Genomic DNA, 62,568 nt, shown 5'->3' with positions numbered 1-62,568 from the left:
GCCAGTATATAAGGTTAATTGTTTTGTAGTTTGGTCAGGGCGTGACAGAGGGTATTTGTTTTATGTGGTTCGGGGTGGTGTGTTTGTGTAAAGGGTGTTTGATTTAGTATGTCCGGGTTTTGGTTTATGTCTAGGTAGTTCTATGTGGAATCTAGTGTGTGTGTTTCTATGTTTGGTTGATTGGGGCTCTCAGTTGAAGGCAGGTGTTGTCTATCTGCCTTTGATTGAGAGTCTCATAAATGAGGGTGTGTTTGTGTTTGTGTTTTGTGGGTGATTGTTCTGTGTTCAGCCCTAGGCTTTGCCAGACTGTTTAGTTGTTCGTTCGTTTTCGTGTTTTGTTGTTTTGGAGTGCTCTTTTGGATAATTTAAATAAAAGTCAAAATGAGCATACACGTACCTGCTGCGTATTGGTCTACATTTTCAGACGACGATTTCGTTATATCGTCGGAAGACGAAGACGACAATCGTGACAGAATCACCCACCACTCAAGGACCAAGCAGCAGAGGAAGGAGCAGAAGGCGTTCGAGTTGGACTGGCGGGAGAAGTGGACTTGGGAAGAAGTTCTGAACGGGGCCGGACCTTGGCATCAGGCTGGGGAGTATCGCCGCCCGCAGTGGGAAATAGAAGCAGCCAAGGCAGAGAGGCGTTGGTACGAGGCCAGAGTGGACGCGCTGAAGGAGATGCACGAGAGGCACCCCCAAGAAAATTTTTTGGGGGGGCACACGGGTAGTTTGGCTAGGCGAAGGAAGAGCCGGAAGCCAGCTACCCGTGGTTATATGGAGGAGCGTATGAGGTGGGGAGCGCCATGTTTCGCTGAGAAGCGCAATATCTCACCCATACGCACGCACAGTCCGGTGCGAGTTATTCCAGCCCCTCGCAGGTGCCGTGCTAGAGCGGGCATCCAGCCTGGTAGGAGGATGCCTGCGCAGCGCATCTGGTCGCCGGTACGCCTCCGAGGACCAGGCTACCCAACTCCCGCTCTACGCACGGCTACCATCAAGCCCCTGCACAGCCCAGTCTGCCCTGTACGAGCACTCCGCTCGTGCAGGGCTACTAGTTCCATCGAGCCAAGGCGGGTTGTGCAGGAGGTAAGATCTAGACCGGCTGTGCGCCTCCATAGCCCTGGGTTTCCAGCTCCTGTCTCTCGTGCGGACCCGGAAGTGCGTCCACCCAGTCCGACTCGTCCTGTTCCCGCTCCCCGCACTAAACGGCAAGTGCGTAAACCCAGCCTCGTCAGTCTACAGTCGTCGGAGCTGCCCGCCAGTCAACAGTCGTCGGAGCTGCCCGCCAGTCAACAGTCGTCGGAGCTGCCCGCCAGTCAACAGTCGTCGGAGCTGCCCGCCAGTCAACAGTCGTCGGAGCTGCCCGCCAGTCAACAGTCGTCGGAGCTGCCCGCCAGTCAACAGTCGTCGGAGCTGCCCGCCAGTCAACAGTCGTCGGAGCTGCCCGCCAGTCAACAGTCGTCGGAGCTGCCCGCCAGTCAACAGTCGCCGGAGTGGTCAGACTGCGCTGAACTGCCGGAGTGGCCAGACTGCGCTGAACTGCCGGAGTGGCCAGACTGCGCTGAACTGCCGGAGTGGCCAGACTGCGCTGAACTGCCGGAGTGGCCAGACTGCCCTGAACTGCCGGAGTGGCCAGACTGCCCTGAACTGCCGGAGTGGCCAGACTGCGCTGAACTGCCGGAGTGGCCAGACTGCGCTGAACTGCCGGAGTGGCCAGACTGCGCTGAACTGCCGGAGTGGCCAGACTGCGCTGAACTGCCGGAGTGGCCAGACTGCCCTGAACTGCCGGAGTGGCCAGACTGCCCTGAACTGCCGGAGTGGCCAGACTGCGCTGAACTGCCGGAGTGGCCAGACTGCCCTGACCTGCCGGAGTGGCCAGACTGCCCTGACCTGCCGGAGTGGCCAGACTGCCCTGACCTGCCGGAGTGGCCAGACTGCCCTGACCTGCCGGAGTGGCCAGACTGCCCTGACCTGCCGGAGTGGCCAGACTGCCCTGACCTGCCGGAGTGGCCAGACTGCCCTGACCTGCCGGAGTGGCCAGACTGCCCTGACCTGCCCGAGTGGCCAGACTGCCCTGACCGTCCCGAGTTGCCAGACTGCCCTGACCGTCCCGAGTTGCCAGACTGCCCTGACCGTCCCGAGTTGCCAGACTGCCCTGACCGTCCCGAGTTGCCAGACTGCCCTGACCGTCCCGAGTTGCCAGACTGCCCTGACCGTCCCGAGCTGCCAGACTGCCCAGACAGCCTGGAACGGCCTGAGCCGGAGCCGCCTCCAATATAGGTGGGTTGGGGAGGGGGGGTGTAGCACAGTGCCGTCGTTGACGGCAGCCACCCTCCCTTCCCTCCCTTTAGAAAGGGGGAATTTTTCTTTTGGGTATTGTTTGGGGGTATTTATATTTTTTTGTGTTAAGGTGCTTCTGGGGTAGCACCTTTAAGGGGGGGGTACTGTCACGTCCTGGCCAGTATATAAGGTTAATTGTTTTGTAGTTTGGTCAGGGCGTGACAGAGGGTATTTGTTTTATGTGGTTCGGGGTGGTGTGTTTGTGTAAAGGGTGTTTGATTTAGTATGTCCGGGTTTTGGTTTATGTCTAGGTAGTTCTATGTGGAATCTAGTGTGTGTGTTTCTATGTTTGGTTGATTGGGGCTCTCAGTTGAAGGCAGGTGTTGTCTATCTGCCTTTGATTGAGAGTCTCATAAATGAGGGTGTGTTTGTGTTTGTGTTTTGTGGGTGATTGTTCTGTGTTCAGCCCTAGGCTTTGCCAGACTGTTTAGTTGTTCGTTCGTTTTCGTGTTTTGTTGTTTTGGAGTGCTCTTTTGGATAATTTAAATAAAAGTCAAAATGAGCATACACGTACCTGCTGCGTATTGGTCTACATTTTCAGACGACGATTTCGTTATATCGTCGGAAGACGAAGACGACAATCGTGACAGTAGATTTGGCCTTGTGTTTCAGGTTATTGTCCTGCTGAAATGTGAATTCATCTCCCAACGATTTCAAGCATACCCATAACATGATGCAGCCACCACTATGCTTGAAAACATGAAGAGTGGTACTCAGTAAAGTGTTCCATTGGATTTGCTCCACATTTTTTGCAGTATTCCTTTTGTGTCTTCATGCAAACAGGATGCAGATTATGGAATATTTTTAATCTGTATAGGTTTCCTTCTTGTCAATTAGGTTAGTATTGTGGAGTAACTACAATGGTGTTAATCCATCCTCAGTTTTCTCCGTTAAACTCTATAACTGTTTTGAAGTCACCATTGGTCGCATGTGGAAATCCCTGAGCGGTTTCCTTCCTCTCCAGCAACTGAGTTAGGAAGGACGCCTGTATTACTGTAATGACTGGGTATATTGATACTCCATCCAGGGTGTAATTAATAAGTTCACCGTGCTCAAAGGGATATTCAATGTCTGCTTTTTTATTTTTACACCTCTACCAATAGCTGTCATTTTTTGCGAGGCATTGGAAAACCTACGTGTGGTTGAATCCGTGGTTGAAATTTACGGCTCGACATACAGATAATTGTATGTGTGGGGTACAGAGATGAGGTAGTCATTCAAAAATCATGCTAAACACTATTATTGCACACAGAGTGAGTCCATGCAACTTATTACCCCTTTTTTCTCCCAAATTGGTAGTTACAGTCTTGTCCCATCGCTGTAATTCCCATACGGACTCGGGAGAGGCGAAGGGCAAGAACCATGCACCCTTCAAAACACAACCTTGACAAGCCGCACTGCTTCTTGACACACTGCTCGCTTAACCTGGAAGCCAGCCACACCAATGCGCCTGGCCCGCCCCAAGGAGTCGCTATAGCGTTGATGGCACAAGGACATCCTGGCCAGCCAAACCCTCCCCTAACCCGGATGACACTGGGCCAATTGTGCGCCGCCTCAATTGTGCGCCGCCTCCTTGTGGGCCGTGGTATATTGGCCATATACCACACCTCCTCTTACCTTATTGCTTAATTATATAAACTAATGAACTGATAACATACTAGCTTATTCTGAATATAAAATAGACATTTTCATTGTGCATGTGCTTTGTTTTTGTGGTTCTGAATTCCCTGCTCACTAAACTCACAAAGACTTGAGGGAAGAGATGATGAGTGGAGCTGTGTTAGAAGAATCATAGAGCGGACTATGTAGAGTATCTCAGTGAAGGTGCAGCCAGTGAGTTGTGTTAGAAGAATCACAGTGTGAACGAGGACTAGGTAGAGTCTCTCAGCAAAGGTGCAACCAGTGGAGCTGTGTTAGAAGAATCATACGGTGAAGAGAGGACTAGGTAGAGTCTCTCAGTGAAGGTGCAACCAGTGGAGCTGTGTTCGAAGAATCATAGGGTGAAGAGAGGACTACGTAGAGTATCTCAGTGAAGGTTCAGCCAGTGAATGAGAAGATATGGGACCTGGCCTCCACATTCTGAAAGGATACAGTGCATTTGGAAAGTTATTCAGACCTCTTGACTTTTTCCCATAGCCTTATTCTAAAAAGGAAAACATTTTAGTTTTTTTCCCCACACCAATCTACACACAAAACCCCATAATGACAAAGAAAAAACAGGTTTAGACATTTATGCACATTTATTAAATATTAAGAACAGAAATATCACATTTACATAAGTATTCAGACTCTTTACTCAGTACTTTGTTGAAGCAACTTTGGCAGCGATTACAGCCTCGAGTCTTCTTGGGTATGACGGTACAAGCTTAGCACACCTGTATTTGGAGAGTTTCTACCATTCTTCTATGCAGATCCACTTAAGCTCTGTCAGGTTGAAGCCACTCCTGCATTGTCTTGGCTGTGTACTTAGGGTTGTAGTCCTGTTCGAAGGTAATCTTTCACCCCAGTCTGAGGTCCTGAGCGCTCTGGAGCAGGTTTTCATCCATGATCTCACTGTTCTTTGCTCCGTTATTCTTTCCCTCAATCCTGACTAGTCTCCCAGTCCCTGCCGCTGAAAAACATCCCCACAGCATGATCCTGCCATCACCATGCTTCACCATAGGAATGGTGCCAGGTTTCCTCCAGATGTGATGCTTGGCATTCAGGCCAAAGTGTTCAAACTTGGTTTCATCAGACCAGAGAATCTTGTTTCTCATGGTCTGAGAGTCCTTTAGGTACCTTTTGGCAAACCCCAAATGGCCTGTCTTGTGCCTTTTAATGAGGAGTGGCTTCCGTCTGGCCACTCTACAATAAAGGCCTGATTGGTGGAGTGCTGCAGAGATGGTTGTCCTTTTGGAAGGTTCTCCCATCTCTGCAGAGGAACTCTGGATCTATGTCAGATTGACCATCGGGTTCTTGGTCAACACCCTGACCAAGGCACCTTCTCCCCCGATTGCTCAGTTTGGCCGGGCGACCAGCTCTAGGAAGAGTCTTGGTGGTTCCGAACTTCTTCCATTTAGGAATGATAGAGGCTGCTGTGTTCTTGGGGACTTTCAATGCTGCAGCCATTTTTTGGTACCCTTCCCCAGATCTGTGCCTCAACACAATCCTGTTTCGGAGCTCTACGGACAATTCCTTTGTCCTCATGGGTTGGTTTTTGCTCTGACATCAACTGTGGGACCTTATATAGACAGGTGTGTGCCTTTCCAAATCATGTCCAAGCAATTGAATTTACCACAATCAAATTGTAGAAACATCTCAAGGATGATCAATGGAAACAGGATGCACCTGAGCTCAATTTCGAGTTTCATAGCAAAGGGTCTGATTACTTATGTAAATAAGTTATTTCAGATTTTTATTTTGAATAAATTTGCACAAAAAAATTAAAAGCTGTTTTTGCTTTGTCATTATGTGTAGATTGATAAATTAGAATTTTTTTTACAATTAATTTTAGAATAAGGCTGTAATGTTACAAAATGTGTAAAAAGTCAAGTGGTCTAAATACTTTCCTGTTGCGCTATACAGTATCTCAGTGAAGGTGCAGCCAGTGAATGAGTAGGTATTATCAAGGCTCAGGAGAAGACCCAGATGCTTTATTACAGAAGTGTATTACAGAAACAGGGGGGCAGGTAAACGACAGGTACATTGGGGATAATGGAGAAGATGGGCGACACCTGGAGGGGGGTGGAGACAAGCACAAAGACAGGCGAAACAGATCAGCGTGTGACAGGTATGGGACCTGGCCTCCACATTCTAAAAGGAGACCTCCCCCTCCTTATAATCTACAAACACCCCCCACCTTCAGAGGATTATTTCTCAGGGAGAGGATGATGCCCAGGGTAAACCATGTATTCCCAATTTTGCAGGCCCACAGTCCAGTATCCATTTGCTTGATTCCTTGTCACCGGATTCTCTGGCCATTCCTAAAGTGTACCAACTTGTTACTGGTACCCCCTGTCTGCCATATTTCTCTGTATCTCTCTTGCTGAGCTTTACTGCCTGTTCGATCTGATTAGCCTTCTGAAGTTTCTCCTGGATCATCTTCTGAACTTTACCCTTAGTCTTCCTCATCTGAGCCTTCTTCTTCCCACGCTCTTCCTCTATAGGGACAGTGTTGTGAGTCTTGTGGTCTGTGTCACTGCAGAACTGACACACACACGTTTGGTCTCTTCTACAGAACAGCTCTAGGGGTCTCTCATGCTGTCCTCCAGGTTCTCCTCAGCTTGAAAGATGCCAGTGTCTTTTTACACATGGGACACTGGCACAGGTCAGTGCTATCCCAATATCCTTTGACAAAGGCCTTGCAGTAGTTGTGCCCACATGGGATGGACACTGGCTCAGTGAACAGACAGATAGAACATTGGAACTGCTGGAGGAAGCCATAGCTGGAAACAGACCAAAGAAAATATGATTTATGATAGTCACTCTGGTGGTCAGTGCTGATAGATTTGAAAGAGACCACTGTCTGGTCCATTCATTTGATACGTACAACATTTATTTACTTGTCTCAAACAAAATAAAACATTTAAAATAGCAATCTGTCAGCAACAAAAAACCCATAGTCGATCAACTTGTCTCATGAGTCAGAATAATTTCCTCAACACTTTTAAGTTGATTAAACTTTCCCCCAACTTGTCCCATTGAGTCAGAACAAAGTTTTGGCCAACTCAAAATTTGAATTTCATTCAACACTTTGCCAAAAAAAGGTGGGTGAACTCAAAAAGGCTGTGGAACTAGTTTGTTTTTGAGTTGGGCCACCTAAAAAAAAGTACAGTGTGACCAAAGCCATTCCAGCTGGGGTGACCCCAGCTGTAGTTGGTCAAATATTGCCACTCTTTCACAGATGACTGACACAATAACCTGAGGCTCTTGCTGTCAGCCATTCCATAGAGGTCCATTACCAGTGCTAAGTAGAGAGGTAGAGGGACCCAGGAGAGGTGTGCCCCACCCTTCCAATCAACACTGCTGTAAACAAAGCAGTCATTAACCTAATGAGCAAAGTTTCAAAGATAGTAAACATTGTGGTTGCTACAGTATACACATGGTTGGAAAGTGTACTCTTCAATAACAAGGCCTAAGGTGAGGAGAGACCCTCCAATGACACGTGTTCACCGAGGCAGCCTATGAGGTGAAGGTTATGATGACACCACTGTGTCATCTAATTCCATAGGGTGCCTTGTCGTAGCAACATCTCTAAGTTTCATTTCAGTTGTAACGGAGACAGATAGAGAGGACCTCACACTACCGAGCTCATTACAGGAATGTATCCACTGTTATATGTACAGATACATTTTATTTTCTGTTCAGGCACTGTAGAAGATGACAATACTACATGTGTTGTCTATGGTATACACAGCACACTGAATAAATCCTTATGGGAGTCAACTAAGAATGAATGTTCATTCCTATCAGGTGTCGGCTGTCAAGTCAACAAAACACCTTTTAAACAGAGCTTGTTAACTGTAATATGCACATTATCAAGCTCCAAATCATGTTGTGGACCTCGCAGGTGTCAAAATGAGTAGACCAAGGTGCAGCGTGGAATATGTTCATCTTGTGGTTTAATGAAAGAATGAACACTTTACTACTTAAACAAAAAATGACAGCAGACAGTTCCGTCAGATACTCACAACTAAATGGAAAACAACTACCCACAAAAAAACAAAGGAAAAACAGGCTGCCTAAGTATGGCTTCCAATCAGAGACAACGATAGACACCTGCCTCTGATTAGAAACCATACCCGGCCAAAACATAGAACACAAAACATAGAATGCCCACCCACCTATCACAGCTTGGCCTAGCTAAACAGAGAAAACACAGCTCTCCTAGGTCAGAGCGTGACACATGCTCAATGTTGAGATTGAACGTTGAGGCACAATGTGCCCCAGATTCAATTGACCTGTATAAAACTGCTATTTGATGCTTCATGTAATATTTTCAAATGAGGAAACTATAGTTCCTGAATGACCAACAATCTTTCTATTAGCAACAAGTATGTAATGCATTGTGCAATAAATGTAAAATGGGAATATAGTTTACATAGGTTCTCATAAAAGCCAAGAGGTTTTATTTTGTATTTGTATCTTTCGTATCGTCTGAGATCCCCAAATATTGGAAAGCTGCTGCGGTCGTCCCTCTCTTCAAAGAGGGAGACACTCTAGACCCAAACTGTTACAGACCTACAGTGAGGGAAAAGAGTATTTGATCCCCTGCTGATTTTGTACGTTTGTCCACTGACAAAGAAATTATCAGTCTATCATTTTAATGGTAGGTTTATTTGAACAGTGAGAGACAGAATAACAACAAAAAAATCCAGAAAAACACATGTCAAAAATGTTATAAATTGATTTGCATTTTAATGAGGGAAATAAGTATTTGACCCCTCTGCAAAACATGACTTAGTACTTGGTGGCAAAACCCTTGTTGGCAATCACAGAGGTCAGATGTTTCTTGTAGTTGGCCACCAGGTTTGCACACATCTCAGGAGGGATTTTATCCCACTCCTCTTTGCAGATCTTCTCCAAGTCATTAAGGTTTCGAGGCTGATGTTTGGCAACTCGAACATTCAGCTCCCTCCACATATTTTCTATGGGATTAAGGTCTGGAGACTGGCTAGGCCACTCCAGGACCATAATGTGCTTCTTATTGAGCCACTTCTTTGTTGCCTTGGCCGTGTGTTTTGGGTCATTGTCATTCTGGAATACCCATCCACGACCTATTTTCAATGCCCTGGCTGAGGGAAGGTTCTCACCCAAGATTTGACGGTACATGGCCCCGTCCATCGTCCCTTTGATGCGGTGAAGTTGTCCTGTCCCCTTAGCAGAAAAACACCCCCAAAGCATAATGTTTCCACCTCCATGTTTGATGGTGGATGGTGTTCTTGGGGTCATAGGCAGCATTCTTCCTCCTCCAAACATGGCGAGTTGAGTTGATGCCAAAGAGCTCCATTTCGGTCTCATCTGACCACAACACTTTCACCCAGTTGTCCTCTGAATCATTCAGATGTTCATTGGCAAACATCAGACAGGCATGTATATGTGCTTTCTTGAGCAGGGGGACCTTGCGGGCACTGCAGGATTTCAGTCCTTCATGGCGTAGTGTGTAACCAATTGTTTTCTTGGTGACTATGGTCCCAGCTGCCTTGAGATCATTGACAAGATCCTCCCGTGTAGTTCTTGGCTGATTCCTCACCGTTCTCATGATCATTGCAACTCCACGGGGTGAGATCTTGCATGGAGCACCAGGCTGAGTGAGATTGACAGTTCTTTTGTGTTTCTTCCATTTGCAAATAATCGCACCAATGTTGTCACCTTCTCACCAAGCTGCTTGGCGATGGTATTGTAGCCCATTCCAGCCTTGTGTAGGGCTACAATCTTGTCCCTGACATCCTTGGAGAGCTCTTTGGTCTTGGCCATGGTGGAGAGTTTGGAATCTGATTGATTGATTGCTTCTGTGGACAGGTGTCTTTTATACAGGTAACAAGCTGAGATTAGGAGCACTCCCTTTAAGAGTGTGCTCCTAATCTCAGCTCGTTACCTGTATAAAAAACACCTGGGAGCCAGAAATCTTTCTGACTGAAAGGGGGTCAAATACTTATTTCCCTCATTAAAATGCAAATCAATTTATAACATTTTTGACATGCGTTTTTCTGGATTTTTGTTGTTGTTATTCTGTCTCTCACTGTTCAAATAAACCTACCATTAAAATTCTAGACTGATCATTTCTTTGTCAGTGGGCAAACATACAAAATCAGCAGGGGATCAAATACTTTTTTCCCTCACTGTATATCTATCCTACACTGCCTTTCAAAAATCTTCAAAAGCCAAGTTAACAAACATATCACCGACCATTTCCAACCCCACCGTCCCATCTCCACTATGCAATCTGGTTTCCGAGCTGGTCATGGGTGCACCTCAGCCACGCTCAAGATCCTAAACGATATCATAACCGCAATCGATAAAGGACAATACTGTGCAGACTCAACAGAAATGAAGCATTGATGGGTGGAGGGGAAAGGCTCCACCCATCAAGAACATCCAATTAATGTTAAATTGTTATTTTTTTTATAATACCAAAATAGTGTATGAATCATGTGAAAGACAGTTCACTTTCACTATAAAACCACTATAAAATCCTTCCATAAAATAGCCTTAAAGAAACTTTCTTTCTTTCTTTTTTACTATTTCAGTGCATCTGCAGAACATATGGTTCATCAGTCACCAAGTTCCATGGCTTTGTTCTGATGAAGGCCTGAACAACCATAGCCCTGCCAAAGCATGTCTGTAGCAAACATGTGTATTTGAGTATTTGTTATTTCAATATTTTAGTATTTATTATTGAAATATTTGAGTATTTGTAAAAACCAAATAGTCAACCAAATTGTACTTGACAGGATTTTTAAATACCTAGGTTAAATGCATAGGAGTGCCACGTCTGCTCCCGCTCTTCCCTCCCCCTGGCGCTTGAGGGCGCCAGGTTACCCTGCATTGCGCACTGCTGCCATCCATCACGCACACCTGCCTTCCCTCGTCACGCGCTTCAGCGATATTGGACTCACTTGGACTCACTCATCATCTGTTTATTTCCTCCCCTATATTTGTCAGTTCCCTTTCTCTGTTCCCCACTGCTGCATTGATTGTTTTTTGTCTGTATTATCAGTTTGCTGATGCTGTTCCTGTCTCGTTCCATTTCCGTTCTTTATTAAATGTTTTACTCCCCGTACCCCGTCTTAGTTCAGCTGTAGTTGGCATCCTGATATGACATTTGCATTCTGAAAGAGATGATCTAATCATTTACATCACGTGTCAAACTCATTACATGGAAGGCCGAGTATCTGCGTGTTTTCGCTCATCCCTTTTACTTGAATGATGAATTAAGGTCACTAATTAGTAATGAACTCCCCTGACCTGGTTGTCTAGGTCTTAATTTAAAGGAAAAATCTGAAACCCACTGACACTCAGCCCTCCATGGAATAAGTTTGACACCCTTGAATTATATTGTCCAATCACCACCTCCAAAATACATTAATACATTATTAATGACAGACCAATAATCGTTTGAGGTAAGGTTGTAGAACCACAAAGCACAGGATCAGCTTTCTTATAAATATACATGCAACCATATGCTTCCAGAACTATTAACACTGATGTTCTGCACTCTACATCTCCAAGGCTATCAGTGAATAACAATTGCTGTTCATTTAAGTTGATGTTTTGGGACATTTTTAGCACTCTTCAAGCTGCCGTGAGGTTCAACGCTACAGGAGAATGGGGAACCGAACCATAGATGTACTCAACGCTGTTTTCATAATGGGCAAAATTGACTTGTCCTCTGAAGGGAAATATTTGACTGTCCTAATAGGCTCTCTCGTCTACCTATTTACACTGTTTGGTAATCTGTCTTTACTTGCGGTTATAGCTTTCAACAGAAATCTACACGGGCCTATGTATCTGTTCCTTTTTAACTTATCCATCAATGACTTGATCGGTATCAGTGCCATGATTCCAAGGGTCATGTCATATGTATTGTCTGAAGATATGCACATCACTTACCCAGCATGCTTGATTCAGGCTTTCTGTATTCATATGTATGGCGGAGCGACACTTCTCATATTGTCTATCATGTCGTTTGATCGCTACATAGCTATCTGTCATCCACTAAGGTACCACTCCATCATGAATAAGAACACTGTTGTAAGTCTCATCGCCTCTGCTTGGCTGATTGACTTTCTACTGGTTGGGATCCTGTTCGGGCTCACGTTGCGTTTCCCTGTTTGTAAAACAGTTATTGTGAACATCTATTGTGACAACGTGTCCCTGTTAAGACTGACCTGTGCAACAGACACCACAGTGAACAACATCTATGGCTTATTTATCACAGGTGTACTCCATGGGGGAGGGGCTTTTTCTGTGGTGTTCTCCTACTCATTCATTCTATTCACATGCTTTAAAAGTAGTGACTCTGATGCCAAGCTAAAGGCCTTGCATACATGTGCCACACACCTGCTTGTCTTTCTAATCTATGAGTTCTCAGGTATCATTGTTGTCCTTGTGTATCGAATACCAAACACTCCTCTCCTACTTCAGACATTTGCAGGAATGATATTTGTCATATTTCCTCCAGGTCTGAACCCAGTAATATATGGTATCAAAACTAAAAAGATTAGAGTGAAATTACTTCAGCTTTTCTCCATGGCCAAAAGTTCAGTTAGAGTAGTAAAAGTCAATAGTGTAACTTAATAATGTAACGTTAATTCTTCGTTGTTCTGTTTGTTATACGTTTACATTTCTATTGTCAAGGAAAATAATTGTCAAGAGGAATGTATGTTAAAAAGCATAGGGAAGTCATTGTGTGCTAGGAAGCATAGGGACCAGAGGAGGAGGTATAGGTGGATGGGCTCATTGTAATGGCACAGTGAGGAGGAGACAGGCAAGTGGGACAACACAGGGATTGATCCCTGGTCTCCAATGCAGAGCAGTATATGACTGGCCATAAGAGTTACTGCTAGACCACGGGCTCTGCACGTCAGGTAAGAGATGATCAGCGAGGGGCTATGCGTTCTATGGAAAATAATGAACGATGTGGAAGGTGTATTCCACAACATGCTGTTGGAGTGGAGCTAAGCTTTCACGTCGTTCATTATTTTCCAGAGAAAGCATAGCCCTTTGTTGATTATTCCTTCCTTGACGTGCAGAGCCTGTGGTCTAGCAGTGACTCTCATGGCCAGTCAAATACTGCTCTGCATCGGAGACCAGGGATCAATCCCTGCGTCCACCCTGTCTACTGTTGTCCCACTTGCCTGTCTCTTCCTCTGTTTCTATCTGTAAAGGGTATATTTATATTATTAATTGATTAGTCAATTTATGTGATTGTGTTTCAAGTCACCAGAATTACCACAAAAATGAATATTTAACCTTTAATATGTTTAATTAACAAATACAATTTCCTCCATATACAGTATTTTCATTTTTACTTTGGTTTGTTTGAAAACTGTCGGCTGGAATACCAATTTTCTCATAAAATATCAAATACATTATGTGAATATTTTTTCAATTTGTAAACTACACTTTCCACCACTCTTCCTGACACATTCTCAGTTTGCATTTGTATTTGCATCCTTTGTAGTATTGTTTTATGTAATTGATTCAACCTGTATGGCACTGAAATGAATCTCCTCTGATGAAGGGAGCTATGCAACATGATCTTCAACCAATCAGCAGAAGCCATGTGGGCTAAACCCGCCCATAGTTTCTGAGGATGCTGATCAAGTGCCTCGAATAGAGAATTTCCAGACTGAATCAGGGAAGGGAAACAATAGTGGAACAGAGTGATATTCAGTGTGGATTCCAGGCTATATTTGGTGCAGAACAAAATCACTAGAGGGTGCTGTGAACTAATTTTATTTTTTTTGTCAGTTCATCAACATTGTTCTAATCAGCATCCCAGACCTAAATAGAAATGGGTATGTCTCATTCTATACATTTTAAATCTGTCTTGTTTTGTGATATCCACAAACTAAACATGGATTTGGAAGATGGAGAGAAGAGGAACAATTAGGCCTACATCTAGGTCATCATACAACAAACACAGTGATATCATATCTTTAATGTGAAGAGATGGCCAAATACACCAGACATAATGCATAGGCCTACATATGAGATGTATAACAATTACTTCTACATTTTAGTCATTCAGCAGAGCAACTTACTTGAGCAATAAGGGTTAAGTGCCTTGCTCAAGGGCACAGACAGATTTTTCACCTAGTCAGCTCAGGGATTTGAACCAGTGAACTTTCGGTTACTGGCCCTCTTAACCGCTACCTACCACCCCTAGTTTTTGTGTTAGAATCCAGGGAATTAGAAAGAAAGATAGAAAGAAAGAAAGAAAGAAAGAAAGAAAGAAAGAAAGAAAGAAAGAAAGAAAGAAAGAAAGAAAGAAAGAAAGAAAGAAAGAAAGACTACTGGAGTGTAAACTGGGCAAAATAACATTCTTTTACCAAATCAGACCAACGTTGAAGATGGATATTGGAAATAATTTCATCAATTTCAGACACATTTTCACAGATCAATAAAAGTCTAATGTCAAGATGAGTCCATGTCTCACGCCATCTGTGGTGTTGATCGATCTTTATACTGTAATCCCGATGAAATAGGAAAGATAGGCACCAAATAATATGAAATTAGGTGGTGCCTATGCATTTTAAAATGTGGAGTCATTCTTCAACGCAGACTGTTATAACCATGATCAAAGATATCACATGATGGCATTCGTCATAGGAATCATCAAATTGCTTTAAATGTCTCTCATAGTTTGATGTCTTAGAGAAGGTCTCAATTGCATATTTCTTTCTTCCTCTCTCCGCTCTCCTCATCTCTTTCTCAAACCCATTGGAGGAGAAGGTCAGAGGGGAGGGACCTCTGGCTTTCTTATCCAATGGATTTTGAGAAGGAGACGAGGAGAGAGAACAAGAGGAGTATGCAATTGAAATCTTCCCATAGACAGCATGATTTACATTTTCTTGTGAAACCTTGACAATCCACAAAAAGTACAGACCTGAAACCTCCTTACTAGTTTATTCAAAATATGATCTACTTACATTGTCTGTTGTTGGTTGCCCCATACCATTTTTTAAGTGTATTTGTAGGGTTATTCAGTTTGTTCCAACTAAATCAGTCTCTGATTAACATTAGCTTCATAGGGCCCAAAATGAATGGCACCCAACAATGGTTGTTATATCATTTCCCATGTCCGTTAGAAATCAATTAAGTGATTTCTTGACACCCCGGTGTGTTCTAAATGGCTTAATGGTTTTGGAATACAAGTGATACATTTACAGTTATGAAGATGTGAAAAATGGCGCCGGAGGAGATGGCCTCCGTTTTAAAGTCTCCTATCCAATTGTGCTATTATGTGTTTTTTTTCGCGATATTTGTCAATTATTTTGTACATAATGTTTCTGCAACCGTATCTTACGGCAGAAAAGAGCTTCTAGATATCAGGACAGCGATCACTCACCTCGGACTAGACAAAGATTTTTTCAACAACAACAACAGCAGCAAGCAGGACTCACACGATATTCTCCAAACACCCCACAGGGCAGACAACCCAATTATTCGCAAAAGGAAGTGACGCAGAGGAAGAAGAGCGGGATGCCTCGTCTGGACCCGAAGAAGGCAACTAGGAAAGCTGCCATTACCGTCAATATTACTTGCCAACGTGCAATCATTGGACAATAAACTAAATGAGGTACGATCACGAATATCCTACCAACGGGAAATCAAAAACTGTAATATCCTATGTTTCTCGGAATCGTGGCTGAATGATGACATGGATGGGGGGGGCGGTCTGAGCATATTTGTAAACAACAGCTGGTGCACGGAATCTAAGGAAGTCTCTAGATTTTGCTCGCCTGAAGTAGAGTTTATTGTGATAAATTGCAGGCCACACTGCTTGTGTAACGCTTTTGGTTTGGAGACGTAGCAGAGTCAGGCGCAGGACACAGGTTTGAGTGAAAACAGTCTAGTTTACTCAAAAAACACAAGCAAAAGCTCCAACAGCAAAACAACAGTGTGAGGAGAAAACACCTCCAACAACCACTGACAACGAACAATCACAGACAAAACAGCAAGGTAAGCCAGAGGGTTAAATAAGGAACATAATAAGGGAATTGAAACCAGGTGTGTGTAATCAAGACAAAACAAAACGAAAAGGGAAACATGGATCGGTGGTGACGTCGACCACCGAACGCCGCCCGAACAAGGAGAGGGGCCGACTTCGGCGGAAGTCGTGACAACTTGCCTAGAGAGTTCTCAGCTATACTTTTTGTGGCTGTTTATTTACCACCACAGACAGATGCCGGCACTAAGACCGCACTCAGCCAGCTGTATAAGGAAATAAGCAAACAAGAAACCACTCACCCAGAGGCGGCGCTCCTAGTGGCCGGAGACTTTAATGCAGGGAAACTTAAATCAGTTCTACCAAATCTCTATCATCATGTTAAATGTGCAACCAGAGAGAAAAAAATTCTAGATCACCTGTACTCCACACACAGATACGCGTACAAAGCTCTCCCTCGCCCTCCATTTGGTAAATCCGACCACAACTCTATCCTCCTGATTCCTGCTTTCAAGCAAAAATTTAAGCAGGAAGCACGAGTGACTCGGTCTATAAAAAAATTGTCAAATTAAACAGATGCTAAACTAGAGGACTGTTTTGCAATCACAGACTGGAACATGTTCCGGGATTCTTCCGATGACATTGAGGAATACACCACATCAGTCACTGGCTTTATCAATAAGTGCATTGAGGACGTCTTCCCCACAGTGACTGTACATACATACCCCAACCAGAAGCCATGGATTACAGGCAACATTTGCACTGAGCTAAAGAGTAGAACTGCCGCTTAAAAGGTGCGGGACTCTAACCTGGAAGCTTACAAGAAATCCCGCTATGCCCCGCGACGATCCATCAAACAGGCAAAGCATCAATACAGGGATAAGATTGAATCATACTACACCGGCTCCGACGTTCGTCGGATGTGGCAGGGCTTGCAAACTATTACAGACTACAAAGGGAAGCACAGCCGCGATCTGCCCAGTGTCACGTGCCTACCAGACGAGCTAAATCACTTCTATGCTCGCTTCGAGGTAAGCAACACTGAGGCATGCATGAGAGCATCAGCTGTTCTGGACGACTGTGTGATCATGCTCTCCATAGACAACGTGAGTAAGACCTTTAAACAGGTCAACATTCACAAGGCTGCATGGCCAGATGGATTACCAGGACGTGTGCTCTGGGCATGTGCTGACCAACTGGCAGGTGTTTTCACTGACATTTTCAACATGTCCCTGATTGAGTCTGTAATACCAACATGCTTCAAGCAGACCACCATAGTCCCTGTGCCCAAGAACACAAAGGCAACCTGCCTAACTGACTACAGACCCGTAGCACTCACGTCCGTAGCCATGAAGTGCTTTGAAAGGCTGGTAATGGCTCACATCAACACCATTATCCCAGAAACCCTAGACCTACTCCAATTTGCATACCACCGAAACAGATCCACAGATGATGCAATCTCTATTGCACTCCACACTGCATTTCCCACCTGGACAAAAGGAACACCTATGTGAGAATGCTATTCATTGACTACAGCTCAGCGTTCAACACCATAGTACCCTCAAAGCTCATCACTAAGCTAAGGAACCTGGGACTAAACACCTCCCTCTGCAACTCGATCCTTGACTTCCTGACGGGCCACCCCCAGGTGGTGAGGGTAGGTAGCAACACATCTGCCACGCTGATCCTCAACACTGGAGCTCCCCAGGGGTGCATGCTCAGTCCCCTCCTGTACTCCCTGTTCACCCACGACTGCATGGCCAGACACGACTCCAACACCATCATTAAGTTTGCTGACACTGACAACGACAACGAGACAGCCTATAGGGAGGAGGTCAGAGACCTGGCCAGGTGGTGCCAGAATAACAACCTATCCGTCAACGTAACCAAGACTAAGGAGAGGATTGTGGACTACATGCAAAGGAGCACCGAGCACATCCCCATTCTCATCGACGAGGCTGTAGTGGAGCAGGTTGAGAGCTTCAAATTTCTTGGTGTCCACATCAACAACAAATTAGAATGGTCCAAACACACCAAGACAGTCGTGAAGAGGGCACGACAAAGCCTATACCCCCTCAGGAAACTAAAAAGATTTGGCATGGGTCCTGAGATCCTCAAAAGGTTCTACAGCTGCAACATCAAGAGCATCCTGACCGGTTGCATCACTGCCTGGTACGGCAATTGCTCGGCCTCCAACCGCAAGGCACTTCAGAGGGTAGTGCGTACGGCCCAGTACATCACTGGGGCAAAGCTGCCTGCCATCCAGGACCTCTACACCAGGCGGTGTCAGAGGAAGGCCCTGAAAATTGTCAAAGACCCCAGCCATAGACTGTTCTCTCTATTACCGCATGGCAAGCGGTACCGGAGTGCCAAGTCTAGAGCAAAATGGCTTCTCAACAGTTTTTACCGCCAAGCCATAAGACTCCTGAACAGGTAACCAAATGGTTACCAAATACCCAGACTATTTGCATTGTGTGCCCTCCCCCTGCCCCCCCCCCCCCCCCCCCCGCTACCTAGTCTCTGTTTATCTTATATGCATAGTCACTTTAACTATACATTCATGTACATACTACCTCAATTGTCCCGACCAACCAGTGCTCCCGCACATTGGCTAACCGGGCTATCAGCAATGTGTCCCACCAACCGCCAACCCCTCTTTTTACGCTACTGCTACTCTCTGTTCATCATATATGCATAGTCACTTTAACCATACCCACATGTACATACTACCTCAATAATCCTGACTAGCCGGTGTCTGTATATAGCCTTGCTACTCTTATTTCCAAATGTAATTTTACTGTTGTTTTATTTCTTTACTTACCTACACACACACACACACACACACATACCTTTTTTCGCACTATTGGTTAAAGCCTGTAAGTAAGCATTTCACTGTAAAGTCTACACCTGTTGTATTCGGTGCACGTGACAAATAAACTTTGATTTGATTTGATAAATATAACAACAATTGGTACATCAAGCTGCCAGACTGTAAAATACAGCAACATAGCCTAAATACAACCACACTAAAAAGATTGTGACAAATGTCAACAATTAATATAGAGTTAGATTAATTATGAATTAGTTATTTTCAAATCTATGTCTACTACTGAAAACATAGTCTAGGATGGAAAGAAATTAATTACTTTTACTCTGATATTCTTTGTTTTAAGACAATATATGATTGGATTTAAAGTTGGGAGGAATATTAAAACCTCTTAAGGATTAGCCCCTTTTTTTCAATTATGGCCAAAAATGACATACCCAAATTGAACTGCCTGTATCTCAGGCCCTGAAGCAAGGATATTTGATTTGATTTGGATCTGTTTAGGTCCCCATTTTGACTAATCTTCCAAGAGTCCTTAAACATTAAAATACAATTTATAATACGAACACATTTTTACATATAACACATTATTACAAACATACATAATATACTAACATAATGAACCAATAAATACTCAATTTAAAAATGTTGATTCTTCATCTACTATAGTCCCACAACATTTCTATGTATTATATTTAGATCGTTTTAAAATCATGTTTAAATGTATAGATTGAAAGTTTTCTGGTTTGCTCAGTTAATTTATTCCATTTCTTTATTGCTCTAAATAGAAATGTTCTTTTGCCTATTTCTCTTTTCTGTCTGGATAACGCATAGATGGTGGACAATCTATTCCTAGTATTTACGGAATGCATATGCATATTCTTAATACCATTTCAAAGGAAACACTTTGAAGTTTGTGGAAATGTGAAAGGAATGTAGGAGAATATAACACAATAGATCTGGTAGAAGATAATACAAAGAAAAAAAACAACCGTTCTTTTGTATTTTTTGTACCATCGTCTTTGAAATGCAAGAGAAAGGCCATGATGTATTATTCCAGCCCAGGTGCAATTCAGATTTTGGCCACTAGATGGCATCAGTGTATGTGCAAAGTTTTAGACTGATCCAATGATCCATTGTATTTCTGTTAAAAATGTTGTATCAGGACTGCCCAAATATGCCTAATTTGTTTATTAATAACTTTTCATGTTCAAAATTGTGCACTCTCCTCAAACAATAGTATGGTATTCTTTCACTGTAATAGCTACTGTAAATTGGACAGTTCAGTTAATAATTTAAGCTTTCTGCCAACATCCGATATGTCTATGTCCTGGGAAAATTTGTTGTTACTTACAACCTCATGCTAATCGCATTAGCCGACCTTAGCTCAACCGTCCCATGGAAGGGACACCGATCCCAAAGAAATGTTTATGTGGAAACCCCTATGAGTCTCTGTAATTGCGGGGGAAATTGGGTCAGTCTGTATGAAATAATGGTGAGAAGCCCTAAACACGTGAAGAGGAGAAAATTATTAAATATGTAGCACAAGTCTGCAGAACTTTGCTTTTAGTGTCAGCTGATCCTTTGTTCCTGAAACATGTGACAAGTACATGAAAGTAAGTGTAGAGAATGGTCCAAACAACGATGACCTGCATGAGGGCAGGAATAAAGAGTCCGTAGATGTTATCGATGGCTGTGTTAGCACAGACCAGTTTCAACAGGAAGGTGTTGTCACAGCAGGATTGTGTCATCAGAGATCTACAGCGTGGTAACCCAAGCAGCAGGTAAAAGAGCCCCCTCATCAAAATCAAGTCACACACCCATATAAGTGTGATGATTTTCATGAAATGAGCATTGGTCATAAATGTGTTGTACCCCAAAGTACAATACAGGGCAATATATCTGTCAAGTGCCATAGTAGTCAGGATGAAACTTTGATGACCTGCGTAAAGAGTGCCGTGGAACCTGTAAGGTCATTGATGGGAAGGTTTAGCAGCAAAAGAAACATGGGCTGGAGGAGACTCCTGTTGAGGACGATGGTAAAAATCAGGACCAGGTTACAGGCGAGAATGATCATACAGCTCAGTGCAGCAAAGGCACTTTCAGGGGGAGATCGAAGCCTTGCAGTGTCAAAACAGATGATGGATTTGATAAAAAAAAGTTATCCATTGGTACAATTCAGATATCTTTATTTTAAAAAAGGGGACCCACAAATTATTTATGCTACAAAAAACCTACTGTACACCTTTCAAAAACTGAAATGATTGACTTGTTATATTGTGGTGCCGTTATATAGGCAATTCTTTGTCTTTCTATCACAGATAGGCATACAGTTGAAGTCAGAAGTTTTCATAAACCTTAGCCAAATACATTTAAACTCAGTTTTTCACAATTCCTGACATTTAATCCTAGTAAAAATTCCCTGTCTTAGGTCAGTTAGGATCAGAACTTTATTTTAAGAATGTGAAATGTCAGAATAATAGTAGAGAGAATGATTTATTTCACCTTTTATTTCTTTCATCACATTCCCAGTGGGTCAGAAAATTTACGTACACTCAATTAGTATTTGGTAGCATTGGCTTTAAATTGTTTAACTTGATCAAACGTTTTGGGTAGCCTTCCACAAGCTTCCCACAATAAGTTGGGTGAATTTTGGCCCATTCCTCCTGACAGAGCTGGTGTAACTGAGTCAGGTTTGTAGGCCGCCTTGCTCGCACACACTTTTTCAGTTCTGCCCACAAATTTTCTATAGGGTTGAGGTCAGGGCTTTGTGATGGCCACTCCAATACCTTGACTTTGTTGCCCTTAAGCCATTTTGCCACAATTTTGGAAGTATGCTTGGGGTCATTGTCCATTTGGAAGACTCATTTGCGACCAAGCTTTAACTTCCTGACTCATGTCTTGAGATGTTGCTTCAATATATCCACATCATTTTCAATCCTCATGTTGCCAAAAAGTACAATCTTTGTCCCCATGTGCAGTTGCAAACCGTAGTCTGGCTTTTTTATGGTGGTTTCGGAGCAGTGGCTTCTTCCTTGCTGAGCAACCTTTCAGGTTATGTCGATATAGGACTCGTTTAACTGTGGATATAGATACTTTTGTACCTGTTTCCTCCAGCATCTTCAAAAGGTCCTTTGCTGTTGTTCTGGGATTGATTTGCATTTTTCACACCAAAGTACGTTCATCTCTAGGAGATAGAACACGTCTCCTTCTTGAGCAGTATGACGGCTGCGTGGTCCCATGGTGTTTATACTTGCGTACTATTGTTTGTACAGATGTAAGTGGAACCTTCAGCCGTTTGGAAATTGCTCCCAAGGATGAACCAGACTTGTGGTCTACAATTTCTTTTCTGAGGTCTTGGGTGATTTATTTTGATATTCCCATGATGTCAAGCGAAGAAGCACTGAGTTTAAAGGTAGGCCTTGAAATACATCCATAGGTACACCTCCAATTGACTCAAATTATGTCAATTAGCCTATCAGAAGCTTCTAAAGCCATGACATCATTTTCTGGAATTTTCCAAGCTGTTTAAAGGCACAGTCAATGTAAACTATGTAAACTTCTGACCCACTGGAATTGTGATACAGTGAATGACTAGAACCTAAGTGTATGTAAACTTCCGATTTCAACTCTACCTTCTCACAGGGACAAAGTACAGGCATAACAATTATACAATACAACTTAATCATCCATGTACAGCGGACAACAGACGTGTCTTCTGCTTTTGTTAACATCAAATCTACTGTATTTACAATGTCAGGGTAGGCCGTCACTTTAAATGAGAATTTGTTCTAAACTGGCTTGCCTAGTTAAATAAAGGTTAAATAAAATAAAAATATATATATTAAAAATGTATTCTACAAAAACGTCAAGTCAGTCAGTCCCAAGCCGCGCATACACGCACACACACACACACACACACACACACACACACACACACACACACACACACACACACACACAAACACAAACACACACACACACACTATTTTGTGCTGTCTTTGTTATTGTTTTTAAAATGCTAAAGACTGATAAAACACAATTTACTCAACATGCTGTAGCCAACCTATAGCCAACCTTAATCCATTGCACATTTTAACCTCAAACCATTAAATATAATTAGTCATTGTCATTCACAAAAAGACGAAACATTTTCATTGACTGATTTACAAAAGAGCATTTATTTTTATTTATTGTGAAGGCCTTAAACTGTCTATATATTATACATACTCATGTACAGTATTTATTCTCATTTAACTGAAGATACCTTTCGTTTGTAGAAACCCAGAACATTTTGCCGAATTTCTTTAGTTTTTAGACCATATATGAGGGGATTGAGAATGGGAGGGAACACCATAACTGATACTCCAAAAGCCCTCCTCAAGGAAGGGGCTGCTTGCTCGAATCGATGAGCTATCAGGCTAAAGCAGGCGTTGAACTCTAAGAATAAGAACACTACAAGATGTGTACCACATGTCTGAATGGCCTTGCTCCGGGCATCAGACGACTTATTCATGACACAGGTGAGCAGGATCTGGATATAGGTAAATATAACCACTATCAACGATACACCCTGAAAGACAGCTGTTATCAACAACCCATAGTAGTTGTTTATACGTGTGTCATCACAAATGAGCCTCACTAATGATGGATTGTTACAATAAATATCCACTATTGTTGTTCTGCAGATCTTGAAGCGAGTGACCAGAGCCAGCAGAACCACAATCAGGGTAATGACCAAAAGCCACATGAAAATGATGATTTTCATCAAGTTACTGGAACTCATGATGGAGTTATACCTCAGTGGACAGCAGATTGCGATATACCTGTCATAAGCCATGCTAGTCAGGATAGTTAAGGAGCCAGCTCCATACAGGTGGATGAGCAGAGCTTGGAGGTAGCATGCAGGGTAGGAGATGGACCTGTTCTGAGCCAGGATGCTCACCAGAAGCTGAGGGAAGAAGGCTGTAGCACCAATCAAATCATTTATAGGCATGTTGAAGAGTAGGATAAACATGGGTTTATGCAGCTTTCTGTCCAGGGCTATGGTGGATAAAACCGTCACGTTGCAAAACACAATGAAACAGTACGTAAGGGTTCCAAAAAGAAACGCTGGGTAAACACCTGATGGAGCTATGGCCAGTGATTCCATGCTCAACATGTATGTAGAGTTTGTATACATAACTACTGTAGAATGATTTTGTAATTGCCTTCTGGAAAGCAGCCCACCTGAAATAATACAAAAATAGTCATATAGTCTTCAGCACATATGTTTGTCCAATGAATATACTGAATTAAAAGAGCACACTGTTGCCTACTGCAATGAACATGATGTTGTTGTGACTACAAAAAATATGACAGAAAGAACTCATCTCTACAAGTAAAATGAACAAAACAAAAATCAAAATTATACATATATACATATATAGATATATATATATTTTGCAACTGTTAAACATAACACACATTTTTCTTTGCCTAATGGAAACACAAGAATTACATCTACCGTACTTATGTGATAATGCCCGAGATCCCTGGAATATCCTTTTAACCATTCAACCTTCAGGATTAGACCCACCCGATGTATAATAATTAAAGCATGCCTACTTCTCTCTTCCTGGATGTCAGTCCACGACCAGAGCTGGAGGCTACCTTCAGTTGTCACAGACCCCTGACAGGCCCTTTTTATTGCCTCATTATCAGTAAAGGACAGCCCTTTAGTGTCCTAGAGGTCTGTCACCTAGCTGATGTAACCTAGGAACCTCCTGACATATATGTTGCTGTGTAGTCTACTTAATGATTAACATTTTAAAAACAACTTTTGCAATATTACCATCTCCTTATATTAACATGTAATTCATTGGTGACTGAGTTGATGTAGCAATACTGTTCAGAGTTCTCCCATTGTTTTGCATTCAATTATGCTAACACTAAATTGTGATCAAGTAAACAAAGCCACGTTTTCAGTTGCTGACTCTCATCCGTCGTCCATATATTGCCAGTTATCTGTCAATGTATAACTTGGGTGAACAATCACTTTATAACAGCCCAATGTGTATTATGGGGCCAGTGAACTATCCCTTTACAACAGCCCAATGTGTATGACGCCAAGTGTATTTTTGTGTGTATTTTTGTAAATAGCTGCTTGTGCACGATATCTAAGGAAGTCTCCAGGTTATGCTCGCCTGAGGTAGAGTATCTCATGATAAGCTGTAGACCACACTATCTACAGTGAGGGAAAAAAGTATTTCATCCCCTGCTGATTTTGTACGTTTGCCCATTGACAAAGAAATGATCAGTCTGTAATTTTAATGGTAGGTTTATTTGAACAGTGAGAGACAGAATAATAACAACAAAAATCCAGAAAAACTCATGTCAAAAATGTTATAAATTGATTTGCATTTTAATGAGGGAAATAAGTATTTGACCCCCTCTCAATCAGAAAGATTTCTGGCTCTCAGGTGTCTTTAATACAGGTAATGAGCTGAGATTAGGAGCACACTCTTAAAGGGAGTGCTCCTAATCTCAGCTTGTTACATGTATAAAAGAAACCTGTCCACAGAAGCAATCAATCAATCAATCAGATTCCAACCTCCCCACCATGGCCAAGACCAAAGAGCTCTCCAAGGATGTCAGGGACAAGATTGTAGACCTACACAAGGCTGGAATGGGCTACAAGACCATCGCCAAGCAGCTTGGGAGAAGGTGACAACCTTTGGTGCGATTATTGCAAATGGAAGAAACACAAAAGAACTGTCAATCTCCCGCGGCCTGTGGCTCCGTGCAAGATCTCACCTCGTGGAGTTGCAATGATCATGAGAACGGTGAGGAATCAGACCAGAACTACACGGGAGGATCTTGTCAATGATCTCAAGGCAGCTGGGACCATAGTCACCAAGAAAACAATTGGTAACACACTACGCCGCGAAGGACTGAAATCCTGCAGCGCCCGCAAGGTCCACCTGCTCAAGAAAGCACATATACATGCCCGTCTGTAGTTTGCTAATGAACATCTGAATGATTTAGTGGACAACTGGGTGAAAGTGTTGTGGTCAGATGAGACCAAAATGGAGCTCTTTGGCATCAACTCAACTCGCCGTGTTTGGAGGAGGAGTAATGCTGCCTATGACCCCAAGAACACCATCCCCACCGTCAAACATGGAGGTGGAAACATTATGCTTTGGGGGTGTTTTTCTGCTAAGGGGACAGGACAACTTCACCGCATCAAAGGGACGATGGACGGGGCCATGTACCGTCAAATCTTGGGTGATAACCTCCTTCCCTCAGCCAGGGCATTGAAAATGGGTCATGGATGGGTATTCCAGCATGACAATGACCCAAAACACACGGCCAAGGCAACAAAGGAGTGGCACAAGAAGAAGCACATTAACCTGTTTGGGATAGGGGGCAGTATTTTCACGGCCGGATAAAAAACGTACCCGATTTAATCTGGTTACTACTCCTGCCCAGAAACTAGAATATGCATATAATTACTAGATTTGGATAGAAAACACTCTACAGTTTCTAAAACTGTTTGAATGGTGTCTGTGAGTATAACAGAACTCATATGGCAGGCCAAAACCAGAGAAGATTCTATACAGGAAGTGCCCTGTCTGACCATTTGTTCTCCTTCTAGGGCATCTCTATCAAAAACACAGCATCTCTGCTGTAACGTGACATTTTCTAAGGCTTTCATTGGCTCTCAGAAGGCGCCAGAAAGTGGAATGAGAGCTCTCCAGTCTCTGGGCGAAAAACAGCAGGGGTTTTTGTGAGTGGTCCTACTGAGAACAACGGCACTAGAACACGCGTGCACGAGACGACTCCATTTTTTTCTTTCAGTGTTTGAACGAATACAACGTCGCCTGGTTAGAATATTATCGCTTTTTTATGAGAAAAATAGCATAAAAATTGATTTTAAACAGCGTTTGACATGCTTCGAAGCACGGTAATGGAATATTTAGAAAATTTTTGTCACGAAATGCGCCGGCGCGTCACCCTTCGGATAGTGACTTGAACACATGAACATAACGGAGCTATTTGGATATAAATATGGATTATTTCGAACCAAAAGAACATTTGTTGTTGAAGTAGAAGTCCTGGGAGTGCATTCTGACGAAGAACAGCAAAGGTAATCCAATTTTTCTTAAAGTAAATCTGAGTTTGGTGAGGGTCAAACTTGGTAGGTGTCAAATTAGCTAGCCATGATGGCCGGGCTATCTACTCAGAATATTGCAAAATGTGCTTTCACCGAAAAGCTATTTTAAAATCTGACACCGCGATTGCATAAAGGAGTTCTGTATCTATAATTCTTTAAAAAATTATGTTTTTTGTGAACGTTTATCGTGAGTAATTTAGTAAATTCACCGGAAGTTTTTGGTGGGTATGCTAGTTCTGAACGTCACATGCTAATGTAAAAAGCTGGTTTTGATATAAATATAAACTTGATTGAACAAAACATGCATGTATTGTATAACATAATGTTCTAGGAGTGTCATCTGATGAAGATCATCAAAGGTTAGTGCTGCATTTAGCTGTGGTTTTGGTTTTTGTGACATATATGCTTGCTTGAAAAATGGCTGTGTGATTATTTTGGGAGGGTACTCTCCTGACATAATCTAATGTTTTGCTTTCGTTGTAAATCCTTTTTGAAATCGGACAGTGTGGTTAGATAAAGGAGAGTCTTGTCTTTAAAATGGTGTAAAATAGTCATATTGTCACGTCCTGGCCAGTATAAGGGTTAATTAGTATTGTAGTTTGGTCAGGACGTGGCAGAGGGTATTTGTTTTATGTGGTTCAGGGTGGTGTGTTTGTTAAAAGGGTGTTTGAATAAGTATTCCGGGGTTTATGGGCACTGTTTGGTTTTCATGTATTTCTATGTTTAGTCTAGTGTGTGTGGTTCTATGTTGAGTTAATTGGGGTTGGACTTCCAATTGAAGGCAGCTGTTTGGTGTTGCCTTTGATTGGAAGTCCTATATTAGTTGGGTGTGTTTGTCTTGTATTTTGTGGGAGATTGTTCTGTGTGTAGCCTTGTGCCTTACCAGACTGTTTTTTGTCGATCGTAATTCTGTTTGTTATTTTGGGTGTTCATTTTGATAGTTAATAAAAGTCAAGATGAACCTGCACATACCTGCTGCGTTTTGGTCCTCCTTCACCGACGACAACCGTGACACATATGTTTGAAAAATTGAAGTTTTTGCATTTTTTTGGTATTTGTAATTCGCGCCACGCTATAACATTGGATATTGGTGAGGCGTTCCACTAGCGGAACGTCTGTCCCTAACAGGTTTTACGGTCCTGGAGTGGCCTAGCCAGTCTCCAGACCTTAATCCCATAGAAAATCTGTGGAGGCAGCTGAAGGTTCGAGTTGCCAAACATCAGCTTCGAAACTTTAATGACTTGGAGAAGATCTGCAAAGAGGAGTGTGACAAAATCCCTCCTGAGATGTGTGCAAACCTGGTGGCCAACTACAAGAAACGTCTGACCTCTGTGATTGCCAACAAGGGTTTTGCCACCAAGTACTAAGTCATGTTTTGCAGAGGGATCAAATAATTATTTCCCTCATTAAAATGCAAATCATTTTATAACATTTTTGACATGTGTTTTTCAGGATTTTTTGTTGTTATTCTGTCTCTCACTGTTCAAATAAACCTACCATTAAAATGATAGACTGATCATTTCTTTGTCAGTGGGCAAACGTACAAAATCTGCAGGGGATAAAATACTTTTTTCCCTCAATGTACTTAGAGAGTTTTCATCTGTATTTTTTGTAGCTGTCTGCGTACCACCACAGACCGCACTCAATGAGCTGTATTCCGCCATAAACAAACAGGAAAACACTCACCCAGAGGCGGCACTCCAAGTAGCCGTGGACTTTAATGCATGGAAACTTAAATCCATCTTACCAAATTTCAAGCAGCATGTTAAATATGCAACCAGAGGGGAAAAAGCTCTGCACCACCTTTATTCCACACACAGAGACACATACAAAGCTCTCCCTCACCCTCCATTTGGAAAATCTGACCATGATTATATCCTCCTGATTCCTGCTTACAAGCAAAAATTAAAGCAGGAAGCACCAGTTACTCGATCAATAAAAAAGTGGTAAGATGAAGCAGATGCTAAGCTACAGACTGTTTTGCTAGCACAGACTGGAAAATGTTCCAGGATTCCTCCAATGGCATTGCGGAGTACATCACATCAGTCATTGGCTTCATCAATAATTGCATCGATGATGTCGTCCCCACAGTGACCATACCCCAACCAGAAGCCATGGATTAGGCAACATCCGCACTGAGCTAAAGGCTAGAGCTGCCGCTTTCAAGAAGCACCATGGTCTTGTAGCGGATGCGAGCTTCAACTGGAAGCCAGTGGAGAGAGCGGAGGAGCGGGGTGACGTCATAACATCATAGTGCCCTCAAACCTCATCAATAAGCTATGGACCCTGGGACTAAATACCTCCCTCTGCAACTGGATCCTGGACTTCCTGACGGGCTGCCCCCAGGTGGTAAGAGTAAGTATCATCACATCCGCCACGCTGATCCTCAACACAGGGGCCCCTCAGGGGTGTGCGCTCAGTAACCTCCAGTACTCACTTTTCACTCATGACAGCACGGCCAGGCACGAGTCCAACACCCTCATTAAGTTTGCCAATGACTCAGTAGTGGTAGGCCTAATCACCGACAATGACGAGACAGCCTATAGGGAGGAGGTCAGAGACCTGGCCGTGTGATGCCAGAACAACAACCTCTCCCTCAACGTGATCAAGACAAAGGAGATGATTGTGGACTACATATGTTAATGTTGACTATATTTAGCACTTTTCTGGGATGCTTGATTGTTTTCATTGCTTTACTGGGAAGCTTAGCAGCATGTTATTTATGTTAGTGCAGGGTGAACTGCACACAGTGGACTTCCTGCTAAGGCACACACCCTCAGTGCTAACAGTATATATCTGGTTCATGGACACATGATAACTGCATACAAAAGCTGTAAGATCAGCAGAGGCATTCAGGGCAGTTAGAGGGACATAAATTAGGTTACTTACGTTGTGTCTTCCAACGCCCCTGGTATGATGTACATTTGCTGAAGCATTATGAAAACTAAGCGACACAATGGTAGCAATGAGCTGAGCTGTGCTTGGGTCTTTGATAAGTCAGTGTCTCAACACAGCCTTATAATGCTGTGAATGGATCCAGGAACCCAGATGATTTGAGTGGATCCCATCCTCCTTCTAAAACAAGCTTTGTTTCCAGAAGGTATCAAAATGGTAAATTAATGTTACTACAATAGTCTAGTAGCCAGTTATGAACGCTTATAGCAATAAAGTGACATTGTTTTCAGTAATTTCTGCAACATGCATTGTACATAGGCAGTTAATATTAAGGGCTATTAAAGAATGCTACAGCAGTAACAAAAAATGTATGAATGCAGTCTGATATGACAGACTATACAGCGCTCTCCTCATCTTTGGTGAAATAAGACATATTGTAAGTAAACAGAAGTAAGCTGACAAAAGTGAAGGGGAAAGGCTCCACCCATCAAGAACATCCAATTAAAATTAAATTGTTCTTAATTATGATTTTTTTTGATGACCAAAAGAGTGCATGAATCATGATTCTTATTTGACTGGCCGTAAGAGCTACAGCTAGACCACAGGCTCTGCATGTTAAGTAAGGGATAATCAACAAAGGGCTATGCTTTCTCTGGAAAATAATGAACGACGTGGAAGCTTAGCTCCACTCCAACAGCATGTTGTGGAACACACCTTCCACATCGTTCATTATTTTCCATAGAACGCATAGCCCCTCACTGATCATCTCTTACCTGACGTGCAGAGCCCGTGGTCTAGCAGTAACTCTTACGGCCAGTCATATACTGCTCTGCATTTTTCACGACTACTGCCGAGGGCGGTTCCTCTCCCTGTTCGGGTGGCGCTCGGCGGTCGTCGTCACCGGCCTACTAGCTGCCATCGATCTCTTTTTCATTTTTCTGTTAGTTTTGTCTTTATGAGTTACACCTGTTTCCCATTAGTAATTCGTTTTATTATTTAATCCCGCCTCTCCACCGCTCTGTGTGCGGGCTTGTTACGTGTCGTCACTTTGTATGTTTTGTGGTACATGTATTTTGGACTTCGGGGTTATTGTTTCACCCTGTTGTGTTTGGACATATTTCCTCGGTTTTCAGTACTTATTAAAACTTCTTAGGGCTAGGGGGCAGTATTGAGAATTTTGAAATAAACATGTGCCCATTTTTAACTGCCTCCTACACCAACTCAGAAGCTAGAATATGCATATTATTGTTCAGGTTTGGATAGAAAACACTCTGAATCTTCTAAAACTGTTTGAATGGTGTCTGTAAGTATAACAGAACTCATATGGCAGTCAAAACCCTGAGACAAATTCTGACAGGAAGTGGATACCTGATGTGTTGAATTACCTTTAAGCCTATGCCATTGAAACACACAGGGGCTTATTAATCTTTGAGCACTTCCTATGGCTTCCACTAGATATCACCAGTCTTTACAAAGTGTTTTGAGTCTTCTACTGTGAGATCTGACCGAACAAGAGCCATGGAACGATGATGGCCGATTAGACTCTGGCGTGCGAGTTCATGTTGGGTACTCTCGTTCCAATATGTTTTAAAAGAGAATGCAATCGTCCGCCTTGAATATTATTAATGTTCTGGTTAAAAAAGGCACTAATGATTTATGCTATACAACGTTTGACATGTTTGAACGAACGTAAATATTTTTTTTCCCCTCGTTCATGAAGTGAAGTCCGGCGGGCATAGATCATGTGCTAACAACACGGAGCTTTTTGGACATAAATTATGAGCTTTTTCGAACAAAACTACATTCGTTATGGACCTGGGATTCCTGGAAGTGACATCTGATGAAGAGAATCAAAGGTAATGGATTATTTACATAGTATTTTCGATTTTAGATCTCTCCAACATGGCGGTTAGTCTGTATCGCAAAGCGCATTTTTCTGGGCGCAGTGCTCAGATTATTGCAAAGTGTGATTTCCCAGTAAGGTTATTTTTAAATCTGGCAAGCCGGTTGCGTTCAAGAGATGTAAATCTATAATTCTTTGAATGACAATATAATATTTTACCAATGTTTTCGAATAGTAATTATTTAATTTGTTGTGCTGATTTGACTGACGGTTATTGGAGGGAAACGATTTCCTGAAAATCAACGCCATAGTAAAACGCTATTTTTGGATATAAATATGAACTTGATAGAACTAAAAATGCATGTATTGTCTAACATAATGTCCTAGGAGTGTCATCTGATGGAGATTGTCAAAGGTTAGTGCATAATTTTAGCTGGTTTTCTGCTTTTGGTGACGCCTGTCTTTGAATTGACAAAACATTACACACAGCTATTGTCAATGTACTCTCCTAACATAATCTAACTTTATGCTTTCGCCGTAAAGCCTTTTTGAAATCAGACAACGTGGTTAGATTAACCTCTTATGGCTAGGGGGCAGTATTTTCACGGCTGGATAAAAAACGTACCCGATTTAATCTGATTATTAGTCCTGCCCAGAAACTAGAATATGTATATAATTATTAGCTTTGGATAGAAAACACTCCAAAGTTTCTAAAACTGTTTGAATGGTGTCTGTGAGTATAACAGAACTCCTATGGCAGGCAAAAACCTGAGAAGGTTCTGTTCAGGAAGTACCCTGTCTGAACATTTCTTGCCCTTGTTGATTCTCTCTATCTATTACAAGGGATCTCTGCTGTTACGTGACACTTCCCACGTCTCCAATGAGCTCTCAGAGCCCGAGAAAAACAGTAATGACGTAATTCAAAGCCCTGGCTGAAACACACGAGCGCTTTTGCTGAGTGGTCTATCAGAGGAGAAAGGCTTAGGTGCGTGACCCGCCCCGCCCCCGTCTTTCGGTTATTCCCTCAGTTTACAGACATGCAGATTCCCGGTCGGAATATTATCGCTTTTCTACGAGATAAATTGCATAAAAATTGATTTTAAACAGCGGTTGACATGCTTCGAAGTACGGTAATGGAATATTTAGACATTTTTGTCACGCCAATGCGCCATGCGCGACACCGTGATGAAGCATTCTGATAGTGTCTAGAACTCACGAACAAAACGTCGCTGTTTGGATATAACGATGGATTATTTGGGACCAAACCAACATTTGTTATTGAAGTAGAAGTCCTGGTAGTGTATTCTGAAGAAGAACAAGCAAGGTAAGAACATTTTTCTTATAGGGAATGTGATTTTGGTGGAGGCTGACCTGGGTGGGTATCTAAATAGCTAGCCCTGTGATGCCGGGCTATGTACTTAGATTATTGCAAAATGTGCTTCATCCGAAAAGCTATTTTAAAATCGGACATATCGAGTGCATAGAGGAGTAATGTATCTATAATTCTTAAAATAATTGTTATGCTTTTTGTGAACGTTTATCGTGAGTAATTTAGCAAACTGTTAGTAAATTCCCCGGAAGTTTGCGGGGGTTATGCTTTTTCTGAACGTCACATGCTAATGTAAAAAGCTGTTTTTTGATATAAATATGAACTTGATTGAACAGACATGCATGTATTGTATAACACAATGTCCTAGGTGTGTCATCTGATGAAGATCATAAAAGGTTAGTGCTGCATTTAGCTGTGGTTTGGGTTTATGTGACATGATATGCTAGCTTGAAAAATGGGTGTCTGATTATTTCTGGCTGGGCACTCTGCTGACATAATCTAATGTTTTGCTTTCGTTGTAAAGCCTTTTTGAAATCGGACAGTGGGGTTAGATTAACGAGATTCTTGTCTTTAAATAGCTGTAAAATAGTCATATGTTTGAGAAATTGAAGTAATAGTATTTCTAACGATTCAAAAATCGCGCCACTGGATTTCAGTGGCTGTTACGTAGGTGGGACGAGTTCGTCCCACATGCGCCAGAGAGGTTAAGGCTCTGACTGTGTGGAGACATTGGATTGAGGGGGCTAGATACCCTTTTCTCATCTGGACTGACCACCGGAACCTGGATTATATCCGGGCTGCCCGGAGACTGAATCCGCGTCAGGCAAGGTGGGCCATGTTTTTCACCCGATTTCAGTTCAGGATGTCATATAGACCAGGCTCTATGAACACTAAGGCTGACGCACTGTCCCGCCTCTATGACACTGAGGATAGGCCCATCGATCCTACTCCCATCCTTCCAGCCTCTAAGCTGGTAGCACCAGTAGTATGGGAGTTGGACGCGGACATTGAGTGGGCGTTGTAAATGGAGCCTGTGCCTTCAAATTGTCCTACCAGTCGTAAATACATTCCGCTTGGTGTTCGTGATCGATTGATTCGATGGGCTCATACGCTACCTTCGTCGGGTCATCCTGGGGTGGCGAGGACAGTGCAAGGCCTTAGGGGGAAATACTTGTGGCCCACCTTGGCTAAGGACGTGAGTTTTTATGTCTCTTCCTGCTCGGTATGCACCCTGAGCAAGGCTCCTAGGCACCTTCCTAGAGGGAAGTTACAACCCCTCCCCGTTCCACAACGGCCGTGGTCTCAACTGTCGGTGGACTTTCTTACCGATCTTCCCCCGTGTCAGTGGAATGCCACGGTTCTGGTAGTTGTGGATCGGTTTTCTAAGTCCTGCCGTCTCGACCCGTTGCCTGGTCTCCCTACGGCCCTACAGACTGCGGAGGCTCTATTCACCCATGTCTTCCGGCATTACGGGGTGCCGGAGGACATCGTCTCTGATATGGGTCCCCAGTTCACGTCCCATGTATGGAGGGCGTTTATGGAGCGTCTGGGGGTCTCGGTTAGCTTGACCTCCGGTTATCACCCCGAGAGCAATGGGCAGGTGGAGAGAGTGAACCAGGAGGTGGGTTTGTTTCTGCGGTCGTACTGCCAGGACTGGCCAGGTGAGTGGTCGAGGTATTTACCCTGGGCTGAGGTGGCGCAAAATTCACTCCGCCACTCATCCACTAACATGTCACCTTTCCAGTGTGTGTTAGGCTACCAGCCGGTCCTGGCACCATGGCATCAGAGTCAGACCGAGGCTCCTGCGGTGGAGGATTGGGTACAGCGCTCCAAGGACACCTGGAGAGCTGTGGAGGAATCCCTTAAATAAGCAGGAGGAAGGCAAAAGAGGAGCGTTGACCGCCACCGCAGTGAGGCTCCCATATTCGCACCGGGAGACAGGGTCTGGCTCTCGACCCGAAACCTGCCCCTCCGCTTGCCCTGCCGGAAGCTGGGTCCGCAGCGTGTAGGGCCCTTCAAAGTCCTGAGGAGAATAAACAAGGTTTGTTATAGATTAAAACTCCCTTCTTATTATCGTATTAATCCCTCGTTTAATGTGTCTCTCCTCAGGCCGGTGGTAGCTGGTCCCCTACAAGACGGTGAGGTGCCGGAGGTCCCTCCGCCCCCTCTGGACATCGAGGGGGGCCCAGCGTACACAGTACGCTCCATTCTGGACTCAAGACGCCGGGTGGGGGGCCTGCAGTACCTCGTGGACTGTGAGGGGTACGGTCCGGATGAGAGGTGCTGGGTCCTAGTGGGGGACATACTGGATCCATCATTGTTAGTTGATTTCCATCGCCTCCATCCGGATCACCCTGCACCTCGTCCTCCGGGTCGACCTCGGGGCCGGTGTCGGCGCGCTGCGGGAGCCGTGCGTTGGGGGGGGGGGTACTGTCACGACTACTGCCGAGGGTGGTTCCTCTCCCTGTTTGGGTGGCGCTCGGCGGTCGTCGTCACTGGCCTACTAGCTGCCATCGATCCCTTTTTAGTTTTTCTGTTAGTTATGTCTTTATGAGTTAGACCTGTTTCCCATTAGTAATTCATTTTATTATTTAAGCCCGCCTCTCCACCTGTTCTGTGTGTGGGCTTGTTACGTGTCGTCACTTTGTATGTTTTGTGGTACATGTATTTTGGACTTCGGGGTTATTGTTTCACCCTGTTGTGTTTGGACATATTTCCTCGGTTTTCAGTACTTATTAAATTACATATTGTACCAAATATTTTCCTGCTTCCTGCGCCTGACTCAACACCCATGAAGCCCAAAGTGTTACAGCATTGGAGACCAGGGATCAATCCCTGTGTTGTCCCACTTGCCTGTCTCCTCCTCTGTTGTTTCCATCTGTCTAAGTAAAGGCTAAATATACATACATATATATACACTGCTCAAAAAAATAAAGGGAACACTTAAACAACACAATGTAACTCCAAGTCAATCACACTTCTGTGAAATCAAACTGTCCACTTAGGAAGAAACACTGACTGACAATAAATTTCACATGCTGTTGTGCAAATGGAATAGACAACAGGTGGAAATTATAGGCAATTATCAAGACACCCCCAATAAAGGAGTGGTTCTGCAGGTGGTGACCACAGACCACTTCTCAGTTCCTATGCTTCCTGGCTGATGTTTTGGTCACTTTTGAATGCTGGCGGTGCTTTCACTCTAGTGGTAGCATGAGATGGAGTCTACAACCCACACAAGTGGCTCAGGTAGTGCAGCTCATCCAGGATGGCACATCAATGCGAGCTGTGGCAAGAAGGTTTGCTGTGTCTGTCAGCGTAGAGTCCAGAGCATGGAGGCGCTACCAGGAGACAGGCCAGTACATCAGGAGACATGGAGGAGGCCGTAGAGGGCAACAACCCAGCAGCAGGACCGCTACCTCCGCCTTTGTGCAAGGAGGAGCAGGAGGAGCACTGCCAGAACCCTGCAAAATGACCTCCAGCAGGCCACAAATGTGTATGTGTCTGCTCAAACGGTCAGAAACAGACTCCATGAAGGTGGTATGAGGGCCCGACGTCCACAGGTGGGGGTTGTGCTTACAACACCGTGCAGGACGTTTGGCATTTGCCAGAGAACACCAAGATTGGCAAATTCGCCACTGGCGCCCTGTGCTCTTCACAGATGAAAGCAGGTTCACACTGAGCACATGTGACAGACGTGACAGAGTCTGGAGACGGCGTGGAGAACGTTCTGCTGCCTGCAACATCCTCCAGCATGACCGGTTTGGCGGTGGGTCAGTCATGGTGTGGGATGGCATTTCTTTGGGGGGCCGCACAGCCCTCCATGTGCTCGCCAGGGGTAGCCTGACTGACATTAGGTACCGAGATGAGATCCTCAGACCCCTTTTGAGACCATATGCTGGTGCGGTTGGCCCTGGGTTCCTCCTAATGCAAGACAATGCTAGACCTCATGTGACTGGAGTGTGTCAGCAGTTCCTGCAAGAGGAAGGCATTGATGCTATGGACTGACCAACCCGTTCCCCAGACCTGAATCCAATTGAGCACATCTGGGACCTCATGTCTCGCTCCATCCACCAACGCCATGTTGCACCACAGACTGTCCAGGAGTTGGCGGATGCTTTAGTCCAGGTCTGGGAGGAGATCCCTCAGGAGACCATCCGCCACCTCATCAGGAGCATGCCCAGGCATTGTAGGGAGGTCATACAGGCACATGGAGGCCACACACACTACTGAGCCTCATTTTGACTTGTTTTAAGGACATTACATCAAAGTTGGATCAGCCTGTAGTGTGGTTTTCCACTTTAATTTTGAGTGTGACTCCAAATCCAGACCTCTATGGGTTGATACAAATACAAAGACTGGCTATCCATGATGCGGCCCACTTTTTGGAAGCAAACCACTCGATTTCGTCTCTGCTTTATATTGGCATCGAACATGTCACCCTCCCTAGGAGAGGGGGTGACCTTGATAATTTATTGTTAAAACGAAAGGCTGCCTGGATCTTTAACTTAAAGACCCTTTCACCCTTCGGTCTCAACATAGACTTTGATCTTAAGCCATTCTTGTGATTATTGTGACTTTGCCATTATAATTGTTTGCAAGCTTGTGTAATCTAAAATTAATCTACGATCGTATGCTATCCATTTGTTCTTATGTATGCTGTTCTTTGTATGCCATTTTTATATTTTATATTTGAGAATTAACCAACAGCCTTCCCTGTAGCTCAGTTGGTAGAGCATGGTGTTTGCAACGCCATGGTTCTGGGTTTGATTCCCATGGGGGGCCAGCACAGGAAAAAAAATGTATGAAATGTATGCATTCACTACTGTAAGTCGCTCTGGATAAGAGCGTCTGCTAAATGACTAAAATGTAAATGTTGATGAATTGGATTTCCATTGATTATTTTTGTTGTCAGCACATTCAACTATGTAAAGAAAAAAGTATTTAATAAGATTATTTCATTCATTCATATTTTTGATGTGTTATTATAATGTTCCCTTTATTTTTTGAGCAGTGTATATATATATACAATTTTTATTCATTGATGTCAATATATGTGATTGTGTTTACCTGAAGTTACATGACTTACCACAAAAACAAATATTTAACATTTAATATGTTTAATTAGCAAATACAATTTCCTCCATATACAGTTTTTTAATTTTTACATTGGTTTTGTGTTTGAAAACTGTCAGCTGGAATACCAATTTTCTCATAAAATATCAAATACATTATGTGAATATTTTTTTAAATTTGTAAACCACACTTTCCACCACTCTTTTCCTGACACATTCATTCTCAGTTTGCTTTTGTATTTGCATCCTTTGTAGTACTTTTTAATATAATTGATTCAACCTGTATGGCACTGAAATGAATCTGTCCTCTGATGAAGGGTGCTATGCAACATGATCTTCAACCAATCAGCAGAAGCCATGTGGGCTAAACCCGCCCATAGTTTCTGAGAGGATGCTGATCAAGTGCCTCGACTGGAGAATTTCCAGACTGAATCAGTGAAGTGAAACAATAGTGGAACAGAGCGATATTCAGTGTGTAGACACATTTTCACAGATCAGTTAAAGTCTAATTTCAAGATGAGTCCATGTCTCACGCCATCTGTGGTGTTGATCGATCTTTATACTGTAATCCCGATGAAATAGGAAAGATAGGCACCAATAATATGAAATTAGGTGGTGCCTATGCATCTTAAAATATGGAGTCATTCTTCAACATAGACTGTTATAACCATGATCAAAGATATCACAGGATGGCCTTCGTCATAGGAGTCATCAAATTGCTTTAAATGTCTCTCATATTTTGATGTCTTAGAGAAGGTCTCATACTTCTCGTGTCCTCTCTCCTCTCTCCTCGTCTCCTTCTCAAAACCCATCGGAGGAGAAGGTCAGAAGGGAAGGGACCTCTGGCTTTCACATCCAATGGCTTTTGAGAAGGAGACGAGGAGAGAGAACAACAGGAGTATGCAATTGAGATCTTCCCATTGACAGCATGATTTACCTTTTGTTGTGAAACCTTGACAAGCCTGAAACATCCTTACTAGTTTATTCAAAAGATGATCTTCTACTTACATTGTCTGTTGTTCGTTGCCTCATACCATTTTTTAAGTGTAATTGTAGGGTTATTTAGTTTGTTCCAGCTAAATCAGTCTCTGATTAACATTAGCTTCATAGGGCCCAAAATGAATGGAACCCAACAATGGTTGTTATATCATTTACCATGTCAGTTTCAAAGCAAGTGAGTGATTTCTTGACACCCCGGGGTGTTCTAAATGGCTTATTGGTTTTGGTTATCCATTGGTCCAATTCAGATTCCTTGATTTAAAAAAGGGGGATCCACAAATTATTTATGCTAGAAAAAACCTACTGTACACCTTTCAAAAACAGAAATGACTGACTTGTTATACTCTGGTGCCATTGTATAGGCCATTTTTGGTCTTTCTGTCACTGATAGGCCTACCTTCTCACAGGGACAAAGTACAGGCATAACAATTATACAATACAACTTAATTATCCATGTACAGTGGACAACTGACGCGTCTTCTGCTATTGTTACAATCAAATTTCCTGTATTAATTCTACGAGCTGCACCCCCCCACACACACACACGCACACACACATACACACGAACACACACACACACACACACACACACACACACACACACACACACACACACACACACACACACACACACACACACACACACACACACACACACTATTTTGTGCTGTCTTTGTTATTTTTATTAAAATGCTGAAGACAGACAAACAAAACAAGTTACACACAACTTGCTCAACATGCTGTAGCCAACCCATAACCAATCTTAACCCATTACACATTTTAACCTAAAAAAAAAAAAAATTTTTCATTGTCTTGCACAAAAAGACGGAACACAACTCTAATTTTCATTGACTGATTTACAAAGGAGCATTTCTTTATTTTATTGGGAAGGCCTTAAAAACTGTCTAAAGCCCATGTCGGGTATTATACAGATTCATGTACAGTATTTATTCTCATTTAACTGAAGATACCTTTCGTTTGTAGAAACCCAGAACATTTTGGCGAATTTCTTTAGTTTTTAGACCATATATGAGGGGATTGAGAATGGGAGGGAACACCATAACTGATACTCCAAAAGTCCTCCTCAAGGAAGGGGCTGCTTGCTCGAATCGATGAGCTATCAGGCTAAAGCAGGCGTTGAACTCTAAGAATAAGAACACTACAAGATGTGTACCACATGTCTGAATGGCCTTGCTCCGGGCATCAGACGACTTATTCATGACACAGGTGAGCAGGATCTGGATATAGGTAAATATAACCACTATCAACGATACACCCTGAAAGACAGCTGTTATCAACAACCCATAGTAGTTGTTTATACGTGTGTCATCACAAATGAGCCTCACTAATGATGGATTGTTACAATAAATATCCACTATTGTTGTTCTGCAGATCTTGAAGCGAGTGACCAGAACCAGCAGAACCACAATCAGGGTAATGACCAAAAGCCACATGAAAATGATGATTTTCATCAAGTTACTGGAACTCATGATGGAGTTATACCTCAGTGGACAGCAGATTGCGATATACCTGTCATAAGCCATGCTAGTCAGGATAGTTAAGGAGCCAGCTCCATACAGGTGGATGAGCAGAGCTTGGAGGTAGCATGCAGGGTAGGAGATGGACCTGTTTTGAGCCAGGATGCTCACCAGAAGCTGAGGGAAAAAGGCTGTAGCACCAATCAAATCATTTATAGGCATGTTGAAGAGTAGGATAAACATGGGTTTATGCAGCTTTCTGTCCAGGGCTATGGTGGATAAAACCGTCACGTTGCAAAACACAATGAAACAGTACGTAAGGGTTCCAAAAAGAAACGCTGGGTAAACACCTGATGGAGCTATGGCCAGTGATTCCATGCTCAACATGTATGTAGAGTTTGTATACATAACTACTGTAGAATGATTTTGTAATTGCCTTCTGGAAAGCAGCCCTCCTGAAATAATACAAAAATAGTCATATAGTCTTCAGCACATATGTTTGTCCAATGAATATACTGAATTAAAAGAGCACACTGTTGCCTACTGCAATGAACATGATGTTGTTGTGACTACGACAAATATGACAGAAAGAACTCATCTCTACAACTAAAATGAACAAAACAAAAATCAAAATTATACATATATACATATATAGATATATATATATTTTGCAACTGTTAAACATAACACACATTTTTCTTTGCCTAATGGAAACACAAGAATTACATCTACCGTACTTATGTGATAATGCCCGAGATCCCTGGAATATCCTTTTAACCATTCAACCTTCAGGATTAGACCCACCCGATGTATAATAATTAAAGCATGCCTACTTCTCTCTTCCTGGAAGTCAGTCCACGACCAGAGCTGGAGGCTACCTTCAGTTGTGACAGACCCCTGACAGGCCCTTTTTATTGCCTCATTATCAGTAAAGGACAGCCCTTTAGTGTCCTAGAGGTCTGTCACCTAGCTGATGTAACCTAGGAACCTCCTGACATATATGTTGCTGTGTAGTCTACTTAATGATTAACATTTTAAAAACAACTTTTGCAATATTATCATCTCCTTATATTAACATGTAATTCATTGGTGACTGAGTTGATGTAGCAATACTGTTCAGAGTTCTCCCATTGTTTTGCATTCAGTTATGCTAACACTAAATTGTGATCAAGTAAACGAAGCCACGTTTTCAGTTGCTGACTCTCATCCGTCGTCCATATATTGCCAGTTATCTGTCAATGTATAACTTGGGTGAACAATCACTTTATAACAGCCCAATGTGTATTATGGGGTCAGTGAACTATCCCTTTACAACAGCCCAGTGTGTATGACGCCAAGTGTATTTTTGTGTGTATTTTTGTAAATAGCTGCTTGTGCACGATATCTAAGGAAGTCTCCAGGTTATGCTCACCTGAGGTAGAGTATCTCATGATAAGCTGTAGACCACACTATCTACAGTGAGGGAAAAAAGTATTTGATCCCCTGCTGATTTTGTACGTTTGCCCATTGACAAAGAAATGATCAGTCTGTAATTTTAATGGTAGGTTTATTTGAACAGTGAGAGACAGAATAATAACAACAAAAATCCAGAAAAACTCATGTCAAAAATGTTATAAATTGATTTGCATTTTAATGAGGGAAATAAGTATTTGACCCCCTCTCAATCAGAAAGATTTCTGGCTCTCAGGTGTCTTTAATACAGGTAATGAGCTGAGATTAGGAGCACACTCTTAAAGGGAGTGCTCCTAATCTCAGCTTGTTACATGTATAAAAGAAACCTGTCCACAGAAGCAATCAATCAATCAATCAGATTCCAACCTCCCCACCATGGCCAAGACCAAAGAGCTCTCCAAGGATGTCAGGGACAAGATTGTAGACCTACACAAGGCTGGAATGGGCTACAAGACCATCGCCAAGCAGCTTGGGAGAAGGTGACAACCTTTGGTGCGATTATTGCAAATGGAAGAAACACAAAAGAACTGTCAATCTCCCGCGGCCTGTGGCTCCGTGCAAGATCTCACCTCGTGGAGTTGCAATGATCATGAGAACGGTGAGGAATCAGACCAGAACTACACGGGAGGATCTTGTCAATGATCTCAAGGCAGCTGGGACCATAGTCACCAAGAAAACAATTGGTAACACACTACGCCGCGAAGGACTGAAATCCTTTAGCGCCCGCAAGGTCCACCTGCTCAAGAAAGCACATATACATGCCCGTCTGTAGTTTGCTAATGAACATCTGAATGATTTAGTGGACAACTGGGTGAAAGTGTTGTGGTCAGATGAGACCAAAATGGAGCTCTTTGGCATCAACTCAACTTGCCGTGTTTGGAGGAGGAGTAATGCTGCCTATGACCCCAAGAATACCATCCCCACCGTCAAACATGGAGGTGGAAACATTATGCTTTGGGGGTGTTTTTCTGCTAAGGGGACAGGACAACTTCACCGCATCAAAGGGACGATGGACGGGGCCATGTACCGTCAAATCTTGGGTGATAACCTCCTTCCCTCAGCCAGGGCATTGAAAATAGGTCATGGATGGGTATTCCAGCATGACAATGACCCAAAACACACGGCCAAGGCAACAAAGGAGTGGCACAAGAAGAAGCACATTAACCTGTTTGGGATAGGGGGCAGTATTTTCACGGCCGGATAAAAAACGTACCCGATTTAATCTGGTTACTACTCCTGCCCAGAAACTAGAATATGCATATAATTACTAGATTTGGATAGAAAACACTCTACAGTTTCTAAAACTGTTTGAATGGTGTCTGTGAGTATAACAGAACTCATATGGCAGGCCAAAACCAGAGAAGATTCTATACAGGAAGTGCCCTGTTTGACCATTTGTTCTCCTTCTAGGGCATCTCTATCAAAAACACAGCATCTCTGCTGTAACGTGACATTTTCTAAGGCTTTCATTGGCTCTCAGAAGGCGCCAGAAAGTGGAATGAGAGCTCTCCAGTCTCTGGGCGAAAAACAGCAGGGGTTTTTGTGAGTGGTCCTACTGAGAACAACGACACTGGAACACGCGTGCACGAGACGACTCCATTTTTTTCTTTTAGTGTTTGAACGAATACAACGTCGCCCGGTTAGAATATTATCGCTTTTTTATGAGAAAAATAGCATAAAAATTGATTTTAAACAGCGTTTGACATGCTTCGAAGCACGGTAATGGAATATTTTTAAAATTTTTGTCACGAAATGCGCCGGCGCGTCACCCTTCGGATAGTGACTTGAACACATGAACATAACGGAGCTATTTGGATATAAATATGGATTATTTCGAACCAAAACAACATTTGTTGTTGAAGTAGAAGTCCTGGGAGTGCATTCTGACGAAGAACAGCAAAGGTAATCCAATTTTTCTTAAAGTAAATCTGAGTTTGGTGAGGGTCAAACTTGGTAGGTGTCAAATTAGCTAGCCATGATGGCCGGGCTATCTACTCAGAATATTGCAAAATGTGCTTTCACCGAAAAGCTATTTTAAAATCTGACACCGCGATTGCATAAAGGAGTTCTGTATCTATAATTCTTTAAAAAATTATGTTTTTTGTGAACGTTTATCGTGAGTAATTTAGTAAATTCACCGGAAGTTTTTGGTGGGTATGCTAGTTCTGAACGTCACATGCTAATGTAAAAAGCTGGTTTTTGATATAAATATAAACTTGATTGAACAAAACATGCATGTATTGTATAACATAATGTTCTAGGAGTGTCATCTGATGAAGATCATCAAAGGTTAGTGCTGCATTTAGCTGTGGTTTTGGTTTTTGTGACATATATGCTTGCTTGAAAAATGGCTGTGTGATTATTTTGGGAGGGTACTCTCCTGACATAATCTAATGTTTTGCTTTCGTTGTAAAGCCTTTTTGAAATCGGACAATGTGGTTAGATAAAGGAGAGTCTTGTCTTTAAAATGGTGTAAAATAGTCATATTGTCACGTCCTGGCCAGTATAAGGGTTAATTAGTATTGTACTTTGGTCAGGACGTGGCAGAGGGTATTTGTTTTATGTGGTTCAGGGTGGTGTGTTTGTTAAAAGGGTGTTTGAATAAGTATTCCGGGGTTTTTGGGCACTGTTTGGTTTTCATGTATTTCTATGTTTAGTCTAGTGTGTGTGGTTCTATGTTGAGTTAATTGGGGTTGGACTTCCAATTGAAGGCAGCTGTTTGGTGTTGCCTTTGATTGGAAGTCCTATATTAGTTGGGTGTGTTTGTCTTGTATTTCGTGGGAGATTGTTCTGTGTGTAGCCTTGTGCCTTACCAGACTGTTTTTTGTCGATCGTAATTCTGTTTGTTATTTTGGGTGTTCATTTTGATAGTTAATAAAAGTCAAGATGAGCCTGCACATACCTGCTGCGTTTTGGTCCTCCTTCACCGATGACAACCGTGACACATATGTTTGAAAAATTGAAGTTTTAGCATTTTTTTGGTATTTGTAATTCGCGCCACGCTATACCATTGGATATTGGTGAGGCGTTCCACTAGATGAACGTCTGTCCCTAACAGGTTGTAAGGTCCTGGAGTGGCCTAGCCAGTCTCCAGACCTTAATCCCATAGAAAATCTGTGGAGGCAGCTGAAGGTTTGAGTTGCCAAACATCAGCCTCGAAACTTTAATGACTTGGAGAAGATCTGCAAAGAGGAGTGTGACAAAATCCCTCCTGAGATGTGTGCAAACCTGGTGGCCAACTACAAGAAACGTCTGACCTCTGTGATTGCCAACAAGGGTTTTGCCACCAAGTACTAAGTCATGTTTTGCAGAGGGATCAAATAATTATTTCCCTCATTAAAATGCAAATCATTTTATAACATTTTTGACATGTGTTTTTCAGGATTTTTTGTTGTTATTCTGTCTCTCACTGTTCAAATAAACCTACCATTAAAATGATAGACTGATCATTTCTTTGTCAGTGGGCAAACATACAAAATCTGCAGGGGATCAAATACTTTTTTCCCTCAATGTACTTAGAGAGTTTTCATCTGTATTTTTTGTAGCTGTCTGCGTACCACCACAGACCGCACTCAATGAGCTGTATTCCGCCATAAACAAACAGGAAAACACTCACCCAGAGGCGGCACTCCAAGTAGCCGTGGACTTTAGTGCATTGGAAACTTAAATCCATCTTACCAAATTTCAAGCAGCATATTAAATATGCAACCAGAGGGGAAAAAGCTCTGCACCACCTTTATTCCACACACAGAGACACATACAAAGCTCTCCCTCACCCTCCATTTGGAAAATCTGACCATGATTATATCCTCCTGATTCCTGCTTACAAGCAAAAATTAAAGCAGGAAGCACCAGTTACTCGATCAATAAAAAAGTGGTAAGATGAAGCAGATGCTAAGCTACAGACTGTTTTGCTAGCACAGACTGGAAAATATTCCAGGATTCCTCCAATGGCATTGCGGAGTACATCACATCAGTCATTGGCTTCATCAATAATTGCATCGATGATGTCGTCCCCACAGTGACCATACCCCAACCAGAAGCCATGGATTAGGCAACATCCGCACTGAGCTAAAGGCTAGAGCTGCCGCTTTCAAGAAGCGGGGCTCTAACCTGGAAGCTTATAAGAAATCCAGCTATGCACTCCGACGACACATCAAACAGGCAAAGCATCAATACAGGGCTAAGATGGAATCGTACTACACCGGCTCTGATGCTCGTCGGATGCGGCAAGGCTTGCAAACCATTACAAACTACAAAGGGAAGCACAGCCGAGAGCTGCCCAGTGGCACGAGTCTTCCAGACAAGCTAAACTACTTCTATGCTCGCTTCAAGTCAAGTAACACTGAAACATGCATGAGAACACCAGCTCTTCCGGAAGACTGTGTGACCACGTTCTCCGCAGCCGATGTGAGTAAGACCTTTAAACAGGTCAACATTCACAATGCCGCAGGGCCAGATGGATTACCAGGACGTGTACCGCGAGCATGCGCTGACCAATTGGCAAGTGTCTTCACTGACATTTTCAACCTCTTCCTGTCCGAGTCTGTAATACCAACATGTTTTAAGCAGACCTTCATTATCCCTGTGGCCAAGAATACTAAGGTAACCTTCCTTAATGACTACCGACCCGTAGCACTCACATCTGCAGCCACGAAGTGCTTTGAAAGGCAACATTATCCAGAAACCCTAGACTCACTCCAATTTGCATACCGCCCTAACAGATCCACAGATGATGTAATCTCTATTGCACTCCAAACTGCCCTTTCCCACCTGGACAAAAGGAACACCTATGTGAGAATGCTATTCATTGGCTACAGCTCAGCGTTCAACATACATTTACATTTACATTTAAGTCATTTAGCAGACGCTCTTATCCAGAGCGACTTACAAATTGGCGCATTCACCTTATGATATCCAGTGGAACAACCACTTTACAATAGTGCATCTAAATCTTTTAAGGGGGGGGGTTAGAAGGATTACTTTATCCTATCCCAGGTATTCCTTAAAGAGGTGGGGTTTCAGGTGTCTCCGGAAGGTGGTGATTGACTCCGCTGTCCTGGCGTCGTGAGGGAGCTTGTTCCACCATTGGGGTGCCAGAGCAGCGAACAGTTTGGACTGGGCTGAGCGGGAACCGTGCTTCCTCAGAGGTAGGGGGGCCAGCAGGCCAGAGGTGGATGAACGCAGTGCCCTTGTTTGGGTGTAGGGCCTGATCAGAGCCTGAAGGTACGGAGGTGCCGTTCCCCTCACAGCTCCGTAGGCAAGCACCAAGGTCTTGTAGCGGATGCGAGCTTCAACTGGAAGCCAGTGGAGAGAGCGGAGGAGCGGGGTGACGTCATAACATCATAGTGCCCTCAAACCTCATCAATAAGCTATGGACCCTGGGACTAAATACCTCCCTCTGCAACTGGATCCTGGACTTCCTGACGGGCTGCCCCCAGGTGGTAAGATTAAGTATCATCACATCCGCCACGCTGATCCTCAACACAGGGGCCCCTCAGGGGTGTGCGCTCAGTAACCTCCAGTACTCACTTTTCACTCATGACTGCACGGCCAGGCACGAGTCCAACACCCTCATTAAGTTTGCCAATGACTCAGTAGTGGTAGGCCTAATCACCGACAATGACGAGACAGCCTATAGGGAGGAGGTCAGAGACCTGGCCGTGTGGTGCCAGAACAACAACCTCTCCCTCAACGTGATCAAGACAAAGGAGATGATTGTGGACTACATATGTTAATGTTGACTATATTAAGCACTTTTCTGGGATGCTTGATTGTTTTCATTGCTTTACTGGGAAGCTTAGCAGCATGTTATTTATGTTAGTGCAGGGTGAACTGCACACAGTGGCTTCCTGCTAAGGCACACACCCTCAGTGCTAACAGTATATATCTGGTTCATGGACACATGATAACTGCATACAAAAGCTGTAGGATCAGCAGAGGCATTCAGGGCAGTTAGAGGGACATAAATTCGGTTACTTACGTTGTGTCTTCCAACGCCCCTGGTATGATGTACATTTGCTGAAGCATTATGAAAACTAAGCGACACAATGGTAGCAATGAGCTGAGCTGTGCTTGGGTCTTTGATAAGTCAGTGTCTCAACACAGCCTTATAATGCTGTGAATGGATCCAGGAACCCAGATGATTTGAGTGGATCCCATCCTCCTTCTAAAACAAGCTTTGTTTCCAGAAGATATCAAAATGGTAAATTAATGTTGCTACAATAGTCTAGTAGCCAGTTATGAACGCTTATAGCAATAAAGTGACATTGTTTTCAGTAATTTCTGCAACATGCATTGTACATAGGCAGTTAATATTAAGGGCTATTAAAGAATGCTACAGCAGTAACAAAAAATGTATGAATGCAGTCTGATATGACAGACTACACAGCGCTCTCCTCATCTTTGGTGAAATAAGACATATTGTAAGTAAACAGAAGTAAGCTGACAAAAGTGAAGGGGAAAGGCTCCACCCATCAAGAACATCCAATTAAAGTTAAATTGTTCTTAATTATGATTTTTTTTGATGACCAAAACAGTGCATGAATCATGATTCTTATTTGACTGGCCATAAGAGCTACAGCTAGACCACAGGCTCTGCATGTTAAGTAAGGGATAATCAACAAAGGGCTACGCTTTCTCTGGAAAATAATGAACGACATGAAAGCTTAGCTCCACTCCAATAGCATGTTGTGGAACACACCTTCCACATCGTTCATTATTTTCCATAGAACGCATAGCCCCTCGCTGATCATCTCTTACCTGACGTGCAGAGCCCGTGGTCTAGCAGTAACTCTTATGGCCAGTCATATACTGCTCTGCATTTTTCACGACTACTGCCGAGGGCGGTTCCTCTCCCTGTTCGGGTGGCGCTCGGCGGTCGTCGTCACCGGCCTACTAGCTGCCATCGATCTCTTTTTCATTTTTCTGTTAGTTTTGTCTTTATGAGTTACACCTGTTTCCCATTAGTAATTCGTTTTATTATTTAATCCCGCCTCTCCACCGCTCTGTGTGCGGGCTTGTTACGTGTCGTCACTTTGTATGTTTTGTGGTACATGTATTTTGGACTTCGGGGTTATTGTTTCACCCTGTTGTGTTTGGACATATTTCCTCGGTTTTCAGTACTTATTAAAACTTCTTAGGGCTAGGGGGCAGTATTGAGAATTTTGAAAAAAATATGTGCCCATTTTTAACTGCCTCCTACACCAACTCAGAAGCTAGAATATGCATATTATTGTTCAGGTTTGGATAGAAAACACTCTGAATTTTCTAAAACTGTTTGAATGGTGTCTGTAAGTATAACAGAACTCATATGGCAGTCAAAACCCTGAGACAAATTCTGACAGGAAGTGGATACCTGATGTGTTGAATTACCTTTAAGCCTATGCCATTGAAACACACAGGGGCTTATTAATATTTGAGCACTTCCTATGGCTTCCACTAGATATCACCAGTCTTTACAAAGTGTTTTGAGTCTTCTACTGTGAGATCTGACCGAACAAGAGCCATGGAACGATGATGGCCGATTAGACTCTGGCGCGCGAGTTCATGTTGGGTACTCTCGTTCCAATATGTTTTAAAAGAGAATGCAATCGTCCGCCTTGAAAATTATTAATGTTCTGGTTAAAAAAGGCACTAATGATTTATGCTATACAACGTTTGACATGTTTGAACGAACGTAAATATTTTTTTTCCCCTTGTTCATGAAGTGAAGTCCGGCGGGCATAGATCATGTGCTAACAACACGGAGCTTTTTGGACATAAATTATGAGCTTTTTCGAACAAAACTACATTCGTTATGGACCTGGGATTCCTGGAAGTGACATCTGATGAAGAGAATCAAAGGTAATGGATTATTTACATAGTATTTTCGATTTTAGATCTCTCCAACATGGCGGTTAGTCTGTATCGCAAAGCGCATTTTTCTGGGCGCAGTGCTCAGATTATTGCAAAGTGTGATTTCCCAGTAAGGTTATTTTTAAATCTGGCAAGCCGGTTGCGTTCAAGAGATGTAAATCTATAATTCTTTGAATGACAATATAATATTTTACCAATGTTTTCGAATAGTAATTATTTAATTTGTTGTGCTGATTTGACTGGCGGTTATTGGAGGGAAACGATTTCCTGAAAATCAACGCCATAGTAAAACGCTGTTTTTGGATATAAATATGAACTTGATAGAACTAAAAATGCATGTATTGTCTAACATAATGTCCTAGGAGTGTCATCTGATGGAGATTGTCAAAGGTTAGTGCATAATTTTAGCTGGTTTTCTGCTTTTGGTGACGCCTGTCTTTGAATTGACAAAACATTACACACAGCTATTGTCAATGTACTCTCCTAACATAATCTAACTTTATGCTTTCGCCGTAAAGCCTTTTTGAAATCAGACAACGTGGTTAGATTAACCTCTTATGGCTAGGGGGCAGTATTTTCACGGCTGGATAAAAAACGTACCCGATTTAATCTGATTATTAGTCCTGCCCAGAAACTAGAATATGCATATAATTATTAGCTTTGGATAGAAAACACTCCAAAGTTTCTAAAACTGTTTGAATGGTGTCTGTGAGTATAACAGAACTCCTATGGCAGGCAAAAACCTGAGAAGGTTCTGTTCAGGAAGTACCCTGTCTGAACATTTCTTGCCCTTGTTGATTCTCTCTATCTATTACAAGGGATCTCTGCTGTTACGTGACACTTCCCACGTCTCCAATGAGCTCTCAGAGCCCGGGAAAAACAGTAATGACGTAATTCAAAGCCCTGGCTGAAACACACGAGCGCTTTTGCTGAGTGGTCTATCAGAGGAGAAAGGCTTAGGCGCGTGACCCGCCCCGCCCCCGTCTTTCGGTTATTCCCTCAGTTTACAGACATGCAGATTCCCGGTCGGAATATTATCGCTTTTCTACGAGATAAATTGCATAAAAATTGATTTTAAACAGCGGTTGACATGCTTCGAAGTACGGTAATGGAATATTTAGAATTTTTTTGTCACGTTCTGCGCCATGCGCACGACCGTGATTTAGCATTCTGATAGTGTCTAGAACGCACGAACAAAACGCTGCTGTTTGGATATAACGATGGATTATTTGGGACCAAACCTACATTTGTTATTGAAGTAGAAGTCCTGGGAGTGCATTCTGACGAAGAACAGGAAAGGTAAGACCATTTTTCTTATAGGAAATGTGATTTTGGTGAAGGCTAAACTGGGTGGGTGTCTAAATAGCTAGCCCGTGATGGCTGGGCTATGTACTTAGAATATTGCAAAATGTGCTTCATCCGAAAAGCTATTTTAAAATTGGACATATCGAGTGCATAGAGGAGTTCTGTATCTATAATTCTTAAAATAATTGTTATTCTTTTTGTGAATTTTTATCGTGAGTAATTTAGTAAATTGTTAGTAAATTCCCCGGAAGTTTGCGGGGGTATGCTAGTTCTGAACGTCACATGCTAATGTAAAAAGCTGGTTTTTGATATAAATATGAACTTGATTGAACAGACATGCATGTATTGTATAACATAATGTCCTAGGTGTGTCATCTGATGAAGATAATCAAAGGTTAGTGCTGCATTTAGCTGTGGTTTTGTTTTTTGTGACATTATATGCTAGCTTGAAAAATGGGTGTCTGATTATTTCTGGCTGGGTACTCTGCTGACATAATCTAATGTTTTGCTTTCGCTGTAAAGCCTTCTTGAAATCGGACAGTGTGGTTAGATAAAGGAGAGTCTTGTCTTTAAATAGCTGTAAAATAGTCATATGTTTGAGAAATTGAAGTAATAGTATTTCAAACATTTTAAAAATCGCGCCACTGGATTCAACTGGCTGTTACATAGGTGGGACGAATTCGTCCCGCCGGTCCCATAGAGGTTAAGGAGATGTTTATCTTTCAAAGGGTGTAAGATAGTTGTATGTTTGAGAAATTTGAATTATGACATTTAATTGTTTTCAAATTTGGCGCTCTTGATATTTCACCTGTTGTTGATAGGGTGTACCAGGGGTGGCACGCTTGCGTCCCACATAGCCCCTAGAGGTTAAATTACATATTGTACCAAACATTTTCCTGCTTCCTGCACATGACTCTACACCCATGAAGCCCAAAGTGTTACAGAAGCCCGCAGCATAGAGATGGAGTCAGCAGAAGCAGCCACCACCCCTCTACCATCGATGGAGGAACGGGTCCTACATCACACCACTGTTCTCCATCGGATTGGGTCAGCCATGGACCAGATGATGGAGAGAATGGATCGATGGGAGAGGAGTGGTCTCCTCCCTTCACCACCGGTTCACCCGACGAGCTCACCTCCTCCACTCCCTTCCCCGTCTGGATCTGGGGCACTACGTCTTACGCCTCCGAGGGAGTATGATGGAGCAGCGGCAAGGTGCCAGGGATTCCTATTACAACTTGAATTATACCTGGCGACCGTGACGCCGACTCCCTCGGGGGAGGAGAGCATGAGCCTCCTCATCTCCTGCTTGACGGGCCGAGCATTTGAGTGGGTCAGCGCTGTGTAGAATGGACCCGATTCCGCACGAAACAACTACCCTGGGTGGAACGACAGGGCCCTAATAGATCACTACCGGTCTAACCTCAGGGAGGACGTCCGCAGGGAGCTAGCGTGTCGGGACACTACACTCTCCCTAGATGAACTGATCGACATGTCTATACGACTGGACAATCTGCTGGCTACCCACGGGCGTTCAGAGAGGGTCCTAAACCGCGTTTAGTACCACATCGGGCCACTATGAGTACCTCGTCATGCCGTATAGGTTGAAGAATGCTTCAGCCGTCTTTCAATCTTTTGTGGATGAGATTCTTAGGGACCTGCACGGGCAGGGTGTGATTGTGTATATCGATGATATCCTTATTTACTCCTCCACACGCGCCGAGCATGTGTCTCTAGTGCGCAAAGTGCTTGGTAGACTGCTGAAGCATGATCTATACGTCAAGGCTGAGAAATGTGAGTTCTGTGAGTTCGGGGATGGTGATGGAGTGTGATCGTCTTAATGCCGTGTGTAATTGGCCGACTCCCATCACGGTGAAGGAGGAGCAGCGGTTTTTGGGTTTTGCTAATTACTACCGGAGGTTTATCCGGGGTTGTTGCCAAGTTGCGGCTCCCGTTACCTCACTTTTGAAGGGGGGACCGGTGCGTTTGCGGTGGTCGGCTGAAGCGGACAGAGCCTTCAACCAGTTGAAGGCGCTGTTCACTGATGCGCCCGTGTTGGCGCACCCGGATCCCTCTTTGCCGTTCATATTGGAAGTGGACGCATCCGAGGCTGGGGTGGGTGCCGTTCTATCACAGCGCTCTGGTGCGCCACCAAAACTCCGCCCCTGCGTTTTCTTTTCTAAGAAGCTCAGTCCGGCGGAGTGTAACTATGATATGGGGGACCATGAGTTGTTAGTTGTGGTTAAGGCTCTGACTGTGTGGAGACATTGGCTTGAGGGGGCTAGACACCCTTTTCTCATCTGGACTGACCACCGGAACCTGGATTATATCCGGGCTGCCCGGAGACTGAATCCGCGTCAGGCAAGGTGGGCCATGTTTTTCACCCGATTTCAGTTCAGGATGTCATATAGACCAGGCTCTATGAACACTAAGGCTGACGCGCTGTCCCGCCTCTATGACACTGAGGATAGGCCCATCGATCCTACTCCCATCCTTCCAGCCTCTAAGCTGGTAGCACCAGTAGTATGGGAGTTGGACGCGGACATTGAGTGGGCGTTGTAAATGGAGCCTGTGCCTTCAAATTGTCCTACCGGTCGTAAATACATTCCGCTTGGTGTTCGTGATCGATTGATTCGATGGGCTCATACGCTACCTTCGTCGGGTCATCCTGGGGTGGCGAGGACAGTGCAAGGCCTTAGGGGGAAATACTTGTGGCCCACCTTGGCTAAGGACGTGAGTTTTTATGTCTCTTCCTGCTCGGTATGCACCCAGAGCAAGGCTCCTAGGCACCTTCCTAGAGGGAAGTTACAACCCCTCTCCGTTCCACAACGGCCGTGGTCTCAACTGTCGGTGGACTTTCTTACCGATCTTCCCCCGTGTCAGTGGAATGCCACGGTTCTGGTAGTTGTGGATCGGTTTTCTAAGTCCTGCCGTCTCGACCCGTTGCCTGGTCTCCCTACGGCCCTACAGACTGCGGAGGCTCTATTCACCCATGTCTTCCGGCATTACGGGGTGCCGGAGGACATCGTCTCTGATATGGGTCCCCAGTTCACGTCCCATGTATGGAGGGCGTTTATGGAGCGTCTGGGGGTCTCGGTTAGCTTGACCTCCGGTTATCACCCCGAGAGCAATGAGCAGGTGGAGAGAGTGAACCAGGAGGTGGGTTTGTTTCTGCGGTCGTACTTCCAGGACTGGCCAGGTGAGTGGTCGAGGTATTTACCCTGGGCTGAGGTGGCTCAAAATTCACTCTGCCACTCATCCACTAACATGTCACCTTTCCAGTGTGTGTTAGGCTACCAGCCGGTCCTGGCACCACGGCATCAGAGTCATACCGAGGCTCCTGCGGTCGAGGATTGGGTACAGCGCTCCAAGGACACCTGGAGAGCTGTGGAGGAATCCCTTAAATAAGCAGGAGGAAGGCAAAAGAGGAGCGTTGACCGCCACCGCAGTGAGGCTCCCATATTCGCACCGGGAGACAGGGTCTGGCTCTCGACCCGAAACCTGCCCCTCCGCTTGCCCTGCCGGAAGCTGGGTCCGCAGCGTGTAGGGCCCTTCAAAGTCCTGAGGAGAATAAACAAGGTTTGTTATAGATTAAAACTCCCTTCTTATTATCATATTAATCCCTCGTTTCATGTGTCTCTCCTCAGGCCGGTGGTAGCTGGTCCCCTACAAGACGGTGAGGTGCCGGAGGTCCCTCCGCCCCCTCTGGACATCGAGGGGGGCCCAGCGTACACAGTACGCTCCATTCTGGACTCAAGACGCCGGGTGGGGGGCCTGCAGTACCTCGTGGACTGTGAGGGGTACGGTCCGGATGAGAGGTGCTGGGTCCTAGTGGGGGACATACTGGATCCATCATTGTTAGTTGATTTCCATCGCCTCCATCCGGATCACCCTGCACCTCGTCCTCCGGGTCGACCTTGGGGCCGGTGTCGGCGCGCTGCGGGAGCCGTGCGTTGGGGGGGGGGGTACTGTCACGACTACTGCCGAGGGTGGTTCCTCTCCCTGTTTGGGTGGCGCTCGGCGGTCGTCGTCACCGGCCTACTAGCTGCCATCGATCCCTTTTTTTAGTTTTTCTGTTAGTTATGTCTTTATGAGTTAGACCTTTTTCCCATTAGTAATTCATTTTATTATTTAAGCCCGCCTCTCCACCTGTTCTGTGTGTGGGCTTGTTACGTGTCGTCACTTTGTATGTTTTGTGGTACATGTATTTTGGACTTCGGGGTTATTGTTTCACCCTGTTGTGTTTGGACATATTTCCTCAGTTTTCAGTACTTATTAAATTACATATTGTACCAAACATTTTCCTGCTTCCTGCACCTGACTCAACACCCATGAAGCACAAAGTGTTACAGCATTGGAGACCAGGGATCAATCCCTGTGTTGTCCCACTTGCCTGTCTCCTCCTCTGTTGTTTCCATCTGTCTAAGTAAAGGCTAAATATACATACATATATATACACTGCTCAAAAAAATAAAGGGAACACTTAAACAACACAATGTAACTCCAAGTCAATCACACTTCTGTGAAAGCAAACTGTCCACTTAGGAAGAAACACTGACTGACAATAAATTTCACATGCTGTTGTGCAAATGGAATAGACAACAGGTGGAAATTATAGGCAATTAGCAAGACACCCCCAATAAAGGAGTGGTTCTGCAGGTGGTGACCACAGACCACTTCTCAGTTCCTATGCTTCCTGGCTGATGTTTTGGTCACTTTTGAATGCTGGCGGTGCTTTCACTCTAGTGGTAGCATGAGACGGAGTCTACAACCCACACAAGTGGCTCAGGTAGTGCAGCTCATCCAGGATGGCACATCAATGCGAGCTGTGGCAAGAAGGTTTGCTGTGTCTGTCAGCGTAGAGTCCAGAGCATGGAGGCGCTACCAGGAGACAGGCCAGTACATCAGGAGACATGGAGGAGGCCGTAGGAGGGCAACAACCCAGCAGCAGGACCGCTACCTCCGCCTTTGTGCAAGGAGGAGCAGGAGGAGCACTGCCAGAACCCTGCAAAATGACCTCCAGCAGGCCACAAATGTGCATGTGTCTGCTCAAACGATCAGAAACAGACTCCATGAAGGGTGGTATGAGGGCCCGACGTCCACAGGTGGGGGTTGAGCTTACAACACCGTGCAGGACGTTTGGCATTTGCCAGAGAACACCAAGATTGGCAAATTCGCCACTGGCGCCCTGTGCTCTTCACAGATGAAAGCAGGTTCACACTGCGCACATGTGACAGACATGACAGAGTCTGGAGACGCCGTGGAGAACGTTCTGCTGCCTGCAACATCCTCCAGCATGACCGGTTTGGCGGTGGGTCAGTCATGGTGTGGGATGGCATTTCTTTGGGGGGCCGCACAGCCCTCCATGTGCTCGCCAGGGGTAGCCTGACTGCCATTAGGTACCGAGATGAGATCCTCAGACCCCTTGTGAGACCATATGCTGGTGCGGTTGGCCCTGGGTTCCTCCTAATGCAAGACAATGCTAGACCTCATGTGGCTGGAGTGTGTCAGCAGTTCCTGCAAGAGGAAGGCATTGATGCTATGGACTGGCCCACCCGTTCCCCAGACCTGAATCCAATTGAGCACATCTGGGAGCTCATGTCTCACTCCATCCACCAACGCCACGTTGCACCACAGACTGTCCAGGAGTTGGCGGATGCTTTAGTCCAGGTCTGGGAGGAGATCCCTCAGGAGACCATCCGCCACCTCATCAGGAGCATGCCCAGGCATTGTAGGGAGGTCATACAGGCACATGGAGGCCACACACACTACTGAGCCTCATTTTGAATTGTTTTAAGGACATTACATCAAAGTTGGATCAGCCTGTAGTGTGGTTTTCCACTTTAATTTTGAGTGTGACTCCAAATCCAGACCTCCATGGGTTGATACAAATACAAAGACTGGCTATCCATGATGCGGCCCACTTTTTGGAAGCAAACCACTCGATTTCATCTCTGCTTTATATTGGCATCGAACATGTCACCCTCCCTAGGAGAGGGGGTGACCTTGATCATTTATTGTTAAAACGAAAGGCTGCCTGGATCTTTAACTTAAAGACCCTTTCACCCTTCGGTCTCAACATAGACTTTGATCTTAAGCCATTCTTGTGATTATTGTGACTTTGCCATTATAATTGTTTGTTAGCTTGTGTAGTCTAAAATGAATCTACGATCGTATGCTATCCATTTGTTCTTATGTATGCTGTTCTTTGTATGCCATTTTTATATTTTATATTTGAGAATTAACCAACAGCCTTCCCTGTAGCTCAGTTGGTAGAGCATGGTGTTTGCAACGCCATGGTTCTGGGTTCGATTCCCATGGGGGGCCAGCACAGGAAAAAAACTGTATGAAATGTATGCATTCACTACTGTAAGTCGCTCTGGATAAGAGCGTCTGCTAAATGACTAAAATGTAAATGTTGATGAATTGGATTTCCATTGATTATTTTTGTTGTCAGCACATTCAACTATGTAAAGAAAAAAGTATTTAATAAGATTATTTCATTCATTCATATTTTTGATGTGTTATTATAATGTTCCCTTTATTTTTTGAGCAGTGTATATATATATATACAATTTTTATTCATTGATGTCAATATATGTGATTGTGTTTACCTGAAGTTACATGACTTACCACAAAAACAAATATTTAACATTTAATATGTTTAATTAGCAAATACAATTTCCTCCATATACAGTATTTTAATTTTTACATTGGTTTTGTGTTTGAAAACTGTCAGCTGGAATACCAATTTTCTCATAAAATATCAAATACATTATGTGAATATTTTTTTTAATTTGTAAACCACACTTTCCACCACTCTTTTCCTGACACATTCATTCTCAGTTTGCTTTTGTATTTGCATCCTTTGTAGTACTTTTTAATATAATTGATTCAACCTGTATGGCACTGAAATGAATCTGTCCTCTGATGAAGGGTGCTATGCAACATGATCTTCAACCAATCAGCAGAAGCCATGTGGGCTAAACCCGCCCATAGTTTCTGAGAGGATGCTGATCAAGTGCCTCGACTGGAGAATTTCCAGACTGAATCAGTGAAGTGAAACAATAGTGGAACAGAGCGATATTCAGTGTGTAGACACATTTTCACAGATCAGTTAAAGTCTAATTTCAAGATGAGTCCATGTCTCACGCCATCTGTGGTGTTGATCGATCTTTATACTGTAATCCCGATGAAATAGGAAAGATAGGCACCAAATAATATGAAATTAGGTGGTGCCTATGCATCTTAAAATATGGAGTCATTCTTCAACACAGACTGTTATAACCATGATCAAAGATATCACAGGATGGCCTTCGTCATAGGAGTCATCAAATTGCTTTAAATGTCTCTCATAGTTTGATGTCTTAGGGAAGGTCTCAAACTTCTTGTGTCCTCTCTCCTCTCTCCTCGTCTCCTTCTCAAAACCCATTGGAGGAGAAGGTCAGAAGGGAAGGGACCTCTGGCTTTCACATCCAATGGATTTTGAGAAGGAGACGAGGAGAGAGAACAACAGGAGTATGCAATTGAGATCTTCCCATTGACAGCATGATTTACCTTTTGTTGTGAAACCTTGACAAGCCTGAAACGTCCTTACTAGTTTATTCAAAAGATGATCTTCTACTTACATTGTCTGTTGTTTGTTGCCTCATGCCATTTTTTAAGTTTAATTGTAGGGTTATTTAGTTTGTTCCAGCTAAATCAGTCTCTGATTAACATTAGCTTCATAGGGCCCAAAATGAATGGAACCCAACAATGGTTGCTATATCATTTACCATGTCAGTTTCAAAGCAAGTGAGTGATTTCTTGACACCCCGGGGTGTTCTAAATGGCTTATTGGTTTTGGTTATCCATTGGTCCAATTCAGATTCCTTGATTTAAAAAAGGGGGATCCACAAATTATTTATGCTAGAAAAAACCTACTGTACACCTTTCAAAAACAGAAATGACTGACTTGTTATACTCTGGTGCCATTGTATAGGCCATTTTTGGTCTTTCTGTCACTGATAGGCCTACCTTCTCACAGGGACAAAGTACAGGCATAACAATTATACAATACAACTTAATTATCCATGTACAGTGGACAACTGACGCGTCTTCTGCTATTGTTACAATCAAATTTACTGTATTAATTCTACGAGCTGCACCCCCCCCCCCACACACACACACACACACATACACACGAACACACACACACACTATTTTGTGCTGTCTTTGTTATTTTTATTAAAATGCTGAAGACAGACAAACAAAACAAGTTACACACAATTTGCTCAACATGCTGTAGCCAACCCATAACCAAACTTAACCCATTACACATTTTAACCTAAAAAAAAAGAAAATGTTGTCATTGTCTTGCACAAAAAGACGGAACACAACTCTAATTTTCATTGACTGATTTACAAAGGAGCATTTCTTTATTTTATTGGGAAGGCCTTAAAAACTGTCTAAAGCCCATGTCGGGTATTATGCTGAAGACAGACAAACAAAACAAGTTACACACAATTTGCTCAACATGCTGTAGCCAACCCATAACCAATCTTAACCCATTACACATTTTAACCTAAAAAAAAAAAAATGTCATTGTCTTGCACAAAAAGACGGAACACAACTCTAATTTTCATTGACTGATTTACAAAGGAGCATTTCTTTATTTTATTGGGAAGGCCTTAAAAACTGTCTAAAGCCCATGTCGGGTATTATACAGATTCATGTACAGTATTTATTCTCTTTTAACTGAAGATACCTTTCGTTTGTAGAAACCCAGAACATTTTGGTGAATTTCTTTAGTTTTTAGACCATATATGAGGGGATTGAGAATGGGAGGGAACACCATAACTGATACTCCAAAAGCCCTCCTCAAGGAAGGGGCTGCTTGCTCGAATCGATGAGCTATCAGGCTAAAGCAGGCGTTGAACTCTAAGAATAAGAACACTACAAGATGTGTACCACATGTCTGAATGGCCTTGCTCCGGGCATCAGACAACTTATTCATGACACAGGTGAGCAGGATCTGGATATAGGTAAATATAACCACTATCAACGATACACCCTGAAAGACAGCTGTTATCAACAACCCATAGCCCAGTGTGTATGAGGCCAGTGAACTATCCCTTTATAACAGGCCAATGTGTATGAGGCCAGTGAACTATCCCTTTATAACAGGCCAATGTGTATGAGGCCAGTGAACTATCCCTTTATAACAGGCCAATGTGTATGAGGCCAGTGAACTATCCCTTTATAATAGCCCAATGTGTATGAGGCCAGTGAACTATTCCTTTATAACAGGCCAATGTGTATGAGGCCAGTGAACTATCCCTTTATAACAGGCCAATGTGTATGAGGCCAGTGTGACTATCTGTAGACTAAGCTCAAAGTGTAATTCAATACCTTCAAAAGCATGTTTACAGATGGGTAGGCTCCTAACTCACTTCACTGTACCTCATATAAAGTAGAGGAGATTGGGCGGATCATGACAGTCCATAGAGTCCAAACATAATTAGTTGTGATTATAGACGCAGCCCCTGACCACAGGACAACAGGGCTTCTGTGGTGCTGCTGTCCCGGTTGTGAAGCACAGCTGTGTAACACCTGCCCCCTAACAGTCACATCTCCTAACCTAACAGTACACAACCGCAAGACCATCCAAAGGCCTTACTTAAAGGTCCAATGCAGCTATTTGTTTTTATCTCAATGTGAAATCATTACCTGGTAACAGTTAAGTACCTTAATGTGATTGTTTTCAATTAAAATGGTCAAAAATAAATAAAATAGCATCTTGGCAAAGAGCAATTTCTCAATCAAGAATTTTGCTCGGACTGTCTGGGAGTGGTCTGAGTGGGGATGGGAAAACTGAAAATTAGCTGTTATTGGCAGAGCGGTTTGGAACTCTTTCTTATTGGTCTATTAACTAATTTACTGGATGGTGGCCAAATCGCCATCCCACCAAAACAGGCAGAATTTTCAGGCGGTCTTTTCAAATAGCTCTTACACTAAAAGTGCATTATCATAATTTTCACAATTTCACAGTATTATCCCAACCTGTGGAAATATATATAAAACACAGGAAAATCATGTTTTTGACTGCACTGGGACTGTGTAACCTAACAGTACACAACCACAAAGCCTTCTAAAGGCCTTAGTTAAGTCATTGAGACTGGGTAAGAGTACCAATTACACACACAGCTGTCTCATAGTCTGCTCGACTCCACAGACAAAATAGGCTTTCATAGACTGATGCAGTTCATAATCAATTGAATAATTCATAATCACACTTATTAATAATGTGTTTTAGGGTTTCTTGGCTTATTGAACAATATAACACAGCACCAAGTGTTTCTGTCTGGGTGACTTGGGAAATTGCAGGACTACTTTTTCACATGACATAATTTTCCACACTGAGGTCACCTTGCGATATACCAATCTATATGAAAAAACAATTATGCATACATTAATAATATCAAGTAAAATATAAAAGAGTAAAGCAAACCTTTATAGAGGCCACTGCCTAACATATCCAGTTTACAAAATGTGATTGAATAGTAATCTCAGAACAAGTCAAGGAAGAAAGGTATTAAACAGATGTTCGGTATGCTACTATGACAGATTATTGATACACCACATCAGCAGAATAAGAAAGGTATTAAACAGATGTTCGGTATGCTACTATGACAGATTATTGATACACCACATCAGCAGAATAAGAAAGGTATTAAACAGATATTCGGTATGCTACTATGACAGATTATTGATACACCACATCAGCAGAATAAGAAAGGTATTAAACAGATATTCGGTATGCTACTATGACATGTTATTGATACACCACATCAGCAGAATAAGAAAGGTATTAAACAGATATTCGGTATGCTACTATGACAGATTATTGATACACCACATCAGCAGAATAAGAAAGGTATTAAACAGATATTCGGTATGCTACTATGACATGTTATTGATACACCACATCAGCAGAATAAGAAAGGTATTAAACAGATATTCGGTATGCTACTATGACAGATTATTGATACACCACATCAGCAGAATAAGAAAGGTATTAAACAGATATTCGGTATGCTACTATGACAGGTTATTGATACACCACATCAGCAGAATAAGAAAGGTATTAAACAGATATTCGGTATGCTACTATGACAGATTATTGATACACCACATCAGCAGAATGAGAAAGGTATTAAACAGATGTTCGGTATGCTTGTCACGTCCTGGCCAGTATAAGGGTTAATTGTTATTGTAGTTTGGTCAGGACGTGGCAGAGGGTATTTGTTTTATGTGGTTCAGGGTGGTGTGTTAGTTAGGAGGGCGTTTGATTTATTATTTCAGGGTTTTGAGTTG

General features: G+C 43.3%; 3 protein-coding genes and 2 pseudogenes across 3 annotated transcripts; 1 reads left to right on the top strand and 4 right to left on the bottom strand.

The window, feature by feature from the left end:
- The first annotated feature begins 11,649 nt into the window (after nt 1-11,649).
- Nucleotides 11,650-12,621, top strand: LOC115163893 (olfactory receptor 52D1-like). The gene has a single exon (XM_029716097.1). The coding sequence runs from the start codon at nt 11,650-11,652 to the stop codon at nt 12,619-12,621; it is 972 nt and encodes a 323-aa protein (XP_029571957.1).
- A 7,631-nt stretch (nt 12,622-20,252) lies between these two features.
- On the bottom strand, nt 20,253-20,993 carry LOC115163892 (olfactory receptor 52J3-like; annotated as a pseudogene).
- A 2,059-nt stretch (nt 20,994-23,052) lies between these two features.
- LOC115163988 (olfactory receptor 52K2-like) lies at nt 23,053-24,058 on the bottom strand. The gene has a single exon (XM_029716156.1). The coding sequence runs from the start codon at nt 24,004-24,006 to the stop codon at nt 23,074-23,076; it is 933 nt and encodes a 310-aa protein (XP_029572016.1). The 5' UTR covers nt 24,007-24,058; the 3' UTR covers nt 23,053-23,073.
- Nucleotides 24,059-40,069: 16,011 nt separating this feature from the next.
- Nucleotides 40,070-40,995, bottom strand: LOC115163987 (olfactory receptor 52K2-like). Its single transcript, XM_029716155.1, has one exon. The coding sequence runs from the start codon at nt 40,984-40,986 to the stop codon at nt 40,075-40,077; it is 912 nt and encodes a 303-aa protein (XP_029572015.1). The 5' UTR covers nt 40,987-40,995; the 3' UTR covers nt 40,070-40,074.
- A 19,006-nt stretch (nt 40,996-60,001) lies between these two features.
- LOC115163891 (olfactory receptor 52E4-like) overlaps nt 60,002-62,568 on the bottom strand; it is a 10,419-nt pseudogene continuing 7,852 nt past the window's right edge.

The sequence above is a fragment of the Salmo trutta genome, chromosome 26 (assembly GCF_901001165.1).
Source record: "Salmo trutta chromosome 26, fSalTru1.1, whole genome shotgun sequence".
NCBI classification, from domain to species: Eukaryota; Metazoa; Chordata; class Actinopteri; order Salmoniformes; family Salmonidae; genus Salmo; species Salmo trutta.
The sequence above is the reverse complement of the archived record's forward strand: the minus strand, read 5'-3'. Positions and strand labels throughout refer to the sequence as shown.

Excerpts from the sequence above, each read along its gene's own strand:
- LOC115163893 (XM_029716097.1), top strand. The coding sequence starts at position 11,650 with ATGGGGAACCGAACCATAGATGTACTCAACGCTGTTTTCATAATGGGC.
- LOC115163988 (XM_029716156.1), bottom strand. The coding sequence starts at position 24,006 with ATGTATACAAACTCTACATACATGTTGAGCATGGAATCACTGGCCATA.
- LOC115163987 (XM_029716155.1), bottom strand. The coding sequence starts at position 40,986 with ATGTTGAGCATGGAATCACTGGCCATAGCTCCATCAGGTGTTTACCCA.